The sequence below is a fragment of the Pan paniscus genome, chromosome 15 (assembly GCF_029289425.2).
Source record: "Pan paniscus chromosome 15, NHGRI_mPanPan1-v2.0_pri, whole genome shotgun sequence".
In the NCBI taxonomy this organism is placed as follows: Eukaryota; Metazoa; Chordata; class Mammalia; order Primates; family Hominidae; genus Pan; species Pan paniscus.
Genome location: NC_073264.2, coordinates 21,416,030 through 21,488,118, shown reverse-complemented (window position 1 = coordinate 21,488,118; position 72,089 = coordinate 21,416,030). Strand labels below are relative to the sequence as shown.

The 72,089-nt window shown below is 34.8% G+C and overlaps 3 protein-coding genes and 1 pseudogene across 3 annotated transcripts; all 4 read right to left on the bottom strand.

Annotated features, from left to right (window-relative positions):
- Positions 1 to 2,479: 2,479 nt before the first annotated feature.
- Positions 2,480 to 3,526, bottom strand: LOC100982052 (olfactory receptor 4K15). Its single transcript, XM_003811711.4, has one exon. The coding sequence runs from the start codon at positions 3,524 to 3,526 to the stop codon at positions 2,480 to 2,482; it is 1,047 nt and encodes a 348-aa protein (XP_003811759.1).
- Positions 3,527 to 21,437: 17,911 nt separating this feature from the next.
- LOC100981721 (olfactory receptor 4K1-like) lies at positions 21,438 to 22,373 on the bottom strand (annotated as a pseudogene).
- Positions 22,374 to 41,748: 19,375 nt separating this feature from the next.
- Positions 41,749 to 47,593, bottom strand: LOC100981375 (olfactory receptor 4K1). Its single transcript, XM_003811710.4, has 2 exons — positions 47,373 to 47,593; positions 41,749 to 42,858 (listed from the first exon to the last, which is right to left on the bottom strand). Exon 2 carries the CDS (start codon positions 42,837 to 42,839, stop codon positions 41,904 to 41,906), a length of 936 nt encoding a protein of 311 aa, XP_003811758.1. The 5' UTR covers positions 42,840 to 42,858; positions 47,373 to 47,593; the 3' UTR covers positions 41,749 to 41,903.
- A 9,326-nt stretch (positions 47,594 to 56,919) lies between these two features.
- Positions 56,920 to 57,892, bottom strand: LOC100981039 (olfactory receptor 4K5). The gene is given in 2 exon segments (XM_003811709.4): positions 56,920 to 57,810; positions 57,812 to 57,892. Coding segments are annotated over 2 exon segments (972 nt in total).
- Between the last annotated feature and the right edge of the window lie 14,197 nt (positions 57,893 to 72,089).

Genomic DNA, 72,089 nt, shown 5'->3' with positions numbered 1-72,089 from the left:
AAATATTTTAGATGACCAATTGGAGGTATCTGTGTGTAATGATTCTGGATACTTTGGAATGGCCTTAAGCCTGGACTTCTTCCCTCAAGGGGTAATCTTTTACTAAGCAACTGTCTGTAACCCGTTTGGCCAGGGTATAAATTCCTATGCACCCATAAACTCTGAGGACTGCGTCACACACGGCTTGGGGCCCACAATGAGTCCCTTGATGCAGTTGGAACAAGATCTCCCCTATAAGGGACTTGGATAACATTTCTCTCTGGTCTAGCAATATCCATTTTCCTTCTGAATTCTCTTTAGCACCTATTTTTATTAGTTTTTAGACCAAAGAAAGCCAAACACCATTTTATATTTGACAATGCTTCCTGTATGATTTTATACCAGATAAGCTAAATTTCACCTTTACATTAGTGTGCCATTAATGTTAAACTCAATTTTAATAAAACCTTGTGGGTATATTTATCCAATTTTAATGTCTGACCATAAGGTAAGATTTTTATAGACTCTTTTTAAGCCTTTATAATTTTTGTTAAAGAACAGGTTAGTGCTTTAAGAAAAACCTGTTGTGCTTTTATTTTAATGTCCAGTTTACAGAAAAACTGTACCAGTCAGCCTGAGCTCTTGTTATTTGAGTAACTTCGCAAGGAACTTGGGTACCCTCTTTAGTGAAAAACATAATATTCTGAGACTTTTTTGTATACTAGGAATAGGAAAATGTGTGTGAGAGGATAACCAGAGAATCATATTTTCTGGACAGGGCACACTGTACTCCAACTATAATACACAGTAAATGTATTACTATAAGCAGCAATACACTTAAAAAGTGTGCCATCTGGGTCGAAGAAACCAAAAAAAAAAAAAAAAAAAAAAAAAAAAACACCACAAAACCTTCATAGGAAATCCATTCTGCTATTTTCTAGCTTTATAATATTGCACCATATTCTTAATGCTTCTTTACCTTATTTTTGTCATATGTAAAATGAAAGGAATAAATATATCCTAGAGATATTTTAAAGCTTAAAAAGATGTAAAACTATTACTACATTTCTTGTTGCACAATGTTAACTCAGTTGTAATTAGTACTTGTACCACAATATATCATTTGTTTTATGCATAAAATTAGAATATGCAAAAATATTGTAAAATTTTGGAAGTGTTGTATTATTGTAAAAAGTTTTACTACTTTTTTATACTTACTTTTTTACTTATACTTTTTTGTATTTAATTTTTTTCTTATATTTAAATGTTAATGCACATTTGTTTTATTTTCATTTTGTTATTTCTTAAATAACTCGGAACCCTTTGGCTCAGAAACTTTTTTTTCCCTTCACTAATAGGACTTATTAAATCCCTTTAGGAGACTGTAAAGACTGAGTCTGGAAAACAATCGGTTAACATTATACCAGACTATGACTAGAACCCAGTTAAAAAAGATATAGAAATAGCCTTGAATGCTGTAAAAGAGGAAAAGCCTAAAATAGCCTGTAGTGGTGAATCCCCAAAAATCTTGGTCTTGTAAGTGATCAAGGAGGGGTAAATTTATGATGAACTCTAAGGTCTTGAAATAGGGTTCTGTCATTTTCGGAGCCTACACTGGGCAATTTAAAAATGAAATATCAACTGAATTAAAAAGTCCACATAGAAAAATTATAATATCTACCAAATACTAATATAAAAACACCCTAAGAAGATAAGATCATAAAAATCTAGGGGGAAAATATTTTATACTAAGATTCAGACTCCTACTATCATGAAGATAAGTGGTAGAGAATTATAACTTGTCTCTGATCCCCCAGATTATTTTATCAGTACTAAACAGAAGTGGACATAGGCCAATATAAAACACACCAGTAAATAAATTTGTTCAGGTGGTTGTTTTTCATGAACAACATATATTAAACGGCCACTGTGATGAAGGCTTTGTGAAAGTGTGAAATGTAAATGCCTTCTGCTGGTTAGTCATGCCCTTTTACATTTTACTGAATCTTTCACACCATTCATAGACGTGTCTTCATGTGCTGTCAGATATATAGTGCAGTATAAAATGCATTCGTATCTAGATCTATCACATACTGTATATCACATATCATATACTTATAAATAGATCTATTATCTCTGTGGCTTGGAGATATGCACCTATCATTACTCCAAAGTTGGTGTGAGTAGTACTGTTTTCAAAGGGAGAGACAACAGTATATTAACCATTTATAAGGTAATGTCATTTTCTCAATGTCATCAAAGTCTGTATCTTAAGAAATTTTAAAATAAAGAATACAAAGTAGGATATTAAAAATATACAATGGAGAAAGAATATTTAAAATCACTAAAGTTTATTTCATGAGTTTTTATTATCATTACAGTTTGCTTCAAATCGATCAACTGAGCTTTCCCACAGGCCAAGTTTATTTGCTTTAAGATTACAGTGAATCCACTTGTAAGTGTATGGAGACAGGGCTAAAGTGGTAACAGTCTCATAAGTTTACTTTGTTTCTAGGAAAAGAACATTTCTTATGACTACAGAAACCTGACTAGGCTTCAGATACCGACTCTTCAGTTTTGACATAGCTGCCTTCACTTCTTTGTTTCTTAGCGTGTAGATTACAGGGTTTAAAATAGGCGTGAAGATGGTGTAGAATACAGCAAGGACTTTGTCAACTGAGTAACTGCTGAAGGGCCACACATAGATGAAAATGCATGGTCCAAAGAATAAAGTGACCACAGTGATGTGAGCAGTCAATGTGGAGCGAGCCTTCGCCATGCTTGCAGAGGAGCGATTCCTAACTGTTAGAAGTATTACAGTGTAGGAGACAACCAAGAGGAGAAAGGAACTCAGAGAAAGAAAGCCACTATCTGCAACTATTAGTAAGCTGACAACGTAAGTGTCTATGCAGGCTAACTTGGTCACTAGAGGAAGGTCACAGAAAAAACTGTCTACCTTATTAGGACCACAAAATGGCAGATTAACAGTGAATGCCAACTGGCTGGTAGTATGGATGAAGCCCACAAACCAGGAAATGAGGACGAGCACAACACATACACGACGGCTCATGATTGTCATGTAGTGGAGAGGTTTGCATATAGCAACATAACGGTCATAGGCCATGGAAACTAGGAGCACCATTTCACTGCCAGTGAAGAGATGAACAAAGAACATCTGGGCCAGGCAGGCATCAAAAGAAATAGTCTTGCGCTCAACCAGAAAGTCTGCAATCATTTTAGGGGTAGCAAAAGAGGCAACACATACGTCTATAAATGACAGGTTTGCAAGCAGAAAGTACATGGGGGTGTGAAGGCGGGAATCTGAGGTCACAGTGAGGATGATGAGAAAGTTGCCCAACAGAATTGCTAGATAAAGTAGTGAAAATGTAAGAAACAAGAAAGGTTGGAGCTCCCTTGAACTAGACAGTCCCAGCAACACAAATTCTGTCACCCGAGAATGATTTGTCTCATTCATCGATTTTGGAAGGGACTTAATTTCAGCTACCTGAATAGGAGAGAAACAGAGATCAGTTAATGAAGTGAGCATGGGTTTGATTTTCCAATTACACTTAAACTTTTAAGAATTCCAATTCCTATTGCTACGTATGTGTCTGGGTTTTCATGAGTTATTACAAGTTATACAGCTAGTACAGCTAAGTATGGAAGATTGCATTAAAGGGGAGAGTTGTCAAGGAGATGTTCAACCAACTGGGATATCTAAATACATTAATTTAAGAAATAAAATCGACAATTTAAAAATGAATTTGAGCATCTGAAGTTTTTGTGACACTGCAGAAATCAGTCTAAAAATCTACAGAGACAAAATCTGAGCCAATTTTTTTCTAAAGTAAATGATATAAAAATTTTTTGAACATCTGCCACAGAGGAAGATAATTTCACAAACTTGATGACTTAAAAAGTTAGACACAGAAGAGTATACACTGTATTGGTCTATTTAAATGAAGTTCAAAAATGGCAAACTAAGGTGTAGAAAAACCTCCTAGCAGTTATCCTTAAGGGACAGGAAGTGGTCATGGGAGAGGCTTCTGAAGTGCTGGTAATATTCTTTCTTGATGTGGTTGATAGTTACTTGGGAGTGTTTATGAAAAATTACTGAAATATGAACTTTTGCTTTTTTCACTTTTGTATACATAAGTTGCATAATTATGAAAATTAAAACAAGAGAGAAAGAGAGACAGCATTAGATTTGCATAAGAGAGCTCACAGGAGAAATCATTGCCTTAAGTGATTATACCTTATTTCTTCTCTACAGTTAAAAATTATATAAACTAAAGTACAGAACCCTGGCAAAATTGAAAGGCCCCAATATTATTGGAACTCGTTTATGATTCAGCTCTTCATGGAGTTCTACTTTATCATGAAATCTAGCACACTGGTTCCTTTCAATTAATCTCTGAAGGTATGAAGCTTCTTTAAACTTAGCCATTGGTGTTACTAACCATAGACATTTCATTGAGCTATGATTGATATTTCATTTGATGTGATGTGGCTTAAAAACATAAGTTATATTGCTTACTATAAATACTAATATAACTAATAAGTTATATTACTTATTACTAAGGAATTCAGACCAGGAAAAAAATGATTTTTCTTTTCTATTCAGTTACTCTATATTCTATGTTATCAGAACTTTCTTCCTTTTGTTATTTTTATTTGTAGAAGCTATTTAGAACTTATAAAAGTTTTATGGAAAATAGGAAAAAATAAAATGTGAATTTTAAAGGAGCATTACATTATCTGATTTTGAAGACTCTTTCTCTACATCTTAATCAGGTCTTGGGAGAGGATATCTTTTATTTTACTCATTTCTAACCACTTGCAATTTTTGATATTAATGTCTTCTTAGATCATAGCTGCAAATTGCTAAGTCTCTCTTTGGGTTAGACTGGAGGGTTTATTTATAAGAATAGAACACGTGATAAATAATTTTAACTCTCAGAAACCAAATTTAGAGTCACCTCTGTATTTCAAATCTCCAATTCTCCCCCCAAAAATACAAATTTTCTCCCTTATTTGCAGATAATGTGTTCCAAGAACCCCAGTGGATGCTTGAAACCACTGATAGTACTGAACCCTATATAAGCTATATTTTTCCTATACATGCATACCTAAGATAACGTTTAATTTATAAATTAGGCACAGAGAGAGATGAACAGTAATAAGTAACAATAAAATAAAAAAGTATAACAATATACTGAAATAGCATTTGTGTGAATGGGTTTCTTTTTTTTCTTTCTCTCGCTCTCAAAATAGGTTAATATTTTTGGACCACAGTTGACCTGAGGTAACTGAAACTGCTGAAAACAAAACCATGGATAAGGGAGGACTCTTGTATTATCACAGATTATATCAAAACTATGGCTCCAGGCTTTTTGGAAGAGTTTAACAAGTGGAGCTTGAAGGTAAAGCAGGCTACAGAAAAAAATTATACAAATCTGTCTTTCTTCTCACTTCCTAGAAGTCCTGACCCTTCAATCCTGTGACATAAATACTGCATTGAATCCCTAAGGCATGAATGGAAGTAAAATCTAACAAAATCAGTGAATAGGAGTTCATAGGTACTCCATCAGAAAGAGCAAAGCCATAAGCACGAGGAATGAGTGTCCTAGGGAGACCCTCCAGTGCTGCAGCAGAGAGGGGCATCAGGAGGCATTTCTGAGCACAGAAACTTCCTGGTGTCTTTAGGCTAAGACACACAATCCAACTGTGTGAAAGACAGTCATAAGAATCATCCTCCCGATAGCTTTTCTGACTCTTCTGCAGAGCTCTATTGTTCCATTTTCATCGGCTTCTTCAGGTGCTCAGAAAAGAAAAGACCCTGTTTTTCATGGAGAAAAACATTGGACAAATTGATTCAATCAAGAACTTTCTTAGTATATAAGATGAAACTGGTGGAACACATGAACTCTGAACCTGTTTCTTACCTAAATCCATTCTTGTTTAGTTCACTTACTTTATATATATTGAAATACCTGCTTTTCCCCAGGCACTGTGCTATGCACTGGTGATGAGGCAGTTAGGTTTATAACTTGTCTCCCTAAAAATTATTTGCTAATATTAATAACCCTTTGTTTATTTAGACAAGCTGATGAATTCACTTCCCTTTACCCCCAGTACATTCCCTATTAGATAAAATGGACTGTCTTTTTGTTCCCAATAAAATCGCTGTACTGTAGTGAAAACAAAGCTATTATTTTAAAATGTTCTATGTGGTATCATTGGGTAACTGTGTGACACTGAGCAGTTCCTTTAGCCATTCAGGGACTATTATCATCAAATATTAAATCTTGAGACTATTAACCTTAAAGAGACACTAAAAATATTTCTTAAAAGATTATGTAAATGAAAATTATTTAACCAACTGTAATGACTAAGTATATGTATGCATTCTTAGTAATGTATTATTTTAGATCAGAAGAAGTAAATATTTTCTCATAATTTTACATTATGTGGTCTGACTCACACAATAATGAGTTTCCAATAAGTAGATGTGTTTATGTAAAGACCTTTTTAAAAAAAAATTCTTGAAAATTTGAAGATGGATTAATGCATGTATACAGGGCTGTCTGTGCTTGGCAAACCTTAGTTCCCTCCTATTTTAAATTCTGTCAAATGAATCTTGCCTCAATATTTCTCTCTCAGATATTATGACTATAGATGAAGTGAAATAAATAGGTATTGTTTACAGGGGCCACCAAACTCTACCAGTTCAAATAGGTATCTTTCACAAACTTGCTGATATTGCTGTTCCTCTGACCCTCCCACTCCAAATGCGGATCAGAGGAATAGCAGTCTCTCTATTATAGACTATATTGGAGACAAATGCTGGTGCATGGTCTTCAGAAGGATGCTGAAAAAACACTTTCACTTACCTAAGATGAAATGGAAAGTGTGGAGCTATCCTGTAATCTATAGTCATTAATGCTTGGGAAGAATTTCGTTGTTACTTCCACATCTCCTAAGAAAACAGAACAATCCCTCAGGAGATAAGTCATAAAGAATTTACTTCTAAATAAGACAGAAGTGGATTCAGGGTGTCTGTAGCTGAGTTGTCTTCAAGGAGGTGAGACAGGTCTGGATGCTGTATCTTAATCTAAGTCTTAGGCAACTAGAGGAGCATTTGGAGCAGTCAGGAATCTGAAAGGAGAAAAAGAGTAGACTGAAAAGAAGAAATGCTGAAAACAAAACCTTCTGCTTCACAATTTTGCAAAGGATTCAGCCTCACTGGATCTATAAAACTGGAGAATGTTTTAGGAAGTACCATCAGTAATAGTGATTTTTATATGATTTGGGATCTGTAAAGACTCTGAAGTAGTAGGAATATTGCATCATTTTATCAAAAATTTCATCAGGGAAGTTTTGGGTTTTCTTCCTTTCATCTGACTTTCCCTTGATTCAAAGTGTAGGTGACTTTTTACTTGCTTCTCACAGATGTAATATATATATACATATAATCATTATATAACTAAATCAAACATCTTGTGCAGTAGTGATATAATGAATTTACCATAATAGTAGTAATATTTTAAAATATATTTTAAGGAATTATACATGGGATATGCTTTTGTTCACAAATACAATATATATCCAGCAAGAAATGTTGAATTTCATTAGTGGTTTATATTACTACTTTCTAGTCATAGATTAACAAGGACCATTCTAAACTATAAGCTTTAAAAACCTGAAGTTCAAATCAATGGAAGCTGTCCAAAGACATTATGGACTATCAAAAATGTATTAGCCATATTGAGTACAATGTACACTACTTGTGTTTGTGGGTGATAGGTACATTAAAAATGTTATACTTCACTACTATATAATTTATCAATGTAACCAAAAACTTCTTGCATCCTAAAAGTTATTGAGATAAAAGAATATGTAATTTTTAAAAATTAAATACACGTATTAGCCTAGGATATAGAAAATATATTTTCCAATTCTGTCTTTCACTAAATAACTTTATAATTGTAAGCAAATTACATACCCTCCCAGGTGCTCTGTGTTTCCTCAAAAAAGAGTAGAATTCCCTCTCCCAAACGCAGTCTCCGGTTTTTGAAAAACATGATCCAAAATGAGTAAGTCAATTCAAAGATAAGAATAATTATACAATATTATATTGAAATTAAAGTATATCCAATCAAAAGGGTAAAACTCCTGGTTTTAGTAAAGTAATGCAGCAATCGCTCTTCAGAGTTAGGTATTGAGACAACAGTAAATAGGTAAAATGGGCACAGAATATTCAAAGATTAATTTAAAACAATATGGAGGATAATTGACTGTCTCTGGTCTCTGCTCTCTGTTCTGACTCAATCTCTGTCCTTGGCCTTAAAATATCAGCACCTACCCAGGAAAACAAAATTCACTGGGAGCCATTGGATGAGGGACAAAGATAGAGAATCCATGTCTTTCCAGACTTCAGTCTTCACCCTTTACACTCTGAAGTATCAGTATACTCAGCACACTGATAAAAGAAAAGCCATCATGATTATTACAAGCTAATTAGGAATTTGACGTCACTGGACTGTAGTGACCAAGAGACCCAGAGGAGAATTGTGATAGCAGAAATCACCTTAATCAGGGATAATTATGTGAGACAATTTGTTTGCCCACAAGAATTATAGTGCATCACCTTGAGGATTTCACAAATGGAAGAAGCAGCAGGCCTAATGGAAATGCTTTGTTCTGTAAGAGACGTAACACTTTTTTTTAAAAGCAATGAGTAATTTTGTTAGCTAATTCTTTGTGCTTCCAAAGAGCTTTAGAAAAGCACTATTGGGAGTGTCAAAAATTGATGGGGAGTCATCACGTGACTGTGCATATTACATGGCAAACACCTTGGCATTTTGACAGCTTCACAAAAGCCATGTGCTTGGTTTCTAGGGCAAGGATTCTAGAGTAAAAAAGTGAAAGCTGCTTTATTAATACAATAGAAATGCTGTATCCTATAGAGTAGATTCCAGTAAAGAGACTCCAAATAATTTTGCAAACATTTATACTTCTGAGTTCAAATAAAGAATTTGAGCATTAATGGGGCTCTAGGTTCATAACACAAAACTCAAGACTCTAGTACCATACAGTCTAGATGTGTCATGATCAAAACTCCCCTGTGCACCCCTTTACAGATAACCACTTCCCCTCCTCAAACACCTGGAAACCATTCATCTGTTTTCCATGCCTACAGATGTGCCTTTTCCAGAACATGAGACAAATGAAATTGTACAAAGTGTAGCCTTTTCAACTGTCTTCTTTCATTTAGCAATATACATTCAAGATTCATTCTTCTTGTTGCATGGATTAATAGCTCATTCTTTTTTATATGGAATAGTATCCCATTGTATTTCTACCACAGTTTGTGTATCCATTTGTATATTGAAGGACCTCTTGGTTGCTTTTTCTCTGTTTTTGGTGATTATGAATAAAACTGCTATAAACACTTTTTGTAGGTTTTTATGTTTATGTTATTTTTCAAGTCAGGTGGAAGATATGATTTGATAAGAAGAAATATTTGATTTTATCTATTTTAAACTCTGAAATTAGGTGCAAACAGATTAGGATTGGTATGTATTCATGATTGATTAAGCCCCTTATCATATGACATGCTTCTCTTTACTTTTGATTATATTTTTTCTTCTGAAATCTACAGAGTCAGATATTGATATGACTGCTTTAGCTCCTTTATAATTACTATTTGCATTGTATTGTATATCTTTGTTCATCTTTTTATGTTTAAGTAGTCTGTGTCTTTATATTTAAAGTGGATTCAAGCTAGGCAGCAAATAGTTGGCTCTTGCTTGTATTGTTCATTCTAGCAATGTCTGCCTTTTAGTAGACTTCTTACTATTTACATATAATGTAAATGATATGTTGGGTTTATGTCTACTACCTTGCTACTTTTTTTAATTTGGGACTTCCTTTACTTTCCATTTTTGTAGTAGAATTATATCAACCATGATATGTCTTACTTTTGTTTGACTTACAAAGTCTTCATTTCACTTTCATTTTGAAGGATATTTTTCATACTTAAATGATTGTGTTGACTCTGTTGTTTTCATTCTGTTTTTTAACAGTTCTAATCCTGTTTTATAATAAGTATTCAGTTATTCAAATCCTGGTTTTTCAGTATATGGTTGTTCTTTTATCCATGGCTACCATAAGATATTTTCTGTATGACAAGTTTCCCATATGAATTGTGATATGTCTTCTCGTGATTTTCTTTTGATTTATCTCGCTTGAGGTTGGTAGAACTTCTTGACTTTTTTTTATTATAACTTTCAATCAAATTCAGAACATTTTGGTTCCCATTTTATCCTTTCCTCTGGAACTCCAGTTACATATGTGTTAGGCCAGTTGGCATTCTCTTGCGTATTGCTGTGACTCTGTTCAATTTTTCCTTTCACATTTTTGTCTCTGTACTTTGGTTTAGAGATTTCTATTGCTGTGTCTTCTAGTTTACTGATAATTTCCTTTGTGGTGTCTAACATTTTTCACCTCATGAAATCTTGATGTTGTTAATATATTCCATTCCTCTCTTCATTCTGTTTATATTTTTTATTTATATACTTGAGCATATTTATGACAGCTCTCTTAAAGTTATTTTATTCTAATTTCCACATCTTGGTAATTTCTGAGCTTATTTGAATCAGTTTCCAATTCTACTCATTATGATGTATATTTTTATGCTTTATTACATTTATTAATGGACACTAAAAATATTTCTGAGTGCTGGATTCTTTCTTTTCTTATTCAAAAGTAGTAGTCTTTGTTCAGTCGCAAAGTTACTTGTGGGCTAGGCTAATTATGTCATTTTATTTTTAAATATTTTAGGATGGGTTTAGAGTAGGCTTCTCTAAGCTACTTTAGCCTTAGTATTAAGGAATTATCTGATATTTAAGGAATTGCCCAGGATCGACTAAGTTCTTGGGTTTATTTTATTTTATTTTATTTTATTTATTGAGATGGAGTTTTCACTCTTGTTGCCCAGGCTGGAGTGCAATGGCGTGATCTCGGCTCACTGCAACCTTCGCCTCCCAGGTTCAACCCATTCTCCTGCTTCAGCCTCCCACGTAGCTGGGATTACAGGCAACTGCCACCAAGCCCGGCTAATTTTGTATTTTTAGTAGAGACGGGGTTTCTTTATGTTGGTCAGGCTGGTCTCAAACTCCCGATCTCAGGTGATCCACCCGCCTTGGCCTCCCAAAGTGCTAGGATTATAGGCATGAGCCACCGTGCCTGGCCAGTCTTGGGTATTTTTAAAAGACTGTCTTCTCTGGCTGATCAGACATCATGTGTCTCCTGAGTAAACTCACAACAGTTCAGCTTATAGCTCTACAAAATTTTTCCTAGATTTTAGAAGCTTTAGCCTTTGTGTACTCAGCTTACTATTCAATAACAACTCAAGTGGGCCCCATAGAAACTTCTGGAGAGTTTTTTTCTATGCAATTTTTCTGTTGTTGTTGTTGTCCTGGATGTAGATTTTGGCCATCGCCAACTCTCTGAACTCCATTTTCTGGATTCTAACTGCCAACTCTCTGAACTCCGTTTTCTGGATTCTAACTCATGAAGTCAACTGTGCTCTGCTTTGAATTACCTTTGCTGCCCTGAGATGTGGAAAGTACCCCCATGGAGGAAACTGTGTTGATCATAATATTAATCTTATGTTTTATTCTCTCAAGGATCTTAGTCTTGTGTTGCATGTAGACTAATGCTTAAACACAATGTAGTGATATATTTTATCCAGTTTTCCTATTGATTATGAAGGGAAATTAAATCCAGTAGTATCTCGTGGCTGGAAGTGGAAGTTCATACTGTTTTTTTTAAATAAAAAATTCATGAATACTGTTTACTTCTCTTTTAAAATGATTTATAATTCACTTACCATGAAATTTATCCTTTTAAAGTGTACAATTCAGTAAATTTTATCATGTTAACAAGGTTATGCAGCTATCACCACTGTCTAACTCTAAAACATTTTCCACAATCCCGAAAGAAACCCCATAAGCATTAGCATTTAATTCCCATTCTCCCTAAATGCAGCCCTTGGATACCATTAAACTATTTTCTGACTCTTTGGAATTGTCTATTCTGGACATTTCTAATAAGTGATATGACATAATAATAATGTGTCTGGCTTCCTTAACTTGGCATATTGTTTTTAAGTTTCATCCATGTTATGGCATGTATCAATACTGCATTCCCTCTTATAGCTATGTAATATTCCATTGTAAGGATATAGAAATTTTGTTTATTCATTCATCAGTTGATGGGAATTTGGGTTGTTTCCAGTTTTGATTGTCGATAGTACTGCTGCTATGAACACTTGTGTACAAGTTTTTGGATAAACATCTTATATCTCTGAAATGAAATAAAAACCTATGAACTCTGACTAGAATTGGAATTTCTGGGGCATATGTTTCACTCTTTCGGGAACTACCAAACAGATTTCCAGAGTGGCTACACCAATTTACATTCTTACAAGCAATAGATAAGGAATTTAATTTCTTGACAATTTTGACAGCATTTGTTATCTTCCATTTTTTAAATTACTTTCAGCTATCCTAATGGTTGTGAATTGGTATATCATTGTAGTTTAAATTTCCATTTTATTAACGACTAATGGTGTTGAGCAATATTATGTGGTTACGGTTATGTGCATGTCTTGTTTGGAGAAAAGTCTATTCAAATCCATTGCCCATTTTTAAGTGCGTTATTTGTCTTTAGTTGTTATTTTTGAGAGTTCTTTACATATTCTGGATACAAGACCCGTGTCAGACATAAGTTCACAATTTTTTTTCATTTGGTGAGTTTTCTTTGAACCTTCTAGATTGTGTCACTTAAACCTCAACAGTTTTTAATTTTGATAAAATTAAATATCTATTTTTCTTTGGTTACTTGTGTTTTAGGTGTCAAATCAGAGAAATTATTGCCTAATCCGAAGTCAAAAAGATTTACGTATGTTTTGGTATGCTGTATTTTCATTTTCATCTTAAAGCATTTTATAATTTCCCTTGTAATTCTTTCTTTGGTCCTATGGATATTAGGAATATGTTGTTGAACTTCCACTATTTGCTTATTTTTCAAGTTTTATCGTGTTACTGATCTCTAATTTCATTCCATTGTAATCAGAAAACATAGTTTGCATGATTTTAATCCTTTTAAATTTAGTGAGACTTGGTTTAGAGCCTAATATATGGTCTATCCTAGAGAATGTTCTATGTGCAGTTGAGGAAACTATGTATTCTATTGTTGTTTGGTGGAGTGTTTTATAAATACATTAAGTCTAGGCGACTTACAGAGTTTTTCAAGTCTTTTATTTCCTTGCTATCTTCTATCTTAGTGCTCTACTTAAAAGTATTAAAATTTTTTTGATGAGTTCATGTCCTTTGTAGGGACATGGATGAAATTGGAAATCATCATTCTCAGTAAACTATCGCAAGAACAAAAAACCAAACATCGCATATTCTCACTCATAGGTGGGAATTGAACAATGAGAACACATGGACACAGGAAGGGGAACATCACACTCTGGGGACTGTTGTGGGGTGGGGGGAGGGAGGAGGGATAGCATTGGGAGATATACCTAATGCTAGATGACCAGTTAGTGGGTGCAGCGCACCAGCATGGCACATGTATACATATGTAACTAACCTGCAGATTGTGCACATGTACCCTAAAACTTAAAGTATAATAAGAAATGTATTAAAATTTTTGTCTATTATTGTCAAACTCTCTATTTCCCCCTTGAATTACGTAAGTTATTTCTTTATATATTTTAGGACACTGTTGCCATTTAATGAAATAAATAAACACATACACATATGTGTACAAAATTGTTTAATCTTCTTGATAGGTTTATGCTTGTATCATTACATAATGTCCTTCTCTCTCTATTAAACTATTGCAAGGACAAAAAACCAAACACCGTATGTTCTCACTCATAGGTGGGAATTGAACAATGAGAACACTTGGACACAGGGTGGGGAACATCACACACTGGGGCCTGTTGTGGGGTGGGGGAAGAGGGGAGGGATAACATTAGGAGATATACCTAATGTTAAATGACGAGTTAATGGGTGCAGCACACCAACATGGCACATGTATACATATGTAACTAACCTGTACGTTGTGCACGTGTACCCTAAAACTTGAAGTATATTAAAAATATATATATATATATAAAGATGTTTTGTTATAAAGTCCATTTTATCTGATGTTGATATATCCACTCCAACTCTCTTTTGCTTATGGCTGTTGGGATACTATATATTTTTTTCATGAATCGTCTGTCAACCTATTTGTATGTTTGAATCAAAAGTGAGTTTTTTATAGGCATCATATAGGTAAGTCATGTTTTCAATCCATTCTGCTTATATCTGCCTTTTAATTGAAGTATTTAATCTATTTACATTTAGTCATTAATAATAAGGTAGGGCATCTGCTACTCTGCTATTTGTTTCTATATGTCTTGTATCTTTTATGTTTCTCTATTTCTTATTATAGTCTTCTTACATGTTAAACATATGTTTGCTGGTATATCGTTTTAATTATCTTGTATTAGTGGTTTCCCTGGGGCTTACAATTATCACCTTAACTTACAACAATCAAGTTTGGATTAATATCTATTTAATTTCAATAATATTTTTAAAACTTTGCTTCCATATTGCTCTGTTTTTCCACTTTCTCCAGGCTGTTATTATCATACAAATTACATCTTTATACATGTTGTGCTGAACAACAAGTGGATTTGTAGGTGTTTCTTTCTGAAGTTATCTTCTAAATCAGGTAAGAGAAAAAAGTATTACAAACAAAATATATATATTTTTTTATGACATTAATTGTTTTATTTTTATTTTTAAATTATTATTATACTTTAAGTTTTAGGGTACATGTGCACATTGTGCACGTTAGTTACATATGTATACATGTGCCATGCTGGTGTGCTGCACCCACTAACTTGTCATATAGCATTAGGTATATCTCCCAATGCTATCCCTCCCCCCTCCCCCCACCCCACAACAGTCCCCAGAGTGTGATGTTCCCCTTCCTGTGTCCATGTGTTCTCATTGTTCAATTCCCATCTATGAGTGAGAACATGTGGTGTTTGGTTTTTTGTCCTTGCGATAGTTTGCTGAGAATGATGGTTTCCAATTTCATCCATGTCCCTACAAAGGACATGAACTCATCATTTTTTATGGCTGCATAGTATTCCGTGGTGTATATGTGCCACATTTTCTTAATCCAGTCTATCATTGTTGGACATTTGGGTTGGTTCCAAGTCTTTGCTATTGTGAATAGTGCCGCAATAAACATACGTGTGCATGTGTCTTTATAGCAGCATGATTTATAGTCCTTTGGGTATATACCCAGTAATGGGATGGCTGGGTCAAATGGTATTTCTAGTTCTAGATCCCTGAGGAATGGCCACACTGACTTCCACAATGGTTGAACTAGTTTACAGTCCCACCAACAGTGTAAAAGTGTTCCTATTTCTCCACATCCTCTCCAGCACCTGTTGTTTCCTGACTTTTTAATGATTGCCATTCTAACTGGTGTGAGATGGTATCTCATTGTGGTTTTGATTTGCATTTCTCTGATGGCCAGTGATCATGAGCATTTTTTCATGTGTCTTTTGGCTGCATAAATGTCTTCTTTTGAGAAGTGTCTGTTCATGTCCTTTGCCCACTTTTTGATGGGGTTGTTTGTTTTTTTCTTGTAAATTTGTTTGAGTTCATTGTAGATTCTGGATATTAGCCCTTAGTCAGATGAGTAGGTTGCAAAAATTTTCTCCTGTTTTGTAGGTTGCCTGTTCTCTCTGATGGTAGTTTCTTTTGGTGTGCAGAAGCTCTTGAGTTTAATTAGATCCCATCTGTCAATTTTGACTTTTGTTGCCATTGCTTTTGGTGTTTTAGACATGAAGTCCTTGCCCATGCCTATGTCCTGAATGGTAATGCCTAGGTTTTCTTCTAAGGTTTTTATGGTTTTAGGTCTAATGTTTAAGTCTTTAATCCATCTTGAATTAATTTTTGTATAAGGTGTAAGGAAGGGATCCAGTTTCAGCTTTCTACATATGGCTAGCCAGTTTTCCCAGCACCATTTATTAAATAGGGAATCCTTTCCCCATTGCTTGTTTTTCTCAGGTTTGTCAAAGATCAGATAGTTGTAGATATGCAGTGTTATTTCTGAGGGCTCTATTCTGTTCCATTGATCTCTATCTCTGTTTTGGTACCAGTACCATGCTGTTTTGGTTCCTGTAGCCTTGTAGTATAGTTTGAAGTCAGGTAGCGTGATGCCTCCAGCTTTGTTCTTTTGGCTTAGGATTGACTTGGTGATGCGGGCTCTTTTTTGGTTCCATATGAACTTTAAAGTAGTTTTTTCCAACTCTGTGAAGAAAGTCATTGGTAGCTTGATGGGGATGGCATTGAATCTAATACACCAATAACAGACAAACAGAGAGCCAAATCATGAGTGAACTCCCATTCACAATTGCTTCAAAGAGAATAAAATACTTAGGAATCCAGCTTACAAGGGATGTGAAGGACCTCTTCAAGGAGAACTACAAACCACTGCTCAATGAAATAAAAGAGGATACAAACCAATGGAAGAACATTCCATGCTCATGGGTAGGAAGAATCAATATCATGAAAATGGCCATATTTACGTATTTTACATTTACATATGCCTTTACCTTTATTAGTCCTCTTTATTTCTTCATATGTATTCAAATTCCTGTCCAGGACTTTTACTTCAACCTAACGGGCTCTTTTTAGTATTTACTGTTAAGAACCAAACTACTTTTCTTTAATAAATGTTCCCTGGGTTGCTGTAAGCCTTTCTTTAATCTCCAGGACATGGAAACAGTGGCTCTGTAAATTTTTGTCAATTTTTCATTTCTTTATGGAAGAGAGATTTTAGTTTAGCTCCTTACTTTATCATTTTTCGTGGCATAACACTCTATTTTGTAGGGTGTTTTTTCTTTTACCACTTTTACTGGATATATATTCAGTAGAAAATAAATCATTCTACCAAAAACACACATGGACTTGTACGTTCATCAATGCACTATTCACAATAGCAAAGACATGGAATCAACCCAGGTGTCCATCAGTGGTATAATAGATTGGATTTTTAAAAATGGTAAATATACACCATGGAATACTATGCAGCTATAAAAAAGAATAAAATCATGTTTGCAGCAACATGGATAGAGCTAAAGGCCATAATCCTAAGAAAATTAACTCAGGAACAGAAAACCAAGTACTGCATGTTCTTACTTATAACTAGGAGTTAAACATTGAGCTCATACAAATATAAATATGGTAACAATAGACACTGTGGACTACTAGAGGGTGAAAAGGAAGCTTGGTTTAAAAACCACCTATCAGGTACTATGCTCACTACCTGTGAGATCCATACTCAGTATGTGAGGTTTAGAGTATGGATCCCATCGCATGTGTGAGCATCACACAAGATTCCCCTTAACAAATCTACACATGTATCCCCTGTATCTAAAATAAAAGTTGAAAAGAAAAAAAATTTCCAGGGATTTTGATGATCAGATAAATCTGATAACCACTCAATTAGTTGGCCTCTAAAGCCCTTTTGAATTAGATGTGCTGTGAACCTCACCTCCTCACCTCATGTGCTGTGAACCTCACCTCCTTCTACTTTATGTTTACATTTTTGGCTTTTATGTTAAAATTATTTTTGCCTTCTGAGTTGATATTTCAAATTAGTGGAGTAGATAACAGTGTCATTCCTAGATAGCATTGTGTGCTTATGGCTGATATTAAACTTTTCAGCCATATATACTTTTTATATTCTCATTTATGAAAGTTTTCTTTACAACAATAATTATTATTTTTAAACATTTTTGCACCTATTGAAGTAACTGTATATATGGATGTATATATTATATATACAGTTTTTCTTTTATTCTGTTAATACAGTGAATTGTATTAAATTATAATCAAATGTTCATTCATTCAGTTCATCATCAACATTGCATTGCTTGTAATCTCAAATGGATACTATTTTATTATTCTGTTTTCCTGAATTTGTATTGCTCTGTTTTTAAAGGAATTTTGTATTTTTGTTTTTGAGTGAGATTGGCCTATAATTTTTCCTTCTTATATGACCCTTTTCAAATTTTGAAGTCAGAATTATTCTAGCTCATTATGTGAGTGGAGCAGCATTTTCTCAGAAAGAGGAAACAATGTCAGTCTGTTTCAGATGACATTTTATTAACTTCTTAATTTTAATTTTCAATTTTTGTGGGTAGATAGTAGGTGTTCAGATGACACTCTTGCCCTGAGAAAATCAACAGTTTCTTTTCTCCTTATGACTTGCTTTACCCATTTCTTCATGAGGTTATATTTTCTACAGTTCATCATGTCCAATATACATATATATATGCATTTAATTTTATATTACAGAATTAGGGAAGAAATTATTCAAGATAGACTCCTAGAAATACAATTATCAGCTCGTGAATATGGACATAATTTGATAAATACAGCAAATCGCTTTCTAAAAGTTGTTCAGTAATTTTTGACCAAATAGAGCTTCCATGTTTTCAAAGTTTCCATCTTATTCAGTAATATCCTTTTGTTTTACTCTTTATTAATCTAATAGGGTCCATTTTTATATCTGTTAGATAAATTTTTTTGCTACTTTTGTTTTCTATTTGTATATCTTTAAAAATCCAGTCTATCGTTGTTGGACATTTGGGTTGGTTCCAAGTCTTTGCTATTGTGAATAGTGCCGCAATAACATTTGACTCACAAAACTTTATAAGTAATAAAATAAGTCTGAGAGAGAAGGTTAAATTCTAAAAACATATAAGGAGTAAGACAACATATGCGAATGTTCTCTTGGTATGAGTCTTGGCTATGTGTCTTGATTTTAACCTGTTAAGAGATATTAACACACCTAAAGAAAGACTATATTCAGCCCCAATTACATGGATAAATAACAGTGGGAGTAATTAAGATAATGGATAACAGTGACTATCTCAACATTGTTAAGGTAGATATTTTTCTAACAAGCTTTCAGAGTCTGGTAATCTCACACATGCCAATCAAATAACCAAAACTTTTCAATTTAACACAGATTTATCAAACCACTCCCAAGTAATCTGACTTCTGTTCTAATCATGATGCTTTGGTTAATTAATTTCACAAACATTTTTTAATGTAATTTGACAAATTTCTTCTTCAAATTTCTTGCAATTAACAATTTGGGGTTTCTAGTATGACCGTAAGTATGGGGTCAAAACTTAAACTGGCACAATTCATTAAGTTAATATCAATTATCTGATTTTCTGGTGGTTTGCCAGTAAATGTCTTCTCCTGGCCATGTAATTCTGCAACCCTTATAAAGATTAAGTCCTTTTTCATTATACATTTCTGTGATTTTCTGCTTCTTTAATATGCAATTACTTCTACAAGGCCAAAGGTCTTTCTTCGTCTCTTTTATGTGTACACATATTCTGATATAAGTTAAATTTTAAAAATTGCTCACATGCATTGAGTTGCTTTGGACAAAACTGAGCATTAACTCACTGGGATTATTAGGTTGGTGCAAACAAATTGCGGTTTTTGCAACTACTTTTAGTTGTGAAAACTGCAATTACTTTTGCACTAACCTAAAAATTCAGTGTGTGTTTTATTATATATTCTACTTGCCTTTATTATCTGTTAATAAACATTTTATTGCTGTCCTGATAAGCTTAAAAGCTTTTATGGAACAAGGGCCTATGACTTTTGCCTCTTTACTTACATAGCTAGTACTGCCCATTATAATTCTATTGATAGAGACCTTTAATCAATGTCAGTTTAGTAAAGTAGCACCCAGTGAAGTAATTCCACATGTGGAAAACTAAATGCAAAAACAAGATCAGATTGTTACAGAGTGCAATGACCCACATAAGCTAAGACTTCGAGATGGACAATCTAGTTTTTCACTGGCTTCCAACCCCATCACTCCAAATGCCACATTTGTAAAAAGCCAAGTGTAGAAATCATCTGAATATCAATTGCTCTGGGTAGCGTATCCTTTTTATGACACTTGCTGCATGTGCTTGCATGTTTAACTTTTGACACATTAACAACTATGGTAAAATATAGGACAATATTTGCCTTAGGGACTCACAATCTATTTTAAGTAATAAAAATAAAACACATAATCATATCTTTAGTTCAAAAATTACAAGTTTGAATTGAAAGCTATCATAAACAGAATAAACTCTTCAAGCTCGAATTATATGGTGCAGTGATGACAGTGCCAGATTCTGTGGCTGATAAAAGACTGAATCAATCATGCGATGACCCTCTTTCTCTTATTCTTTCCAATGTTTGATGAGCAATTTCTGAAGTTTCAGTTAAAGTTTGAGAAGAAGAGAAGCATGTGATATATTTTCTAATTAGCAATATATATATTTTCTGCAACTACTTTGAAAATTACACTCCCAAATGAAATTAACTAAAGAAAATCACTGGCTATTCAGATACCTTGCAGTCATTGTCAATTGATGACAGGTTATCATTAGTGATATAATGAGGTTTGTAATTGCTCTTTCTTCCAGAGAGTGTAAGAGTAGTCTTGTAATTTTAACTATGAACTTGGTTATATTTATCGTCCTGTAATTGATACTGCAGCATTTTATATATTTAAATTCTAGCACAAATAATAAGTATGACAAAAGACAGGTTTGATAAGCATTAATGCCTTATTTGTGAATATAAAATTTTACCTTTATAACAATAAGGTATTAGCCAGAATAATTATGAACTGTAACTGATGAGGTAAAGCAGCACTTTTTAGAATCTTCATATCGCCTTTTATTTCAAAGCAAATTCTGTTTTAACTCAAATAATGCTAAATTATTCTCTATGTTACCCAGAGTGAATCACATGAACTAGCTAATCTTCTTTAATATAGAGCTGATTTTTAAATGTTGCAAGAGATTTTTTTTTTGACAGGGTCTCACTGTGTTGCCCAGGCTGGAGTACAGTGGCACAATCTCGGCTCACTGCAGCCTCGACCTCCTGGGCTTGAGTGATCCTCTTACCTCTACCTCTCAAAGAGATAATTTTTTATGGTGCCTGTATAAGGGGAAAAACTGCTTATGGGTTTTAATACATGTAGTTGCAGCTTTAGGGAGGATGATGTGAGACACAGAATATAGGAACTGGCATCATAAGATTCTGCACTGTGTTTGCCAACTCCAGATCACCATATTCAGGCCCTCTAATTTAGTCTAGTAAAAAAACTATTTGTGATACAAACACCATAATAATAATCACATATGTTAATTTCAAAGCCCAAAAGTAGGAATTTGTATTACTCCTTTGTAGTTGTCTAAAAACCCTGCTTGGAACCCACATGTCATCTCCTTAGCTTCCTCATGGCTTCCTTTATATCTTTATTCCTCAGAGTATAAATCATGGGGTTAAGGAGAGGAGTGAAGACAGTAAAAAAAACACAGAGATAAATTTATCAGTTGGGAAGCTTTCAAAGGGCCAACTATAGATGAATATTAATGGGCCAAAGAACAGAAGCACAACAGTAATGTGGGCAGACAGAGTGGAAAGGGCCTTGGACATCCCGTCAGAGGCTTGGCGATGCACAGTAGCAAGGATGATAGTGGCAGAAATGAGCAAAAGGAGGAAACACATAAGTGAGAGCAGACCACTGTTAGTGAGCACCAGGATCTCAAAAACATAGGTGTCTAAGCAGGCAAGCTTGATCACTAGGGGGAGGTCACAGAAAAAATTGTCTACCCTGTTGGGTCCACAGAAAGGCAGATTGACTTTGAATGCCAGGTGGGTGGCTGAGTGCAAGATGCCAGTGGCCCAGGAAACCCCCACCAGAACAGTTCACACCCTCCGGTTCATGATGGTCATGTAGTGCAGAGGTTTGCATACAGCAATGTATCTATCATAGGCCATGGCAACAAGAAGCACCATCTCACTACCCCCAAAAACATGCAAGAAAAAGATTTGTGACATGCATCCCTGGAAAGTGATGGTCTTGTGTTCGTTGAGGAAGTCTGCAGTCATCTTGGGAGTGGCAAATGTAGCCTGACACACATCGATGAAAGAGAGATTGCTAAGAAGAAAGTACATTGGGGAATGCAAATGAGAGTCTATAATTACTGTGATGATGATAAGGATGCTTCCCAACACTGCAGCTCCATAAAACACAGAGAAGATAAAGAAAAGGAAGACTTGGAGTTCCCAAGAGCTAGACAGCCCCAACAAATTGAATTCAGTAACCACTGATTTATTACTCCATCCATTAACTGAATCTGAGCTGCTGAAGTTATCTAGAGGGAAGAAAAGATAATTAAGATGGATTAAGAGTAAGCTTTTTACCATTTTGCAAATCAAATAGATGCTTTGATTCTAATATAAAAATAAAATGGTGAGGCTATAAGACAAAGAGTATTCACATGATTGTTAGGAATTAATATTTTCCCTGGGCTCACTTAGATAATTATATGAATTATTATTTACTTTTGCCTTTATGCTTTGCAAGATAGATAGATGGATAGAGAGAGAGAGAGAGAGAGAGACAGAGAGAGAGAGAGAGAGTTTTTATCTAACAGATAAACCTATATAGAAAGAGAGAAATTGAGAGACAGCAATATTTGCCATTGAATTCTAAAATGTTTTTGTAGAAATGTGCAATATTTTAATAGAACTTTGAAAATCGTACATACTGTACTTACGCATTCAGATTATTAATAGTTGAAAATGAGGAGTCTAGCACCATTTACAGAATCTTGAAGGGACAGGCAATTTAGGCCAGGTGTAAAGATATGGAAATCAGTCCAGTTACTTTGATAAATGACAACAAATAAAGGAATGGCATGAGGCCGTGTATTTGAGGTGTCTGCAGCAATAAGAATAGATTGAAATTAATTTGTAACAATTGAACTAGTGTGAGTGAGATATTGCATTTGCTTTTCTGTATCAAAAAATGTAAAGTATACAACAGTGAGTTAAATAATTTAGCAATGACAGATGTATCTTCCTAGAATCTCAGAAGCATACATCCTCTTTAATCAAAAGTGATTCTTTTAGTATCACAGTTGTACTCTTTACCCTTACCATATGATTCCTCTTTTACAGAAGCTAAATTTAGTATTATTTAATATGATTGGCTACCTGCTCTTCAAAGATGGGACTAAATTATCGGGGAACCTGTCCCGATAGTCACGTAAGTTCTTTTCTATATTCCCTAAGCATTGACTGGTTTGAGAAATAAAGGGATGAGTACAAAAGACAGAAATTTTAAAGCTGGGTGTCCGGGGGAGACATCACATGTCGGTAAGTTCTGTGATGCCCCACAAACCACAAAACCAGTAAGTTTTTATTAGGGACTTTCAAAAGCGGAGGGAGTGTGCCAATAGGTGTGGGTCACAGAGATCACGTACTTCACAAGGTAATAGAATATCACAAGGCAAATGGAGGCAGGGCGAGATCACAGGACGACAGGACTGGGGTGAAATTAAAATTGCTAATGAAGTTTTGTGCACCATTGTCATTGATAACATCTTATCAGGAGACAGGGTTTGAGAGCAACTGGTCTGACCACAATTTATTAGGCAGGAATTTCCGCTTCCTAATAAGCCTGGGAGTGCTATGGGAGACTGGGGTTTATTTCATCCCTACAGTTTCAACCATAGAAAACAGCCACACCCATGGGGGCCATTTCAGAGACCCACCCTCAGGGGCATACTCTCTTTCCCAGGGATGTTCCTTGCTGAGAAAAAGAATTCAGCGATATTTCTCCCATTTGCTTTTGAAAGAAGAGAAATATGGCTCTGTTCCCCCTGGCTCACCGGCGGTAAGAGTTTAAGGTTATCTCTCTTATTCCCTAAACATTGCTGTTATCCTGTTCTTTTTTCAAGGTGCCCAGATTTCATATTGTTCAAACACACATGCTCTACGATTTGTGCAGTTAATGCAATTATCACAGGGTCCTGAGGCGACATACATCCTCCTCAGCTTACGAGATGACAGGATTAAGAGATTAAAGTAAAGACAGGCATAGGAAATCACAAGGGTATTGATTGTGGAAGTGATAAGTGTCCATGAAATCTTCACAATTTATGTTTAGAGATTGCAGTAAAGACAGGCATAAGAAATTATAAAAGTATTAATTTGGGGAACTAATAAATGTCCATGAAATCTTCACAATCCACGTTCTTCTGCCATGGCTTCAGCCAGTCCCTCCGTTTGGGGTCGCTGACTTCCCGCAACACTAAATGCAATTTCAGATAGCATAATAGATTTTCTAATTAAATTTATATTTGAACTACTTACCTTTGCTAATGATTTCACAGCCTCTTCTTTCTGTAATTGAGCTAATATCACAATAACAGAAGAGTTTTCCAAGGCCTATTGAATAGCATCTCTGATGTAATTAATTCATTCAACAAATAATTATAGATTGTCTTTTCTGTACCACACAGTTTTATAGACCCTGGAGACAAAGCAATGGGAGAAAAAAATAATAAAAACTGTCCCATCCTCATGTAACTTGCATCCTAAAGCTGTGGGGGTGAGTGGTGTTGGCACAAGCAATTAAAAATAAATAAGTAAAATATGTATTATATCAGTTAGTGACATCTAACTGACATGATATATATATTTATGAATTAAGAGGGGAGAAGTTGAGAGACAGCAAAAAGAGAAAAAAAGATAGTTTGGTAATGAAGATAACTACCTTTGTCAAAGGAAAATATTTATGGAATAGTGCCATGGAGCAAATAAAGCAGAACAAAGGAATATGGACTATAACCAGGTGATCAGTAACAGCCTCACTAGGCAGGTTACATTTCAGAAAGACTAAAGAAAAATGAGGAGCAAGCCTTGAGGAATTCCACTTCAGACCAATAACATAGCAAGTATATGCAATACCTTATTTGTGAAAAATAAACATTCCCTTGGGAAACATCATTGTAATTTTGCAAGTTTATTAGAAATTAATTAAATGAAAATTTAGTTTTTAACCTTATTACGGACTTGACATGCAAAATTGGCTTTTTTGAATAATATTCTCTTCATAGGCTTAAGCATGTTTGTAATGTTAGGGAACCATAAATTTAGTCTCAACATATAGATACATACTAATATTTTCGTTTTTTTCTAGAACAAAATATGGATGTAAAATTGTTTTTCAAATTATGTGTTGACATTTGTATCCATATGTATATATGTCCATGTACAGAATTTGAAAACAATTTTATAATTTTGATATAAGTGCATGATGCTAATTTTATCTAATTGTATTCAAAATAAAATTGAAACTATCTGTTTTCTCAAAAAAGAGCCCTTGAAAATGAAATTCATAGCCAGATCCCCGAAGCTACATGGAGCTCCCTGTGTGTCTACAGTCATAGTCAATAGTTAGTTGAGACAGATACTCATGGAATGACTTTCAAATATTGAGATCATTAAAAATATAAAAATTAGTAATTGATTTTTTGGTATTACCTCACAGAATCAGATGCCTTTTAAAGTATCTGATATATGTATACAAAGCCTGACAAAAATGTGCAAACTGATGTGTGTTGAGTCAAAATTGTCTAAAACCATTTCAGTTTGTCTGCAACTTGGTTCTACAAGTACAGGCAGAATTTCTCTAAAATCATTCTAAAAATATTTTTCCATAGTAAGAGATGATCATATCCCATATTAACAGTTGTGGGATTAGTCAGTCTTCTTGGAAAGGCAGAGTGTGAATTTCCTCAAGATGCCTTAATATGAGAACACAGAATTTGAGATCAGATCTGGGTTTAATTTCTGGCTTCACTACTTACTCTGTGATAGTGTTTGTTCATTCATTCCAACTTCTTGAGTACCTTTGGTGATTATGGGCCAAAAACTCTGCAGGCCCAGAGAGATAATGATGACCAAAACAGATAGGATTAATGTCCTTGTGCAATTTGCTGGAATTCTCTAAACTTTTGAGTCCTTATTTGTGATAGTGCACATTTCAAAGAGCTGTGTAAACTATAAAGTATATTCTAATTGAAAATTACATAATATAGTTTTACTTTCTTACAAGTAAAGCCAATCTGAATGGAAAAATATTTGCTTCTGAGAAGATTAACAAACTAAGAGACTTTAAAAGACCAAATAAGATTAAAATGAAATATTAGAATGAAGTCATTATTTTCTAGAATAAACCTATAATTTATTAAAACATTGGAATACAAATCTGACAAAAAGGAAAGTAGACACTGAAGAAAAACCACATAGCGTTCTTTACAATTCTCCATTCACCGGTTAGCTACTTCCAACCTTTAGCATTCTTCACCTCTAACTTATTTAAAAAAAGTAAATGCAGTAAACTAGAGCTAGAATTAGGTTACAAATGGATATCATTGTGAAATAGGGGAAGACATTCTTTGATATTTCATTATTAACTCTACTTCAGATTTCAAATACAGAGTTAAATAATGCCTTGTCTTGGACATCAGGTTATACTGGAAATAAACTTCTTCTAATGGGATTAACACCCCATCCTTAGTACCTGATTTGGAAATTAATTGCAGGTCTCTGCCTAAGGTAATGATAAACCGAATGTGAAATAAAACTTCCATTTAAAGGAGAAATGTGAAATTTGTATGAAGTACTTTCTGGACTCAGAAATTAATTTGAGCAAGGAGCTTTAACTAAAAGCATTCTGGTCAAACAGGAAGGAAGAAGCAAAGGTTATAAGGCAAGAGGTCAAATTGTAGAATCTTCTGTGGCTCAAACTCTAGATTGCACAGCCCAGATTAACAAATAGATACATGTAAAGGTCTTAGTGGTACAGATGTCAGACATGAAAAGAATCAATCAAAGTTGTAGAAGAGAAAGAAGATAATTTGGTAATGAAGATAATCATATTTATGGGAAGAAACTGGCTTCTTACTATGTAGATAATTAAGTTGAATAAAGGCTTTTGGGTATGACGAGATTGATTTAGTTATCTTGCAGTGATATGTGACCAATAATTACCTTATTATCCTTACAATGCTATAAAGTAAATATTATTATAATCCTAACTTTGTGTTAGAAGCAGCTACAATTTAGTGCTAAAGTTAGCGTCACAAGGCACACTGGTAGTCTGAAGATTTGAATGTGCAAAGAACATATGTTTAACTGCTACATATTGCTCAATTAAGGATCTGATTACTGAAAACCTCTATCTAAGGATGTTTACCTGGTCATTAAAATAATTTTTTATTAGTATTATTATTATTGTAAGAGACAGGGTCTTGCGCTATCACTCAGGCTGTAGTGCAACTATGTGATCATGGCTCACGGCAGCCTTGACCTCCTGGCCTCAAGTGATCCTCCCACCTCTAAAAACAAAGTAGTGCCCAGTTATATTCTCTGCTCTTTCTGAACTATACATCAACATGCTCACTTTTATCTTGCTACTTCAATCCCATGCTTGTGTTAGCAGTGACAATAATCAGCAATAATTCACTGTTTTGTTTTATATTAGGCTCTCACGCCCAAACCCCAAGTCCTCATGCTCAAAAACACAGGTTGCCTTGACTGTGGTAATAACTTTAGCCCAGAATCCCTTTATCTCTCTGAATGGCAACATGTATAGTTGCTTTTAAGCTTGATGCGATTAAATTCCACATACCAATTTTGAGATAAATCTCAGGAAAGTAACAACAGGGTGAAGAGAAGATGCTTCCAAAACTTTTTAAAAAATAATTTTAAAAAGAGAATCACAGGAGCCTATAAAGGAACTATTTAAATATCATGACACTCCCAAAAGTCTCAGATAGCCAATCCCATGAATTGCGAAAGCCAATTAAAAAATGAACTTTGTTAAGTGAATTCATCTTGCTATGGGAGTTATTAACAATATTTTGGTTGCTTGTCCCCCATATCAAGATGGTAAGAACTTTTAAATTGTTTGCCTATAATTGCAAATGAGAACATATGTCATGAGAGAGAAATGTAGTGACCTCAAAGTTTGTAACAACTATATTTGCCCTCATTTAATGTTCTGCCTCTATCCATGTGCTTTCTTTGTCCTTATCTAAAGTGACTGTGCCAGTAAGCACTAGCACACATGCACAGGGCATGAAGAAAATTAGATCCAAAGAAATATAAATCCAGCAATGGGTCTAAGAAAATTAGAATTTTGTTTTCTCTAATCTTATACTTCTTCCTTTTCTTGAAAATTTTTATGTCAAAGGTTTTCAAATTCCATACAACACAATATTTTGCCAAAATTATCCAATATTTTAATTATCACTACACAATACTTGACCATACAACAGAATCAGAAAAGAATCTTAGACGTAAGTGGGTAAAACTGCCCAGATATAAAAATAGCTTGCTTTTGGATATTGTGGAAACATATCCCATTAGAGCTGGAGAAGGACTTAGGAAATATACAGAGAAGAGCAGGGGACAAAGACAAAAGTAAATGTTGTGACACAGAGTGAGTGCCCAGGAAATTTGATGAGCCTAATTGAGGAGAGGAGCCCAGTCATCAGCCCAGACTGATAGACCACGTTTCTTCTTCACATCTTCTCTTTAATTTTCACAGGCATTTCAATTCTTCTGTTTCCAAATCTAGTCCTCCTTTAGTCTCCCTTAACCCAGGTAATGGCATTTCTATTGCCCCAGTGGTTTCAGCCAGAAACTTCACTTCTTCTATTTTCTCACTCCCACTTCCAGTCCTGCTGTACCTTTCTCTAAAATATGCCCAATCCATCAAAGCTTTCTATTACAATTTCCCTTGTCTAAACCATCCCTTTCTTTCTCCTTAAATGTTTCAAAGGACTTCTAATAATCTCCAACTCTCTGCACTGATTTTTTTTTCCAGTCAATTTCTCCTGAATGCTCAGGAGCAGTCTTTAAAAATAAGACAAATCTTTAAAAATAAGATAAATAAGTCAAACAACTTTAAAATGATAAACATGCAGACATTCCTCTGTATATGTGGGTTCTGTGTCTATGGATTCAATCAATCACGGATCAAAAGTATTTAGAAAAAAACAATTCCACAGATCTTCAAAATCAAAACTGAAATTTGCAACACATCAAGTACTACATTGAATTCACTTAAACGAAGTGATATGTAGACATCGTATTAGATATTATAAGTAATTTAGAGATGATTTAAAAGTATACAGGAGAATGTGCATAGGTTATATGCAAATGCTACACCACTTTATACAAGGGACTGAAGCATCCATGGGTTTTGGTATCTGCGGGGGTCTTGGAACCAATTCCCCATAGACACCAAGGGACCATCATAGTCCCCATTGCTCTAGAAATATAATCCAGTGTCCATAATGAGCCCTTGCTATCCTGTATTTTACATATTAACCTCAGCTTCATTTCTTCTCACTCATTGGTCATTCACTAAATTCCTGCTTTCATTTTCTGGAACACACAATCCCTTTCCACTTCAGGGAGTTTCCATTTCTCTTTTGTCTGCCTGAATATTGTTTCTTTTGGCTCTTCTATTGTATATCCTTCCCACAAGAACTAAATAGAAGGTTATTCATTACACAGAGCACAGAGAGGCTTTTTCTGAGCACCATTCCCCCCTCTTCACTCCTTTGTTTTTTCTCATCTCGCAACATTATTTACTACCTTCATAACCCTCATTAAACTTTTAATTTGCTCATTTGATTTTCTTACATGTTTTTGTTTCTCTCTCCTTTCTGCATCTCAACTCCAAGACTGTGGGACTCATATGGGTAAAAACTGAGTGTCTTAGGATCACTATCATCTCCCCAACACCTGGCCCAGAACCTAGCAAATAGTAGATACCCACAGAATATCATTGATTCACTGAATAAATGAGCGTAGAAGTGGCCATGTGGTGGTTACTTTTTACCTTTCAAAAATACCATAAAACTCTTTTTTTAAAAAATAAGAATGTTATAATGGGGTCATACATATGTTTTTACTGACACTGGCTTCTTTTACTCAACATAATGCCTTTGAGATTCATCCCAGTTACTCTGTGAATCAATAGTTGATTCTTTTAAATTGATGAGTGGTATTCTGCACTGACTCTGGACTTGGCCATGTGTCTTGTTCTGCCGAAAGGAATAATAGCACAAGAGAATTTTGCATTGGGACTGCCCTCTATTGTTACTATGGGAATACTGAGGCCACCATGGAATCGAGCCTAAGCCAGTCTTTTGGAAGACAAGAAGCAATGATGTCCTGGTAAATGTTTAGGAGTTGGTTCATGGGGTAAAGGGGAAAGAGAAGGCTCTGATTTGTAGTATTTTCCAATGTCTGTGGTACAAATACTCCCACTATGGCAGATTTCAAGCCACCAAGTGTATAATAACTACCTCACAAAACCCCTGATAATATAAAACAAGCTCTCATTCAGGTATAAGTCAGCTCCAGCTGATGACAGATGAGAGACCATGTGGAGAGAATTTGGGGCCTGGCTGACAGTAAACCAGCTCATGTTGCTAACCTGGCAACTACCAGACATATGAGTGTGGTCAGTATAGATTGTCCAGCTCACCCTGACTTACCAGACATCCTAGTAGAGGTCAAACATATTGGCCCAGACCAGAAAAGGTACTCAGCTGGTTTGTGAACAAATATAAAATGGTTCCTAGTTTAATTCAATAAATTTTGAGGTGGCTTAATGTGGAGCAAAATCTAATGAATACAATTGGCTATCATTTCATTCCTTATCACCTATGGGTATCTTAAATATTATACATAAACAAATGATAAGCAGTTTCTGAAAAAAATGAGTCTGCACGGCACATGAAAAGTAGTAAAATTTTTGTTTTGCTGAGATAAGTGGCTAGGTTGTTGTCATATTGCTACTGTACCGCTAGGTTCATGTGGAACTTGAATTATTTTTTTTAAACAGTGAAAATATGGGTTGTAATACCAGGAGTAAAAATGAACTGTTGATGCTGGCATCCCATCCTAGTTGATGTTGCATTTTTTTCTTTTCATTATGTGTTGTTGTGACAGTTGTTATAGAACATTTCACAGAAGTTTCCTGTAATAAACTGTATGTTAACACTAGTGGTCAGTGTTGAGAACCAGACCCAAAATCGAAACCAAATATTTGAAACACAAAGATTTAGAGATGTTCTGCTCCTTTTCCTTTAAGAAAAGACAGAATTTAAATCATCCTGGTGGCACAATAGGAGCTGAGCTAATTTTTTAAATTGAATTTTAATGCCGGATAATTTGCATATAAATGAACTGAAATAGACCACTCAGAATTAGGTCCCTTCTTGTACAGTTGGACAGTAAAGAGATTTAACCATTATGGACCTATGTAATGATAAGGGGAAGAAAGCACAGAAAACAGCCTTGATCATCGTTCTCACACCCTAGAACAAGATATATGGATTTTCATCTTTACATGGGCTCTTAGCATATGTATATATGTACTGTATAAACTCATTTCCTATTTTGTAAAACCAAACCCATTACCATTAGTATGAATTCCTTCAACTTTCTCTCTTAAGTATCTAACTTTCTTAACACATCATCTCCCAACTATAAATTCATCTTTTCCCATTTGTACCCTAAATTCTTGAAATCAACTATTACATCATGTCAGTTGTCCCCAGGTCATCATTTCCTATTGATTTCTCTTGAAGTTTTCTTTAGTTGTTTGTTTCATTCTCCACCCTTTTCTATTCCAGGCCCCTGTTGGCTCACTATCATAGCTACATTATCTGGGCTTTTCTGCCTCTAGCCTTTATTGAGATTAGAGAATAAAAGGATCTGGCAGGAGATTAGAGGGAAAAAGGAGAGAAAGGTCTGGATTTCTGTTTCTCCTCCCTGCCACTTCACTAGAATTCTTCTAGTAATCTATCCTTGAGTATTTATACCTTGTAGGTCCCTTTATGGCTCTAGCTCTCAACAATTTCTAACCCTCTTCTTGTCTCTTCAGGCCAAGAGTAATAAAGTTTCCTGCTGGTTCTGGTGTTAGGATGCCTCATTTAATCCTGCCAAGATTTTTATAGATAGTTGATTCTCATATGTTTTGTGTTTTCTTCGGTGACCTTGGCTAATACACTTCTTGACCCATTGTAATGGATCCGCTTCTTGCTCAACACTTACAAAAATGTGACCTACCAAGCTATTTCACTAAATAAATGGCTTCTGGTTTTAGGGGGAATTTTGTCATTCTCCTGTGAGAAGGTGCTAAAGGTAGTTATTTTTTTTAAATAGCATGTTTTTTTCTGTATATTTTTCTATATATTCAATTACCTACTGAGCATCTCCACTTGTTTTTATATACACACTTCAAATTCATTATGGACAATATTCAACTTATCTTTCCCTTATATGACAAATAATAAAGACATTTTTTAAATGAATGAACTCCTGGAGTTGTGTATTGTCTTGCTAGCTCCTCAAGCAAGAAAATTTTGCACCAATTTTGTTTCTCCCTTACCGTCAAATGTAGTCAAGTAATAGGCATTATCTGTATAAACTTTAAATATTTCTGAGTCTGTTCAATTCTGTTTTATTATGATCCTCATTACACACTGGATTGATGCAGTAGGTGTCATCAACTTATCTCATTATCTTTATGATTTTTTATTTGTAATACATTTTCTGTAACCTATCAAATTGCTTAGTCTAAATATATAACATTAAACCTCCTAAAATACCTCAATGTTTCCATTGTCCTTTTAGCAAAGTTGAGATTTCTTAGTAAGACTTACAACATCATTCTAAAATTGATTTTTCTGCCCAGGCTTATATCTCACTCTCTTTGTGATTGGTTTGAGTAATTCTAGCTAATGTAACAAAATATCATAAAATTTTAGGTACTTAGCCACATGAAATGATATATCTGCTCATGTAACTATGCTCAGTAGTGTTATGGTTGGTGACTGGTCACCTGTCAGAGATTGAGCAACCCAGGTTTCTTCCATCTTTATTTTTGAAGTTTTATTTTGCTTTTAATTGTCACATAATTGCACATATTTATGGGGCACAATGTGATGTTTCAATACATGCATATATTCAGTGATGATAGAATCAGGGTATTCAGCATATTCATTATCTAAAACATTGATCATTAGTTTGTGGTAAGGACTTTTAAAATCCTCTCCTCTAATTATTTTGAGATACGCAATATTAACTATAGTCACCCTGCAGCCAATAGAACAAATAAGTACTTGGGTGATGAAATTATTTTGTGCAATAAACTCCCATGACACAAGTTTATCTATGTAACAAACTTGCACAGGTACCTCTGAGCTTAAAATAAAAGTTATTAAAAAAAAGAAATGCTACCGATATTTTTGGTTGGTGCTGTATCCTGCAACTTTACTGAATTTATTTATCACTTCTTAGAGCTTTTTGGTTGAACCTTTATATAAAATCTATGTATAAAATCATGTCAACTGCAAATAGAAACAATTTGACTTCCTTCTTTCCAATTTAGATCCCTTTTATTTATTTCTCTTGCCTACTTTCTCTGGCTAGGAATTTAGTACTATGTTGAATAAAAGTGGTGAAAATTGGCATCTGTGTCTTGTTTCAGATCTTAGAGGAAAAGCTTTCAACTTTTCTCCAGTTAGCTGTAATTTGTCATTTTTGGCCTTTATTGTGTTGAGGTACATTTTGTTGAGAGTTTTAATCAAACAGCATTGAATATTGTCAAATACTTTTTCTGTTTATCAAAGTGATAGATTAGCTTTTGTCCTTGATCCTGTTAATGTGATATATCACATTTATTGTATAATGTAAGTTGTATTATCTAGAATGAATCCCATTTGATCATGGTGAATGATCTTTTTAATGTGCTGTTGAATTTGGTTTGCTAGTATTTTCTTAAGGATTTTTGCATCTATTTTTATCAGAGATATTGTCCCGTAGTTCATATTTTGTTGTGTCCTTGACTGGTTTTTGTATCAGAGTTATGCCAGCATTGTAGAATGAGTTTGGACAAATTCTCTCATCTTCAATTATTTTGAAATAGTTTGAAAAGTATTGATAACATCTTTTAAATGTTTGGTAGATTTCAGCAGTGAAGCCATCATATCTGGAGGTTTTCTTTGATGGGAGACTTTTTATTATAGATTCTATGTTGTTACTCACTATTGGTCTCTTCAGATTTTCTACTTTTTCATAATTCAATTTTGGTAGGTTGTATATGTATATGTTGGCATGTAGTTGTTCATAATAGTCTCTTATAATCCTTTGTATTGCTGTTACATCAATTTTAATGTATACTTTTTTATCTCTAATTTTATTTGAACCTCCCCTCCATTTTTCTAAGTTAATCTAACTAAAGGTTTGTTTCTGTTCAAGGATTTCTGTATTGTTTTAGTCACTATTCCACTTATATCCACTCTCATTTATTTCTTTTTTCTACTAATTTTGTGTTTGTTCTTGTTGTTCTAATTCCTTGAGGTATGATGTTATACTGTTTATTTGAGATTTTTTGTCTTTTATGGTGTAGGTGTTTATTGCTATAAACTTCCCTCTTGGAACTGCTTTTGCTGTATTCCATAAGTTTTCATATACTGTGTTTCCAATTTCATTTGTCTCATGAAGTGTTTGAATTTTCTTTTTAACTTATTCATTAATCCATTTGTTATACAGGAGCATGTTGTTAAATTTACATGTATTTAAATGGTTTCTAAAGTTTTACTGTTAGTGATTTCTAGTTTTATTCCATCATGGTCAAAAGAGATACTTGATTTTGATATTTACAGATTTGCTGAGGTTTGTTTTGTGGCCTAACATCTGATCTACCCTGAAGACACTTCCATGTGCTGATGAGGAGAATGCATACTCTTCAGCTGTTGAGTGGGATGTTCTGTGACTATCTGGTAGGTCCACATGATCTAGAGTGCACTTTGTATTTGTTGTTTTTTTTGCTGAATTTTTGTCTAGATGATCTGTCCTTTGCCGAAAGTGAGATATTGAAGTCCTCTATTATTATTGCATTGGAGTCTATCTCTCCCTTTACATCTAATAGTATTTGCTTTATATGTCTGGGTATTCTGGTTTAAGATTCATATATATTTGTAGTTGTATATCCCCTTACTGAATTGACCCCTTCATCATTATATCATGACCATCTTTGTCTCATTTTACAGTTTTTGACTTAAAGTCCATTTTATCTGATCTAAGTATAGCTACTCTTGCTCTCTTTTGACTTCCATTTGCATGGCATATAATTTTTTCTTCTTTATTTTTAGTCAGTATGTGTCCTTACAGGTGAAGTGAGTCTCCTGTAAGCAGATATAGTTGTATGTTTTTAAAATGCATTCAGCCATCTTTTAATTACAGAATTTAATACATTTATATTGAAAGTTATATTGATAGGTATGGATTTACTATTGCCATTTTGTTCATTGTTTTCTGGTTATTTTGTAGGTCTTTGTTTCTTTCTCCCTCTCTTGTGTTTACTTTTGTGGTTTCATGGTTTTATTCCATTCTCTTTTTCATTTGCATATATGCTGTAACTTTTTTCTTTGTTGTTACTCTGGGGCTTACATAAAAAATCTTATAGTTCTAAAGGTTTATTTTAAGCTAATAACAATTTAACTTTGATTGCCTGCAAATATTCTAGACTTTTACCCTCCAACCCAATTTATAATTTTGTTGTCTTAATTCACATCTTTTGTATGGCTTATTTCTTAAAAACTTATTGTAGCTATGGTTATTGTTGACCATTTTGACTTTTAACCCTCATACTGTATACACCACTACAATAATGTAGCACTCTGAATTTAATTATGAGTTTACTTCTACCCGTGAGTTTAAATACTTTCATGGTAGTAATTAACATCCTTTCACCTCATGGTGGCAATTAACATCCTTTGAAACCGTCTTTTAAGCATTTCTTGTACGGCTGTTCTAGTGGTGATGAATTCCCTCAGCTTTTGCTTGTCTGGGAAAGACTTTACTTCTCCTTCATATTTAAAGAATAACTTTTGAGAAGTGTCTGTTCATATACTTCGCCCACTCTTTGATGGGGTTTTTTGCTTTTTTCTTGTAAATTTGAGTTCGTTGTAGATTCTGGTACCCTAAAACTTAAAGTATAATAATAATAAAATTAAAAAAAAAGAATAACTTTGATGAGTATACTGTTCTTGACTAGAAGTTTTATTTTTTTCTCTTGGCACTTTGAGTATATTGTTCCATTCTCTCCTGGCCTGCAAGGTTAAGAAATATGCTGAGAAATATGCTGATAGTCTAAAGCAGCAAGATACAGCCATGATGTCCCATACGGGGGGATTTCCTCATAAGAAAATGTCTTAGGCTGCAGGAGTTTGTGAGGCTGCTCTGTTAGCTTGGGTACAATCACTGGGCATGAGTGCCTGTTCCTTGGGGAACAGGGTGCCACATGGGCTCAGGTACTAAGGTTACAGCTGTTCTGTTGGTCCTAGGCTCTGAGTAGACAGAGCCAAGATACTGCAGTCACTGGGATGGAAAGATGGAGTGCCTCCTTGGCAGTTTGTTTCCATGGGGTTAGAAGTTGTAGCTGCTCAGCTGCAGAATGGTGTGCTGTCATTAGTAGGTGTGGTGTAGTGGCAGTGAAGCCTAGGGTATGGGAAGATACAGTGGCTACTGACCCCCAAATGAGAAGGCACCCTAGCAGTGGCTTCAGTCTCAAGATGCCATTACACAGCAGCAGCTTGGATATTAGGGCAGGAGGAGACACAATGTGGGCTCCTTGTTTGGAGTGACATAGTCATGTGAACTCCAGGCAACTCCTCAGGCTGGGCCTAGGACCTGTGAGGACTACAGTGATCTCCATGAGCAAAGATTGTGGGTGTCCACATTTTAATTTGTATTTCTGAGGGCCTCCTGCATACCTTTTTTCTGTAAGGAGAGTCCGCCCTGGCTCTGACCTCATTCCACTAGGAGAGACAAGATGGTAAAGGCAGAGTGTTCCATTCCCTTTTTTATATGGCCATCCTGAGTCTCCATGATCCACAGGGTCTCTGCCATTTCCCTGTTTTACTCCAGGGCTCTCCTTCATATATTTTAGTTGAAAAGTGGTTATTTGTTTGTTGTTTTGGTCCTTTTGTGTGGTGGCCGGGGAGGAGGTTGAGTGTTAGGCACTTCTAGTTAGCTATATTGTTGGCGTCGCTTCCTCTTGCATCTTCTTGATTTAAGATTTCTTTAGGATCCCAGAGTCTTCTGCATCCTCTTGGCAGACAAAGGACTAAAGAGTTAAGGCAGACTTAATTATTACGAACTTAGTCAAATTATTTCTTTCTGTGGTAAGAATATGATATTTTATTGGTAAGAATAGGACTTATGTACTTACTTAGAAGAAAGGTGACTAAGAATTATAGTTCCGGAAGGGGAGCTGTTTTCCAGTAACAGCTCTAAACTCTAGAAAAGGAAGTAAGAAAATTGATGGATACTTAGTTCCCTTTAATTTACCCTGTCTCCTATAAGCTGAGCTTTTAATTTCTCCAGTGTAGTGGTTATCTCATCATCCTTTGCAGATAGTTGCCTTTGTAAGTAGATTTCTGTACTAGGGAGAACTTCACGTTTCTTCTTTGTCTGCTAACATACTTCAGGCCTCAGATTTTTCTTACCTGTTCTTAAGTCTTTATCAAAGCAATTTAGACTCTATAGCTATTTGTTTAACCTGCCTTTTCCACTAGGACTGGGATATTTTTCATTTTTCTCATCATTAAATTCCCAGTAGTTAGCAGAAATTCTGGATAGAATAAAAACTTTATTAATATTTGTTGAAGAAATTCATACCTCATTTAAGCCTGTTCTTTATGCATTTAATGTTTAGCAAACTCTTCACTGAGGTGTAACAGAAACATAAAAAAATCACAAATCATAAGTGTATGTATAGTTTGATGAATTGATGAATTACCATATGTATTTGTTTCCTATAGTAACAAATTACTACACAATTGGTGGCTTATAAGAAGAGAAGTTTATTTTCTCTTAGTTATGGAGGACAGAAATTCAAAATCAGTATCACTGGATCAAAATCAAGATGTTAACAGAGCCACACTCCTTTTAGAAACTCTGGAGAAAAATCTCTTTCTTGCCATTTCCAGCTTCTGGTGTCTGTGAGGACCTGCATTTTCACTCTCATCTTTAATGGTGATTGATAGTGTATTTTAATGAAGTCTAGTTTGTCATTTTTTCTTTTTTTTTCTTGTATTACTTTATTGTTTCTTTGCATGAGTCTTGTTTCCCAATTTGGTAGAGGGTTCTTAAAATGTAGGTTTATACTTTGTATATCCTCCAAGTGCCCAGACCATCCAAGCCACAGAGCTGTTGTATATGCGTGCGCTCTCCCTCTGCTCTCTCTCTCTCCACACACACACACACACACACGCACTATTACCAATCATAGATTTACCAGATGTCTGTTTTTAAGAGCTTTAATCTCAAGTCTTTGTATGTCCAATATAGACTCTGTTAAGTTTAAAGTTATTTGTGTCATATTTAAGAAATCCTTGCATATATAAAAGTCATGAAAACGTTCTCCTATATCATATTCTAAAAGCTTTATTTTTATTTATATAGAAATATATATTATTTTGAATTATTTTTGTGAATTTTGTGAATTTAGAGCCAAACTTTTTTGTTGTTGTTTGTTAAAGGTAAGAGTACAATTGCCAAGCTTCATATTTTTGTTTCTTCTCTTCATTATCCTATTTCTGATAGATCAGGTGACTATGTACTTGCTTTTTGTTCCCAGAATCTCTAGTGTGTTTCACTAACATGTTTCTTTTTTCTTTACCAATACAAGATTTCAATATGTAGTCTTTTGTTTAACTTTTATTTTTATTTCACGGGCATATGTGCAGGTTTGTTTTATAGGTAAATTACATGTCACAGATGTTTGTTATACAGATAATTCTGTTACCCAGGTAATAACCATAGTACTCAACAGGTGGTTTTTGGATTTTCCCTCTTCTCCCACCTTTCTCTCTGTAGTAGGCCCCAGTGTCTATTATTTTCTTTTTTGTGTCCATTCATACTCAGTGTTTAACTCCCACTTGTGACTACATGTGGTATTTGGTTTTTTGTTTCTGTGTTACTTTGCTTAGGACAATGGCCTTCAGCTTCATCTCTGTTGCTGAAAAGGACATGATCTCATTCTTTTTATGGCTGCATTGTATTCCATTGTGTATATGTACCATGTTTTCTTCATCCAGTCTGCCATTTATGGGCATCTAGGTTAATTTCATGTCTTTGGAAATGCAAAGAGGCAAGAATACTCAAGGAAGTTTCAAAGGACGACATACTCTACCATATATGAAGACTTCTTGTGTCTTCTTTCAAATTTGAAGAAAGTCTTGATATACGTAATGTATGTCTTCCTTCAAAATATCTTTGGATATTCTTGCCTCTTTGTATTTCCATATAAATTTTAGAATCAGCATGTCAATTTGCTCAAATATATTATTAGAAATTTGATTGAGATTGCATTAAATCTATGGATCAATTTGGGAAAAATTAACCATTATCAAACAACATTGCTAAATGCACTAGTTAACTTTAATAGCTTAAAATATTTTCTACATATATACAGAAAAAATATTTTTCTAAAAATATATTTTTTCTAAGCACATATTTTATTGCTATTTTGTCTCAAATTGTCTGGAATCTTCAGCACATTGAATAGAAATCATGATAGTAATATTTTCTGTCTCATTCTCAATCTTAAAGGAAATATATTTTAATTGTGATAGATAGTCTCCAGAATTGTGACATAATAAATATTTTTTTTAGCCACCCATTTTGTAGAAATTTGTTATGGCTGCCCTAGGAAACTAATACAACATCCAAACATTGAAATCCAAATCTATTCTTTCCATGTCTTTTTTACTTCAGGAGTAAGAAATCAATTTTCTTTCTCATTTCTATAGTACGTGACATTCATCAAAACCTAGATTGTATTTTAATTATTCATGTTTAATTAATTTCTGCCATATCTGATGCTAAGATTTTGATGGAAAGGATTAATATTTGTATAATTCTAATAGTGTATTTTGTACACAGCATACATTTATTTGTTATTGAATATATTTAATTTGGTTTCTAAGTTGGTGCTAATAAATGATCACTGCAAAATTCTAAATTTAGACTTGTACATTTTAATAAGGGAAAACAAAGAGTGGGCCCATGCATCATCAGTTTTGTTTACTTGACAGGCAGAAGAGCAAAAGGCTGCCTTCACAGAATTCATACTCATCCAGGTGCCTGCAGAGTTACCTTTTCAAAAGTAATAACACTAAAGCTATTTGTATGTTTCATGCTTCATAAAGTGCCTTTATTACCATTATATCCTCTTGTGTCACATAGTTCCTGCAAAATAGCTATTGTTAACAACTTTATTTTACATATGAGAATTACAGCAGTGAAATGACCTCACTGGTGAAGTATACAGTCAACAGCTTTTCACTTCCACTGTAGTGAGGAGAAAATAATACTACCAAAAACATCATCAATGCTTTCATGTTTATTGTGTGTCCAAAATGTTTTGGCACCATATTAAAAATATAACAGGTAGTCAAGTTTGACAGGTCATTATGTTTGACAGTGTACAAATGAAGTTAACCAAAAATAATCTGAAGCTCAAAAAAATAAAACACCAGCTAAACAATATGATGATTTAACAGGACTGTGTGCCTATATCTAAAATTTTACTTCCAGTAGGATTTAGCATGCAGAGTTAATATCTGTACACATAGCCACTAACATAACTCTTATAATTAAAATAGGAATCTAGAGTGATTACAATCACAGGCTTTATATTTTCCATTAAGTAGTTCTTTATCTCATTGTTATTATAGAATACAATTAGTCTTCCTATTACAAGGACTTTTCATAATGCAAATCTCAGGGAGAAGTACATAAGAAAACTTTTAGCTGGGAAACGAAACAATACTTAACAGATGCTTTTAATCACTAGTATTAGAGGTACATAAATTTTACTTTTCTCTCTTCTGTTTTCAAACAAATATGAAAGAACAAATTTCACTTTGGGTTTTCAGTAGCAAATGATTTGTGTCATTCTGTACATTTGTATGTGTTAGATACTTTACTTTTTCTTTGAACTTAAATATTCAACATCTGCCATATTTGCAAACAGTTTCAAAGATATTTGAAATTTTCTGTGAATAATGTGGAATTTATTATAGCCAATTTATTCTACTTTAAAAATAAGTAGGCTTCTGACAAATGTATATATATATATATATTATATATATATATATATACACACACATATATATATGTTGTTGATGGCACCCAATACCTAGAAAATTTTGTAGAAAGCAAAAATTTATGTCAAATAATCTAAAGGAAAACAGAAAAAAATAGGAATAAAATAGTAAATAGGGAAAACTATAAATACACAAATATATAATAACCAAATTATAAATTACTAAAATACTTAATACATAAGATAAAGAAAAGCTAAAAATGTATAACAATAAGGTGAAATCCATGTTGTAAAATGTAATACTTTTTCTACTATGTCAATGTATGTTGTAATGTTATGAATAAATTGGGTAAAGATATCAGAAATTCAGTATGACTGTACATTTTGATTGTCAGGTCTAAATTATGATGTATTCAATTGAAGAGAATCAGAAGCTTAGTAACATGAATAACATTTTATGCACATTGGAATCTCTAAATCTTTATAAAATATTTTAAAATACTACTAAATATTTTCAAGACAATTTGTACTTTTGAATTATAAACGATGAAAAAATAGTTAACATTATATTTAAATAGAACCAGAGACTGACTTGATGCAATTCCCTTGCACTTAAAACAAAAAGCCAATTCTGTAACTCAGTAACCCATATCTCTGGCAAAGATGGTTGGCATGACACTGTGATACACTGGAGGGTCTTCATTCTAATTCAGGATTATGCTCCTTCATAACGATCCCTAGTTTTTCCAGGAGTTCACATGACGGTTTCTCAGCTTCCACATGGCTGCTTTAACATCTTCATTCCTCAGAGAGTAGATGATGGGGTTCAACAAGGGAGTACAAACAGTGTAGAACACAGAAAGAAATTTGTCCACAGAAAGTCTGCTAAAAGGCCATATATAGAAATAAACGCAAGGCCCGAAGAAAAGAATGACCACTGTGATGTGGGCAGTTAATGTAGAAAGAGCCTTAGATGACCCACTGGAGGACCTGCGTCGGACACTGATCAAAATGATGGTGTAGGAAATAATTAAAGCCAGGAAACAGCTCAATGATATCAGGCCACTGTTCGTTAGGGTCATAATTTCCATTTCATAGGTATCCATGCAAGCCAGCTCTATCACCAAGGGAAGGTCACAGAAGAAGCTATCCACCTCATTGGGACCACAGAATGGCAGGTCCACTGTAAAAGCCAAGTGGCTCACAGAATGAAGAATGCCCACCGCCCAGGAAATAGACACAAAGATTATACAGAGCCTCCGGTTCATAATTGTACTGTAGTGCAGAGGCTTACATATGGCTATAAATCTGTCATATGCCATAGCTACAAGCAACATCATCTCACTCCCAACAAAACTGTGAAGGACGAATATCTGGGCCATGCAACCCTCAAAGGAGATAGTCTTGCGCTCAACAAAAAAGTCTACAAGCATCTTGGGGGTGGCAAAGTTAGACTGACAGATGTCAATGAAAGAAAGATTACTGAGCAAGAAGTACATAGGAGAGTTCAAATGGGAGTCAAAAGAAATAATAACAATAATTAAGACATTGCCTAGCACTGATGTCACATAGACTATAGAGAAGATGGCAAAAAAGAAAAGTTGAAGTTCCCAGGAATTAGAGAGTCCCAAAAGTACAAACTCAGACACCATCGATTCATTTGTGTGAGCCATGTATCCAATATTCAGTTACCTAAAACAAAGAAATCAGAAAAATGTCACAATGATTGGCATTACAATACCTCTAGTTTATAAACAAAAGAAATATAGTCAATTCTAAACAAAACAAATAGTCAATTTAATGAGGTTACATATATTTACGTATGTAAATACTCAGTTGACTAATATTTAACACCCATGACTGCTATGAAAGTTGAAAGAGTGTGAAAAAGAGGATTAGATATGAATCCCTGTCATAATTAGAAAAAACTACACATACTAAAGAAATGAAAATATAAAATCAGAAACAGGAAAGTATAAGTGAAATACATGAATAGTATAAATGTTAATAAGATTAAAGAGATTATGCCAAAGTGGTAAGATAAGTTTTAGCTCGAATAATTTCTATTTGTGCTAAAACTTCTCTAAAGTTTGAAATTTGCTAGCCAAAAGTGAAGGAAAACTCTTTTATTTCAAGTGAAATGAATAACATGAATAAAGAATCAAAGGTAAAAATATAAAGATGTACTTCATTCAGGAAACTGTTAGTTGAGTGGCCTGGCTGGAGAAGAGGGCGTGCTAAGAAACAATAAAAATTAAATTAACGAAAGGTAGATCAGGAACAAATCGTGAATGCAATTAGCCTTAAACACAAGACTAAATGGAACTGAGAGTCATAATGTTCTTGGAAGTATTTTAAGAAACAAAAGAAGCGGCCAGGCACGGTGGGTCACGCCTGTAATCCCAGCACTTTGAGAGGCCAAGGCAGGTGGATCACCTGAGGTCAGGAGTTCAAGATCAGCCTGGCCAACATGGTGAAACCCCGTCTCTACTAAAAATACAAAAAAATTAGCCTGGTGTGGTGGTGGGCACCTCTATTCCCCCCTACTTGGGAGGCTGAGGCAGGAGAATCGCTTGAACCTGGGAGGCGGAGGTTGCAGTGAGCCGAGATCACACCACTGCACTCCTGCCTGGGCAACAAGAGTGAAACTCTGTCTCAAAAAAAAAAAAAATGTTAAAAGAAGAAAAAAGAAAAGAAAATGATAGAAGCAATTTGCTATAATAGAGAAGGAAGAGCCAATGGTTACACTCTGAAAATTTCTCTGAAGGTCAAAAACACTTCCTTTCAACCTTTTAACAAATAGTTAATCAAAGTTCACCTTCTGTCACATAAAAAGCAATTAACTATAAATGAAACAATAACCAACAACGTGTTTTCAGTCTCTTTCTTCTGACTGTGTTTTATCTTTCTATACACACCTGACAAACTTGAATTTGTCAAAATCTCTAACACCTTTCAGGAATGGCCCTTTAAGAAATATCTCATATAGTTCATTTCAAAGGCATAAGAAATTCTCAGAAAAGTTAACTAGTAAGTAAATTTGCTCTTAAATGTTTTTTGACATTTTTCTTAACACATGTGGCCACTTGGTCACAGAGAAAACCCTACACACCCTTCCTGAAGTGGTTCAGGAAACATTTTTGACCTTAGCTCTGTGTATCCAACAGTACACAACAGATATTTATTTGTCCTTATACTAACTGAAGCTCTGCACCCCTCCATATTCTTCAGTGGTTTGTTAGAACCAGGTTATTTAGACATGACCAAAATAATAAATATTTTATATTTTAAAAGTTAAAATTGTATAGGTAATCGTAAACCAAATTAAAAAGTGTTTAAACTGTTTTCAAGCTTTCATTATGTAGTTTTAACCTGGATGTTGAAGCACTATAACCTACACTTTCAGGGCCTTCCGTGTTTGCATTGGTTATGAAGAATTGAATTGGTTTTAAGAAGAATGCAGGCCTGGCATGGTGGCTCATGCCTGTAATCCCAGCACTTTGGGAGGCCGAGGCGGGCAGATCACGAGGTCAGGAGTTCCAGACCTGCCTGGCAATCATGGTGAAACCCCGTCTCTACTAAAAATACAAAATTAGCTGGGTGTGGTGGCACACACTTGTAGTCCCAGCTACTCGGGAGGCTGAGGCAGGAGAATCGCTTAAACCTGAGGGGTCGAGGTTGCAGTGAGCCAAGATCATTCCACTGCACTCCAGCCTGGGTGATGGAGTGAGACTCCATCTCAAAAAAAAAGAATGCAGAAACCTAAGTTACTCAAGAATGTAAACAGATCAACGAGGCATGAACTGACCTAACTACAAGTTTCCATGATGGGATTTCATTTCCATGTGGAAGATTTGGGGCAATGCTGGCATCTCTAATCATGTGTATACATGAGCAGGGGAAACGAGGAAGCAAAGAAACATTGAAAAAGAAAGATATTCCCATTCCTAAGAGTAAAAAAATTCCTAAAGAGCTATAGTTATGAATTTAAAAAGATAAAATTTGACACCATGAGGAACTGCTTATAGCATTCGATTCATTGTGGAAAGCCTATTAAATACAGTTATTTAATGGAATAAAAAATTATTTATTTTCATAGGTTATTAAGCAAAAAAATATCCTTTACACAGAGCATGCAACTAAATTTAGATTATACTTCTATTGGTATAGAATATATACCAGTTCATTATACTGTAATAATAATGAACCATTATAATTACAGTAAAAAAACTCCATAATTGAAATGTCATTTGTGATAAGATTTGCCACTTAAATGAATCACACAGTATTTTGTACATACATCTATTATAGCAAATATTAGAATATGTGCTTTATATAAAATAATAATATTTATAAGTGCTATAAATAATATATATTTATAAGTGCTATAAATATTATTATTTTTATATAAAGCACATTTTCTAATATTTGCTATAATAGATGTATGTACAAAATACTGTGTGATTCATTTAAGTGGCAAATCTTATCACAAATGACATTTCTCTATGTTCTAAGCAGTCCCCTAAGCATATGGCATGCATTTGTACTCATTTAATGCTCAAAATAACCTTACAAAGTAGCTACAATTCAAATATGCATTTTATAATTGAGGGAACTCAGGCACAGAGAAGCTTAGGCTAAGTAAATTGCCCAAGTTTATACTACTAGTAAGTTGTATACTTGTAGTAATGACTCCTACAGTAAACTAGGAGATGCTTTTGGACAAACAAAGCTAAATCTTATGAGTGATAGAACAGTGGTGGGGCTCTAAAGTGGGACAGTCTTGGATTTAGTCTCAGCTCCTAAAATTTCTAATGGAATGAACAGTTCCTTGACTTTTCTCAACTCCTTTTCTAACATGTGAAATGGCGATGTCACTTGTTACATTTCAGAGTGGAACGTAATAGGCATTTTCACAGGAGTGGAGATTGAAAGAGATGGAAAAGGGTGCTCAAGAAGACAAAGGGGTAGAAAGAGGGAGAAGAGAAGGAGCAAGAGGAGGAAGAGGATGAAGAGGAAGAAAAAAAGAAGGAAAAGGAGAAGGAGAAGGAAGAAGAAAGAATAAAACATGATTAACAAAAAATTGTTAAATAATGTTAGTGGAATTATTCCTTTTTCAAAAATCATCTTATCTTTGAAAAATATATTTTTGAAAATATCCAAATTTCCCACAAATTATATCTTTTCAATATCTAATAAATGATAAGGTTTTTAGTCTTAATTTTTCAAAATATAGGAAACAACTAGAAATTCCTCTCCAAACTAACTTCCTATGATTTTTTTAATGCAAGTAGAACAGATCAGGTTCAACATTATATCTCATTTTCTTCTTAATAATTAAGGTAGTTACCCAATAGTATAGACAAATAACATTTGCTACTTTCTAGCTCTGTGACTGAACTTAAAAGATAGAACTGGATTATCTCTAAAGCTAATTTCATCTCTAAAATTCTAAGTGCAGAGGCAGTTATGGAAACACATGGAGTTTATATAAGTCAGCATTCCTTGGACAGTCCACAGAGCACCTAGAATCTTCCTCATTATTGAATCATTCATTCTGTCATTGCCACTATACCTCAGAGACAGGAGTGTTTTCAGATCCCAAAATACACCATAAGAAAATTTCCCTATTCTTGGTGTAAAACCAAGTCGGATATGAAAGGGTTGCTGTTACATTAATATCTACTATACAATGTGTCAATGGAACTCTGAAATCATAAGCATGAATAATTTTTCTTGTTTTTATTTTAATGTATAATACTTGATTACCTATAAGCCTAGAAGCAAACAATAAAGGATATACTACTGACCATTACTCTACTGTGTATAGCTACACCTTTCTTCATTTGAGGCAGATTTTGGTAGTCAATAAATATTTGTTAAACTAATGGCTACAGAGTCACTAAACAGAAAGCATAAATGGGTCAGAGAAGGGACAGATAATGGTTGTAACATATGTTCTTCTGTTTATCAGATTCTGGTCCTCTTCTTACCAGGGTTGCCCAAAAGCAGTGCAGTGGAAGAATGATATAGACAGAGAAGTGGAGAACAGGAATGTTCTTCTTCCAGAGGGAGTTTTCAATTTGTCTGAGACGCAATAACTTCCACTTTGCTATCTTCTAGTTGCTGTTTTTGCATCTATAAGAGATGTCATCAATTATTTCTCCAGTGCAACAATATGTTCACAATGAATGTGTAATACTTACACTTTGAAAAAGTTGTCCAAATCTTTCACTTCTTTCTTATTTTCCCAGTTTGGTGTCCTCTAGTTTGTTTCCATTTCCCACTTTCTGCTATGAGTCTTCATACTGAAAATATTTGTAATATAATCTTAACTTGATGCATTTTAACTTGGTTCCCTACACTATGCCGTATGGAAGGAAGCCTCTCAGGTCCTGTCCTGATGTAGTGAGGGCTCTGATCGCCTTGCACTCAACCGAGCAATTACGATATCTTAAGGCAATACAATATAAAGCCGTTCAACTTCATTCTAGAAAACTGATTTCATTGGTGAAGCAAGAAATCGCCCTTTAGAGATCTGAGGTCACTTTCCAGTGGGAGTAATTATGTTTTACAAAATAATTTTCCAGAAATGGAAAAGAAAAAAAGGTTTGTTTGTTTGTTTGCCAACTAGTGTATACATATGAAAGCAAAAGATTACTTGATTTTAACTGAGTATCAGTCAGCAAAGGAAGTATTCAAGTATTCAACTCCTAACTCTGTTAATAAAACAATCACACAATCTTAAAAATGATCACCTCGCCTCACGGTGTTTCCTCCAATCACAAGGAGCCCACTGCTTCATAAGACAGTTCAATCTGTGCTCCACTGTTTCTACCATTTGTAATTTAAAGAGTAAATCTATTAGCACTTCAATATTATGTTTCTTCAAATATTTAAAGAGGCTCTCATTTATTCCCTATATAAATTTATTTCTTTCCCAAAATACATCATCAGTCTTTTTCAGCTATATTTTATATAAGTTTTCTAGATCTCCACAGGTTCTGATGTAAGTTTCAAGTGGTCATCTTTAAGTAAAGAAATTGAAGGTAAGATTCCCTATTACTTAGTGTTTCTCTCTATCTTCCTATCTATCCTGTGTGTATGTGTACATGTTAGTAAAACATTCACATATATAAGCATTTGAGCACAATGACACATATTGCAGCACTGACTGAAGGAGAGAGATACTGGAAAAAACCTAAGTACATATATATATAAATTTGAGAGTGGGGAAATATAATATTTTAATGTGACAAAATACATTCAATAATTAAAATTGTTAAATAATATTTTGTACATGAATATGTATGGTTAAAAACATAATGTTGAGGGAAAAAAGTTAAAGATTGTAAAACTATGTTCGAACTTTTATAAACCAAATCAATGGACACACTTATGAATTAAAGTTTTAAAATATCCAGACTACAAAGAAAAATTCAAAAGCATAAAGCCTAATTTAGCTTTGTATGATAAAAAGCCTAATTTTATCTTAAGGGAGATATACAATGACAAACAGACAGTTAAGGGACTACCACAATAGTAAAATAATGTTAGATTTCAGCAGCAATGATTCAGGGAAGACCCAGTGTCAACAAGCATTTGTTTTTACCAGACAAGCATAATCTTGACTGTTTTTCATGCTGTCTGGCTTCTAATGGTTCTGCTCATTTTATGAGGAACTATCAAACATGCAGATAAATGTACTATCAAACATGCAGATAATGCCAAATCCTCCTAATAATTCCATTTTGCTCAGGATGATTAGAAATCGTTTCTTTTGATTGCATAAAATAACCATTATTAAAATAGCCTACAAAGATTACTAGGAGATAAATTGTGTGACAGTAGACAAGAAATATTTGCAAGAAAAAAATAACCAGAAGTAACTTTACCAAAAAAAATAAGAAAAGCTCCAAGGTGAAATATTTTGGTCCATGCTCTCTGTCTCTCTCACTCTCTCTCTCCCCCCATACACACACACACACACACAGTGTGATATGTATAAAATGCACATATTATATTATTTTAATTATATATCTATATATAAACAATAAATGAAACAGAATAGTATCCAGAAATATAACCAAATATATATATAAACTATAGTTTATAATAATATTTATAATAATTTAAAGAAATGTAGATTACTATATAAATGAAATTCATGGGAAAAAGTAAATTTCTATCTGCATACAGTTATAAAAGCAAAATAAATTTTAATTGGATCAAAGATTAAGTTTTAAAAATTAGAAAAAAGCACGTGAAGTTTTTTTATAATCTTGGAGTTGGTAAGGCCTCTAAAGCATGATGTTAAAGAAGCCATAAATATATGGCTATGTAATGGATAGAATCGATTGACTTAATCATTTTTAGATTTGATATATCAAAAAAACCCACAATCAACATTAAATAAAAAAGCAAACTATAAAATATGTGCAACACATATGACCAATGAGACTAATTCCTTGTAAATCAAAATATTATTAGTAATTAAAATAAAGAAATATCAATAAGTAGAAAAATGAGCAGATGCACAAGGAGTGCAAAAGAACAGAAATACTCTGCAACTCTATGACAATAATAAGACCTCTTTACCTTACAGATTGAAAAAATGTCAACATAATTTGGAGCAATTTGGGGAGGAAATATGTTAATTATTTGTCAATGAAAATCTAAATAGAAACATACATTTTATACTTAGTGAACATACTTAAAGTAGAAAACAGGTAACATTTTAATTTAAGAGACAAAAAATATGCCCAATTGAAAATAAAAACCCTATTTCTTATTTAGAAAAATGTAAAATAAACAAATAGGAATTTAAAAAAAAGCTTTCTGTTGTCAGTTAAATTGGCAAAGGTGGCAAAGAAAAGACATGAATTAGAGACACATTGGAGAAAGATAAACATAATTGAAGTCACAGAAGAAGGGAGCACAAGACTAAAACAATAGCTGAAGAGATCCTGGCTAAAAGCTTTCCATAACTGAAGTATAGTTCTAGCCATAGAAGCAAGATAGTCAATAAACCACTAGCAATAAATAAATAAACAAAATAAATAAATAAGCAAGATCATAGTAAATCCTAGAATTGTTGGGACAGGAACCACAAAATCCATAAGTGGATCAATGGGAATGATGGAGAGAGAGTCCAATCTATGCCTTGTCTATTCCTTGTTATCTGATTGTGAGTATTTTAGCTACTGGTGACATAAAATTGCAAATTAACTGTCATTTCAACAAATATATTACATTTTGGAGTTCACCATCTCAAAAAATGTGAGTATAATCTCAACAACAGCCTTTTATCTGAGGCTTTTAAAGGCCATTCCAATCTTGTTTGTGGCTGGAAGCTTCCCAGAAAAATGGATCCATGATATGTCTCTATTATCACACCTCTTCACTGTAAATTCAATAAATTCCAGTTTCTTCACTGTAAATACTTTTGTCTATAATTCCAGAGACAATCTTTGTGGAATCCTATATCCATACGTCAAACACTCTGTGTGCCCTGGGATTGTGTCTGGGGAGAAGGACTACAGGTAGAGAGGGAAAACTCACATCAGGAGTAGGAATGAATTCCAATAAAGACAAATCACTACCTCCGCTTCAGAGGAAGAGGTGTGTGATACAGTTGATTTGCCACCAAATGGATGTGGTCTTTCTGCGGAATGGCACCATAACAAGGTTGCAGCATGACTCCCTTCTGCCAACAGACCAAGCATTCAGGAGCCGTAGCAGTGGTATGAGACTAACCTTGATAAAAGAGAGTCCATGTTTTTGGTCCCTGATAGGCATTGCTGTAAAGTACAAAAATCTACACACTTAGAGCCCACTCACATAGGTTCATCCTCATTCTTCCCTCCCAGACTACTTTCCTCAATTTTCAATTTTGATCTTCAAGACCCCTAACAAGCTAACAAAGCCATTTTTCAAAGCCCACAAATTCATGTTTATTTTTACTTATGACCAATTCTCCATCTAAATCTGGTAAATAAGTGCAATGTTTATGGCTCTGGCCAATGAGAGAATTCTTCCTCCTTAGCGTCCGTGAAGGTCATCTGAGTGAGTTGTAATGCAGCAGCAGTCCCATTTTTTGGCTTGCACCAAGGCATAGAATGAAGTCATCCGTAGAAACTCTCTCATGAAGCCATACTATTGAGCTTAAGAAAATATATTAATGCCACAGAAATACTTGATAAGGGATTTAGACTACCTGTTCATACCAATTCCTAGTGCCTTTATACCTGCTTCATCGTGGTCCTACACATGCCATTTCCAATGTGTGATGGCTTGCTGCTGTGGCAGCTAGAAATTATGATTTAATAAATCTGATAACAGTTCATAATGAGCAGTGCTTGTCACGTAAGCAGTCACTTGGAAATCAACGTTCAGGTACTTAGTCCCTGATAAGACCCAACAGCATACTAAGATCTATTTTTTAAACAATAAGCAGTTGTCTTCTAAACAGATTTTTTTTTCTGGAACCCTAAAAGTTAGTATTGTTATTTATCTAATTGACTTCTGTAAATAATCTATACAATGTCCTTATTTATCATGGTTATCTCCATTTCATTGGATTTCTGGTTGACATAGCCTGAATGGCTGGGCAGTTTGCACTGAAGACCAGAATTAGTACAGGGACCCACTGAAAACTGGAAATCCTATGAATCAACCTAAAATTGATCTAAAGTAATATTTACAAAGCAGTTTTTATGCTGCCTATAACATTCAATGATCTTGCAAGAACTGTGCCTCTTTCTCAGTGGTAAAGAATATAATACAAAATAATGTGTATTTTATGTAACGGGAGGATACTCTAGCCTGCCCTGGTGTATTGGACTCAACACCTAAATGATTTAGCAGAATTCTGAAAATATCTAAGGGTTATTGCTAACCTTCTTGTATGTCACTTCCTACTCACAGATCTAATCAGTGCATGCCTTCAATGTGTGACTAAAATGATGTTCTATAGATTATCGTGACCATTAATTTCCCTCAGGACAATATTATGACAGAGAGTAAAAGAGTTTGAAAAAGCTGAACAAACTATAAATGTTCAGAAAGTTATGGAGTAAGAAATATGACTTTTTAAGGGTGAGAACTCCATCACAAGACAAAGATGAGAGGTTTTCTACAACTTTTTGTTGACATGTTAGTAGTTTTATGATATCCTTCATGTACTCGATATGAGGTTAAATCTATTTGAATTTCAAGATATTGCAAATACAACATACAATATGGCAAGGATCTTCTCCATGGAAAAGTATTTATGATGAAATGTAGATTGGTTTAAAAAGTAAAACACCTATGGTGAAATACTGGATCTTGGCTCTGCTGACAGACCCATTCCACCCACACCCCACCTTTATGTTCCTCTAAAGACCACCCTGAAGTGCCTTTGCAATCACCTACTCTGTTTTTTCCTGGAGGACTCTGTTACTCTGCATTCCTGGAAAGTGTACCTCTGATACTTTCCTCCTTGTCCTGTGACTAACTTGACTCATACTATTGCCAGTTGTCTATACTTAGTCAATGGAACTAAAGCTTCTTCATCTTTTATCCCGTTGGCCTTTTGGGGTACTCTCCCCACTAGCCATGACACCGTCTCTCTGTAAAGTCTGAGGCATCACATCAGCTCCTTTGAACAGCTTCTGAGCTAGGCATTGTCTGAAGGACTGTTCCTTGTCAGAAGGACTGCTCATCAACTTAGTTCATAAGCATAGCAGAAGGAGCTTAAATTGTGAGATCTCAGGAAACAAATAAAAGTCTGCCCTGGGTTTGGTAGCATCCCTTCTTACTTTTTAAAATATTCAGATTATCAAAAGCAATTTAGGAATATATTCATCTACCATAAACAAATCCCCTAATAAGGTAGAGTTTGGCTTAGCCAGGGAGAAATATGTTAATTAACTCATTGTATGGGTTATCATGAAGAAGAAGCCATATAATACAGAGCCTGTGTGAACCAAAAAGGTTGTTTTTTTTTTCTTTTCTTTATTCTGAGAGAAATAGCTGAAAATTAAAAGACTGAAGAGATTGGTGACTTGATCAAAAGCTAAGTAATCTGTTCAATGTCAAAAATAGTAATATAATTAATTTTCAAATCCCAGTTTTTGACAGCCAACTCAAGACACTTTCCTTTACACTTTTTTCAATTGACTAGAGTTATTTCCACATTTACTAAAATGTTCACTTCTTCTGCCATTTTATTCAGTTAATGATATTTCTCTGTCAATTTGTCAGCAGTGCAGGGAAAGTCTATAGGATCTGTAAACCAGAGAGGAAAAAAAGAATTTTTAATACTATCCTATTACTTTGAAATGTGTGTATTCAAAAGTTGATTACCAAGTTATATTAATAGTTGCTTTATTTATTTATTTATTTTTTATATTTTAAACAAAATTTAAGGTGGGATTCTACAGTACATAATATCACAATCCTAACCGAAATACAATGCTATGTGCCTTTAATAGTTTCCCTTAAATAAGAATTAATCAAATTAGAAATTCATTGCTCTTAGCATTAGGAATGTCCCTTGTTTTTATTGGAACTAGAGTAATTTGAAAAATTTGTGGAAATAGTGCTGCAATAAACATACATGTGCATGTGTCTTTAGAATAGAATGATTTATATTCCTTTGGGTATATAACCAGTAATGGGTTTGCTGGGTCAAATGGTATTTCTGGCTCTAGATCTTTGAGGAATAGCCACACCGTCTTCCACGATGATTGAACTAATTTACACTCTCACCAACAGTGTAAAAGCATTCCTATTTCTCCACAGTTTCACCAGCATCTAATGCAAATCAAAACCACGATGAAATACCATCTCACACCAGTCAGGATGGCGATTATTAAAAAGTCGAGAAACAAATTTGAGTTTACCAAATGATAGTATTCACTTTATAAATGCTATCTTTTTTTTTTTTTTTTTTTTGATACGGAGTTTTGCTCTTGTTGCCCAGGCTGGAGTGCAATGGCACGATCTCGGCTCACCACAACCTCCATCTCCCAGGTTCAAGCGATTCTCCTGCCTCAGCCTCCCGTGTAGTTGGGACTATAGGCATGCGCCACCATGCCCGGCTAATTTTGTATTTTTAGTAGAGAGGGGTTTTCTCTATGTTGGTCAGGCTGGTCTTGAATTCCCGACCTCAGGTTATCCGCCCACTTCGGCCTCCCAAAGTGGTAGGATTACAGGCGTGAGCCACCACACCCAGCCCTATCATTTTTTGTATTTTCAAGCATGTCATAGATGAATTTCACTTTAGTGCATAAATAGATGAAGCTACTGACTTTTTTTTATTCAACTGGCTCCTGATTTCTCTCATTAACATATTTGATGAGATGCTTCTGATTTTTCAATACCTTCGAAATACTTAAAAGTATCTGTATCTGTCAGAGTCTAGTCAGGAGACAGAACTCACATGAGTAATTTGAACAGAGAATACTTAATATAAAGAATTAGCAACTGGTAATAGGAATTAGCTACTACAAGGAGAATAAAAAGTAACTCTAAAAAAATACCTTAAGAGAGAACTGACATCTTTTACAATACTGTTTTTCTATTTATTAATATAGTGTCTATCTTCACTTATTTAAGTTTGATTTACTAATACACTCTTCATTACTACCTTTTGCTAAGTTTTATAATTTTCTCTAAATGCACATCTTTAAATTTGTACATAAGCTTAGAGTATTTGTTGTTTTGCAAGTTACATTTTTTACATAAATAATTGTAATTTTTTGTTGACGTATTTTTTCTTTTTCAACATTTATTTGTAAAAGATGTCATTCTCTATAAGTTAATAAATATGTTGATATACAATGAATATAATAAATATCTTTGTATGTCAATTAACACATGAATCCAATGCAATTACAACAAAATCCTGAAATAATATTTTAAGAAATCTGACGAGCTGGTTGTAAAATGTTTATAGAACATAAAGGGGATAAACTAACAAAGACACTGAAAAATAAGAGATGAGAGAACTTAATCTATCAGACATCAAGATTTATTTTAAAACTGTAGTAAATTAAAACAGCGTAATATGGGTGCAGGGCTAAACATATACATTAATGAAACAGAATAGAGTCTAGTAACAAATCCATACATACACTGAAGCTGAAAATGTAAGAGAGGTAGTATTGCAAATTGAGGGAAATAATGAACTATTAAATAAATGACACCAAGTCTGATTTCTACATATTTACAAATATATAAAAATAGATGCCTAGCTCCCAAAATGTACAAAATGAGTTACAAAGTGATGAAATTCTTAAGTATAAAAAGCAATATATGTTTTAATTTACAGAAGAAAATCTAAATAATGTCTTTATGATCTTGACAGAAGGATTTCTTAAATCAGACACATACACACAAAAAAAGATACCAAAAATGATTCACAAATCCAACCACATTAAATTTTCTAAAAATTATTACAAAGGCCATTTGAACAGCTGATAAATTTTACAACACTCTTGAAATGAAAAAATAAAATAGAGTGATGGGGAACAGATCATTGGTTGCCAGGGTTAAGATCACAGGGGAGACAGCACAGGACAGTTTCTTTGAAGTGACGGAAGAGCTCTATGTCCTTATTGTGGTTGTCGTGGCTACATGAATCTATTTATGCAATGATATTTCATAATACTATACAGCAATACTAAAAAAAAGAGAGTACATGTAAAAACTGATTAAATCTGAATCTGAATCATCTTCAGTTTACTTTGGAAAAAAAAATACCATAGGCCTAAAGGAGAGAAACCAAGGAAGAAATAAATGTGGAAGGGTGATGCCCTGCCCAAGGTTGAGTTTCAGAACTCTTTGGAGAGAATATGAGTGAGGCCCCCTAGATGGAGAGAGGTTCTCTGGGTTGCACTGGACCAGATCTAGTCCACAGAAGGTGAAGTGAAAATGGGCATCAGAGAATTTAAGGCCAAGGCTGGCAATAAAACTTGCTGGAGGATGAGTACCACCAGGTGCCTGAACATAAGCCACTGGCAGCTGCACTGTAGGAACAAGAAGAGAAGTGGCACAAACGAAAATCTTGGTGTTGAAATAGTTCAGCTTTCTAGATTCTCCTCTCTTTTCTGCAACTCATAATCTAAAAGGAAATTGGAATTATCTAGCCAATCAGAGACAGCCCTTTAAATGAAAGGTTTAAAATGGAAGCTTCTGAGTATGTATCATTCCATATTTTAAAGCATTGCTAGCTATTTGAAAACCGTATGGGATAGGCATAATTGATTTGTGGGGGGAGTCTCATAACCTAATAATCTCCACTTGAACTTAAGCAGTTATATTAAATTGTAGATTGGCTATTCCCTGAAGTTGGCAAAATTCAGTTTCAGATTCTTAAATACTATTCATCCATGTAGAAGTTTTAGGCATGTTGTTAAGAAAACTCATAAAACCTGACAAATGTTTGAATGTATGCCCACCAGAGAATTAGGTTCTCATTGATTTTTTTCTTGATATTTACATTTACCAGTAACAAAAGCAGTAAATGCATACATATTATCCATCTAGTGCCCATATTTTATTTCTAGAACCAGTAATCTAAACAGAGATTTTTCCGTGTTTTTATATTTAACTTTCACTTGATACCTAGAAAAAGACTTGTTAATATTCATTAAATGTTCTCTATATTATCTTCTTCACTACTTTCCCCACAATTGAGATACACCACAAAAATACATTAAAATATTAAACAGTGTATTGACCTGAGGAATTTGAAGGAGTTTTGTCTTAATGAAAGGAAGTTCTCACTACTAGTGACATTTCAGAAATTCTCCTTGGCCTCAGGTAATGGTTCACAATTTTCCTTATGGCAGCCTTCATATCCCTATTCCTTAGTGTATAAATAATGGGGTTTAGGATTGGGGTGAAAACAGTGTAAAATATGGCAAGAAATTTATCCAAAGGAGAGATGGTAAAGGGCCACACATAGATGAAGATGCAAGGTCCAAAGAATAATATTACTACTGCAATATGGGAAGCCAGCGTAGAAAATGCCTCTGCCATTGCAGCTGAAGACTTGAGCCAAACTGTAATAAGAATAATGATGTAGGAGCTGACCAAGAGAGAGAAAGTGCTTAGGGAAAGAATTCCACTATTGACCACAATTAGTATTTCAATGATGTAAGAGTCCAGGCAGGCAAGTTTGGTGACTCGAGGAAGATCACAAAAAAAGCTGTCTACTACATTAGGTCCACAAAAAGGCAGGTTCACAGTAAATGATAACTGGCTTAATGTGTGCACCAAGCCCACAGCCCAGGAGATCATTACCAAGACAGTGCATGTCCTTCAGCTCATGATGACCACATAGTATAAGGGTTTGCATATGGCTACGTACCTGTCATAGGCCATCGAAACAAGTAGCACCATCTCCCCTCCAGTAAAAAGGTGAATAAAGAAAATTTGGGCTATGCAGCCACTGAAAGATATGGTCTTGTGTTCACTCAGAAAATCTGCAATCATTTTAGGGGTAGCAAAAGAAGCCTGACAAATGTCAACAAAGGAAAGGTTTCCCAAGAGAAAGTACATAGGGGAGTGAAGGCTGGTATCAGAAGTCACTGTGAGGATAATGAGAAAATTTCCCAGCACAATGACCATATACAACACAGAGAAGAAAAAAAAAATAGAAAAGCTGGAGTTTTTGAGAACTACAGAGTCCCAACAGTACAAATTCAGACACCACTGAAGAATTGGCCTTATCCATGGTTCCAAGCTGCAGGCTTGTTCTGAAACAACTCTAAAGGAGGATAAATAGAAAGGAATCAGAATTTGAATTAAGAATACTTTTAAGGTGAGGGATTCTGAGATCTCAGATATAATGTGCATTTGCTGAATGCAAAAATTTTGAAGAGGCCATAATAGTATGTCTGGATAGGTGGATAATAGGAAAGAACTTATGTAAATGTCTAAATAATGCTTAATAATTTAATCAGTATAATTAGAACCCCTTGAGTTTTTGGATAGTCCTTGTCTTTTATACAGTAGGAAATGAGCTTACCCAGGAGCTGACTCATGACAACAAGACTAGAGGAGTGACCTAGAGTCCAGCTCCACAAGCCTCATAGGTTGACAAAAAGTGTTTACATCTGCTTGTCTTGTGGTCATCTTACATCATCAATTATACAACATTCTTCTTAACTTTTAAAGAGATATTCATGGCTTGATTATTATTACATGATGTAAAGTCACACAGATTAACTTTTGGCTAATTATTTTATCTGAGCTTTAATTCCACACCTTAAAAAAGATGGGAGGTATAAAAATACCTACTTTACAGAAAACTTTAGAGTTTAAGCAGAATAACTCATGACATTCTACTATCAAAGTAATTGTATTGCAACATATGATCTTAATACATTAAACACCCTATATTAATAGAAATTTACCTTTGTGCTCCTGCAGGAGTCATTTACAATTAGGCAATTCCTGCTAAACAGATACTATTGAATGTATATTATACTGGCCTATAGTTCCAACTGAGTTTGTCAATTAGTTATCCAATAATTTCTTAAAACACATATTATGGCTTACCTGAATTATCTAAATCCTATTTTCTGTTGATTATCCAAGAGTGGAACCTAAATTTTTCATTTTCTTTGCCTATCGGAATTAGATTTCAGCCCACTTACATTCTCCCTGTTAGAGTTCTCCGTGATCTTCTTAAAACATCTTTATAATTAATGCTGGAAAATGAAGTTTAAAAAAAATTTCTCGATAGAGAAGTAAAAATGATTATAAACCTCTCATGCTCTTGAAAATTTCTAAAAATTTGCATCGTATGATTTTCACCCTGTAAAGACATACCCCTACTGTATAAATCTAGTTGAGTTGAACTGGAAAAACTTTAAAGAAGTGCTGTTTTAGGAAACCATATTAGTTCTGACAATTAACTGTTGACAACAGTCATAGTAAGAGACCTGAGAGAGTAATGATCTAATTCTAGTCCCATGTGAGAACATGAACATCTTTTTCTGCTAATTTATTTCATACAAGAAGCCAGAGTCTTTCCTTTGTCTCTAGGCTACAGACCTAGTCTGTCATTTAGATGAATGCAGTTGCAATCCACACCGGGAAGCCCCACAGTAAACAATCATATTGTGTACTCTATTGGAAGAAGGTTCAGAGAAGCATTCCACTGGGCCATATTTTGGATATACATTATTGTAAACTCTGGAACTATGGCAAACAAAAAGATGACTCATTATAATTGTTTAAAGCATTAGTAACAACAAATCAGTGTCTATAATATACAAGAAGGCAATAACTAAGAGGATATTGAAATATGATATAATCACTTTATGCCATGTGTGACTCATTTTGTTCCCCCATTTCTAAAATAAAAGTGTCCTTGCTCAAGTTCATGTATTTATTACATAGAATGATTAACTCTACCTAACGAAAATGTTTATTGTGTGAATGTAATGTATTAAGCTAAAAATTGAGGCAGATTTAAATATAGTGAATGATGAATCATAATTTTAAAATTTACAAATGAAGGGCAAAGAGAGCTTGCATTTGTTCAGACGCTGCTAGATAGCATCTACTGTGTATACATGTTTTATCAGGTGATCTTTACAATAGACCTTTGGAAAAGGGGTTATTAAACTGCAGAAGAGAAAAACAAAGATTAGACATGTTTACTAATCTGTGGTTAGACATCTAGTAAGGGTAAGAACATCTCAGTGGGGATTTGAAATCAGATAATAAAAATAATATTTAACATTTACTAAGCATCAAAGTGTTAGGCACTGTTCTGAGCTCTTAATATATAGTAATTGAATCTTCCCATAACACTGCATGGTAAATGCACTTACTAATTCTATCTTACAATAAGAAGTCAGAGATACGGAGATGATAAGCAGTTTCCCTGAAGTTCCACAGCTGGAGAGCCATTAAACTAGAATCTGAACCCTGGTATTTGACTCCAAGGCCAGCTCTTGCCACATTACAGCATCCTGTTTCAGATCTGAATATAAAACCCATGCCATTGACACTATGTTACAACTGGAAATTCCCTCAATATATGCTCATGATTCTAATCTTTTCACCTGCTATGAGGCATTCTTTCATCAGTTGAGCCAGAGTTTCCCAACTTTGGCATTATTGACATTTGGGGTTGAATTACTTTGTTGAAACAGACTGTCATGTGACTACTGTAGGGTGTTCAGGAGCATCTCTGGCATTACCCATTAGATGCCAGCTACACTTTCCCCCCAGTTATGCCAACAAAAATGTCTCCAAACGTTACAAAATGTCCACTTGAGGAGGTGAAAAATGACTCCCAGTTGAGAACCACTGTGCCACTGTGTTAAGTTGTCTTTGGCTTGCCTTTTTAGTCTCTCCCTGTTTCATTTAACTTTTCATTTAATCTTTTCATCTACTGACAGTTGCTCGGATTCACTCATCAAAGAAATAAGAAAAAGAACTCTCCTAAACTCTTCTGTTATCTTTGATTGTTTTTTCTCTTAATTTTTCTTTTTTTAAAAAAAAGAAATTTTGTGTAGTAGTGTCTACATGTTTCTCTCCAAATCTTTTTTACTACTCAGACTTTTAACATGCTTAACTATGCCTTTTGCTGCCACAGTCAGGAAAACTACTTTATCAAATGTCCCCAAAGACCTGGTAATGATAGCTAATTCTTAAACAGAATGCCTCTTGGTTTTCCTTTCATAATTTTTAATGTTAGCTTCCTTTATCCATGCTACTGCCCCTTAAAAGTAGATTCCAAGAGGTCTTAGCCTCTGGCATTCCAATTTTTTTTCCTTTTCCCTCTGCATTTCTTGAACTCTTCTTTATCTCTTTATGTCCTTATTAATCTATTTCTGCTCCTTGTTATCTCCCTTTCTTCAGCATTCCATTCATCTCCTTGGCATCAGTCATTTCCTCTGTATTATGACCTCTAATTTTGCAGTACTGTTCCCCCCGCCGCCCCCACATTCCAATATTCCAATCTGTTTCTGACAGTTTTTGAATGTGACTATACATAGCCATCTCAAAGCTCAGCTCTCACAATTTCCCAACTCAATTCAACTCTTTTCCTTCAAACTTGTCTGAATTAACTGTAAGGGAAAACCTACCTTTCTCCTGGACCTCACTCTTCCACTTGAAACATCTTATCATTCCTTAAGCATATATATATATATATACACACACATATATATATACATATATATATACACACATATATATACACATATATATATACACACACATATATATATAAAATTGAATGTCCTTAGCATGAGAGCCAAGAATATATAACCTGCTTTTACCTATGCCATACACTGCTCTCTAGCAAAAAATAACAGACTACTCAACATTTATTAAGCTGATAAACAATTCCTTATCCATTTTTTCGTGTCCTTCACAGATGTCTATTCCAACACAAATGTTACCACCTCTAAAAGCCTTCCTAGAGGCTTAAGTTGAAATTTCTATGTCCTAATGTTTCTGTAGCACTTTGCTTGCATATGCGTTATATCTTCTCCCAAGGTATAGTGAATTATGTTGGCTTGGCATACATTTTGAATACAAATTCCACTTTCTCATACCAGAAGCCGAGCTCAGTTACCCTTGACACAGTTTCCAGTTCTACACTACATTCAAATGGTTCAAGCTGTTGGCCAGAGATAAAAACTAGAGGCGTCTCTCCCACCTGGCCAACTGGGCTCCCTGCTTTCCTGTCGCTTTCTTTAAATGGACCCTTCAGTCATTTTCTGGTGAACTTAAAGTAACCCATACACTGTTCCCTCAGGTGTACTTCTAAATGCCAGGCTTTCTCACCATCCCTCTGCTTGACTCTTCATTCCTGTCCTACATGACACTGAGATGAAGGACTGCCCTCCCAACTTATTGCACTCTCCCTGCCTGATCGCTAAATAAAAATCATTGAACTTTTTTTCTATTGCAGTGATGTATTGAATTTGCATCACCCACCTGAAGAATCAGGGGCTGGCCCAGGCTGAGTTTTCCCTGGAATGCTTGGGAGAACACAAGATCAGGCTTCCAGCCTCCAGAGTGCTGGTCTGGTAGACATCAGCTAGACATAGGTCAGACAAAAGCTGCAGGGGCATCTGCCAGTATAAAGTTTCCTGTGTGAGGAACTCCCTGTCATGACAACTAGGCATTAAGCCTTTCACCAGCTAAAAGACATATCCCATAAAGACACACTGGAGACACCCAGAACAAGCTCATTTTCATTTCTCATTAGGACAGGATTGCTAGCCACTCTGGTATGGAACCCCAATTTAGCTGGGGACTCTCAAAACATAAGGTAAGACTCCCAGTGTGGAAGAGAAATATTATTATGATAGCTAACTCTATTATTTCTCTTCCACACTGAAACTTCTTGAATTATTGTGCTCCTTATGAATCATTCACAGGATTTGGTAGAGAGACATGCCAAAAGTACTTTGTCCATAAATGTGTTATAGTATTAATGGAAATATATTTCACCCTGTATTTGTCTTTCACTGAATAGTTTTACCTTTTTACTTTCCTGTGCATAGACTCCTTCCCAGTGAATGGCCTAGAACTCTGCAAACCATATACCACCTACATAAACTCCATCTTTACATGGAGCAAAAATATTTCATCTAATTGGTAATACAATGTCCTAATTAAGTAATAAAAACCAGTGCCAACAATCAACCAGCTAATGCAAAAAGAACGACATAACTGGTTTGAGTTGAAGCATAGAGAAAATAGTTTATCTGTTATATTGGAAGTAAACCATACTTTAGTTACCAACTTTTTAAAGTTATAGAAATAATGAGATGCTTTAAGAAGAATAAATTTGCATTTTACTTCTGTAGGGTTAAATAAATCCTGTTATATACTTTAAGTGCAAATAAAAATAAATTATGGATTATACTATAACTACAGACCTATAACATGAGTTTTGTATTTAACATTCTCATAACTTTTTTGTGTAGTTTTACTCTACAAAGTAATATATAGCCTTGATTTGCATGCCTATTTAATTTCTTTAGGTAATAGGTAAGAGTGTCATGATGGATTTTCCTAGGTGCAGTCAGAGTTTTTCATAATTTTCCCAAGTGTCTCCCCAAGTATACTTCATCTCTGTACATAATTTCTCACAAGTTATCCCTAGCACACTCAGACACAGACACCTGAACATCCTAATCTTTTTAAAATTAATTATTTATTTTTTCCATAAGTTATCAGGGTACAGGTGGTTAGTACCTTTTTCTTTTGTCAAATTGTAAGAGTACCATGAATTTATCTAAGTGACCAATTGCAGCTTTTAAGATTTAGTATTAAATAGCCAAGGTTCATCTTCCAATGGAAATTAATATGTTTCACCAGATATTCTCATTCAAGCAAGGTAGATATGCGGCATTATTTCTGAGGGCTCTGTTCTGTTTCATTGGTCTATATCTCTGTTTTGGTACCAGTATCATGCTGTTTTGGTTACTGCAGCCTTGTAGTATAGTTTGAAGTCAGGTAGCGTGATGCCTCCAGCTTTGTTCTTTTGGCTTAGCATTGACTTGGCAATGTGGGCTCTTTTTTGGTTCCATATGAACTTTAAAGTAGTTTTTTCCAATTCTGTGAAGAAAGGCATTGGTAGCTTGATGGGGATGACATTCAATCTATAAATTACCTTGGGCAGTATGGCCATTTTCACAATATTGATTCTTCCTACCCATGAACATGGAATGTTCTTCCATTTGTTTGTATCCTCTTTTATTTCATTGAGCAGTGGTTTGTAGTTCTCCTTGAAGAGGTCCTTCACATCCCTTGTAAGTTGGATTCCTAGGTATTTTATTCTCTTTGAAGCAATTGTGAATGGGAGTTCACTCATGATTTGGCTCTCTGTTTGTCTGTTATTGGTGTATAAGAATGAATGCTTGTGATTTTTGTACATTGATTTTGTATCCTGAGACTTTGCTGATGTTGCCTATCAACTTAAGGAGATTTTGGGCTGAGTTGATGGGGTTTTCTAGATATACAATCATGTCATCTGCAAACAGGGACAATTTGACTTCCTCTTTTCCTAATTGAATACCCTTTATTTCTTTCTCCTGCCTGATTACCCTGGCCAGAACTTCCAACACTATGTTGAATAGGAGTGGTGAGAGAGGGCATCCCTGTCTTGTGCCAGTTTTCAAAGGGAATGCTTCCAGTTTTTGCCCATTCAGTATGATATTGGCTGTGGGTTTGTCATAGATAACTCTTATTATTTTGAGATATGTCCCATCAATACCTAATTTATTGAGAGTTTTTAGCATGAAGTGTTGTTGAATTTTGTCAAAGGCCTTTTCTGCATCTATTGAGATAATCATTTGGTTTTTGTCTTTGGTTCTGTTTATATGCTGGATTATGTTTATTTATTTGTGTATGCTGAACCGGCCTTGCATCCCAGGGAGGAAGCCCACTTGATCATGGTGGATAAGCTTTTTGATGTGCTGCTAGATTCGATTTGCCAGTATTTTATTGAGGATTTTTGCATCGATGTTCATCAGGGATATTGGTCTAAAATTCTCTTTTTTGGTTGTGTCTCTGCCCGGCTTTGGTATCAGGATGATCCTGGCCTCATAAAATGAGTTAGGGAGGATTCCCTCTTTTTCTATTGATTGGAATACTTTCAGAAGGAATGGTACCAGCTTCTCCTTGTACCTCTGGTAGAATTTGGCTGTGAATCCATCGGGTCCTGGACTTTTTTTGGTTGGTAATCTATTAATTATTGCCTCAATTTCAGAGCCTGTTATTGGTCTATTCAAAGATTGAGCTTCTTCCTGGTTTAGTCTTGGGAGGGTGTATGTGTCGAGGAATTTATCCATTTCTTCTAGATTTTCTAGTTTATTTGCATAGAGGTGTTTATAATATTCTCCGATGGTAGTTTGTATTTCTGTGGGATCGGTGGTGATATCCCCTTTAGCATTTTTTATTGTGTCTATTTGATTCTTCTCTCTTTTCTTCTTTATTAGTCTTGCTAGCAGACTATCAACTTTATTGATCTTTTCAAAAAACCAGCTCCTGGATTCATTGATTTTTTGAAGGATTTTTTGTGTCTCCATTTCTTTCAGTTCTGCTCTGATCTCAGTTATTTGTTGCCTTCTTTTAGCTTTTGAATGTGTTTGCTCTTGCTTCTCTAGTTCTTTTAATTGTGATGTTAGGGTGTCAATTTTAGATCTTTCCTGCTTTCTCTTGTGGGCATTTAGTGCTATAAATTTCCCTCTACACACTGCTTTGAATGTGTCCCAGAGATTCTGGTATGTTGTGTCTTTGTTCTTGTTGGTTTCAAAGAATATCTTTATTTCTGTCTTCATTTCATTATGTACCCAGTAGTCATTCAGGAGCAGGTTGTTCAGTTTCCATGTAGTTGAGCAGTTTTGAGTGAGTTTCTTAATCCTGAGTTCTAGTTTGATTGCACTGTTGTCTGAGAGACAGTTTGTTATAATTTCTGTTCTTTTACATTTGCTGAGGAGTGCTTTACTTCCAAGTATGTGGTCAATTTTGGAATAGGTGTGGTGTGGTGCTGAAAAGAATGTATATTCTGTTGATAATTTGCCAGTCTGTGTCTTTTAATTGGAGCATTTAGCTCATTTACATTTAAGGTTACTATTATTATGTGTGAATTTGATCCTGTCATGATGATGTTAGCTGGTTATTTTGCTTGTTAGTTGATGCAGTTTCTTCCTAGCCTTGATGGTCTTTACAATGTGGCATGTTTTTGCAGTGGCTGGTACTGGTTTTTCCTTTCCATGTTTAGTGCTTCCTTCAGGAGCTCATTTAGGGAAGGCCTGGTGGTGACAAAATCTCTCAGCATTTGCTTGTCTGTAAAGTATTTTATTTCTCCTTCACTTATGAAGCTTAGTTTGTCTGGATATGAAATTCTGGGTTGAAAATTATTTTCTTTAAGAATGTTGAATATTGGCCCTCACTCTCTTCTGGCTTGTAGAGTTTCTGCTGAGAGATCAGCTGTTAGTCTGATGGGCTTCCCTTTGTGGGTAACCCGAGCTTTCTCTCTGGCTGCCCTTAACATTTTTTCCTTCATTTCAACTTTGGTGAATCTGACAATTATGTGTCTTGGAGTTGCTCTTCTCGAGTAGTATCTTTGCGGTGTTCTCTGTATTTCCTGAATTTGAATATTGGCCTGTCTTGCTAGGTTGGGGAAGTTCTCCTGCATAATATCCTGCAGAGTGTTTTGCAACTTGGTTCCATTCTCCCCGTCACTTCCAGGTACACCAATCAGACGTAGATTTGGTCTTTTCCCATAGTCCCATATTTCTTGGAGGCTTTGTTTCTTTCTTTTTATTCTTTTTTCTCTAAACTTCTCTTCTCACTTCATTTCATTCATTTGATCTTCAATCACTGATCCCTTTCTTCCAGTTGATTGAATCGGCTACTGAGGCTTGTGCATTCATCACATAGTTCTAGTGTCATGGTTTTCAGCTCCATCAGGTCCTTTAAGGACTTCTCTGCATTGGTTCTTCCAGTTAGCCATTCATCTAGGTTTTTTTCAAGGTTTTTAACTTCTTTGCCATTGGTTCGAACTTCCTCCTTTAGCTCGGAGTAGTTTGATCGTCTGAAGCCTTCTTCTCTCAAGTCATCAAAGTCATTCTCCATCCAGCTTTGTTCCGTTGCTGGTGAGGAGCTGTGTTCCTTTGGAGGAGGAGAGGTGCTCTGATTTTTAGAGTTTCCAGTTTTTCTGCTCTGTTTTTTCCTCATCTTTGTGGTTTTATCTACCTTTGGTCTTCTTTAAGTATTTCTCCCTTTAAAGTGAGAACAATATTTAGCTTTCTCAGAGAAAGGTGCTAGAAGCACATTGCAGGAGGAAGAATCCCTCTTACCAGTTCAGGCCTCCGCTGGGGTCAGCAACACAGGTGTGAGGAAAACGAATGGAGACAGCCCCAGCCACAGGCCTGAAACCTGATCTCTCTACAACCTCACTGCCATGGTCTTGTGATAACCTTTCAGGAGTCTTTTCACACAGAAACCGGGGTCCCCCCACAACTTGGAAGAGTTTCTACCCATACCAGCACCTAGATTTCCTTTGTGCATCCAGTCCACTGGTTTCTGATCACCTCCTCCCCAGCTTGCATAAGAGGTGGGCTATTAGTTGCCCAGTGGTTGGGAGACCAGCTCTGACCTAGCCAAATCAGTGAGCTTTTTTACTCATCAATGAGATGAACCATTCATTTCCCAGTGAAACTTAACAACCTCTGTTAAGATTGTGGTTCCTTGGGTACTTTCTCTTTGCTATAGGGCACCATGTAGAGTTTCCTTATATCTTATAGTTACTTTTCCATTATAGTTCATTCTTTATACCAAACTATTTAATCTGTTGTATGGTTTCTGTCTCCTGACTGGACACAGACTGCTACATATTTCTACAAGCAGTGAATGAAGTGAAGATTTTATTGAAATCTTTAATGATGGTCATGAAGTTTCTCTCTGGTTCCTTGTAATTTTGCACCTTATATATTTTGAGGCTGACGTTAGGATTGCACAAGTTCAGGAAGATAGTATAATCCTGGAAAACATTTCCTTTAGCAATATAGTCTCACTTAAATTATGTCTGATATGTTCAATATAATTAGTCATTAGGGAAATGTAAATTTAAAATACAATTAGTTGCAACTCCACACTTGTGAGGAAGCTAAAATTAAAATGACAAATAATAACAAGTTTAGCAAAGATGTAGAGGAAGTGAAATTTTCATGGGAATATAGGAACATAAAATAATGTAAGCACTTAAAAAAGGGTCTCTCAGTTTCTTTTAAAAAGTTAAACATACACCTACAATATGATGCAGACATTCCAATTTATTATTTGCCTAAAAATGGAAAAATAAAATATATAGCCATATAAAGACTTACATACAAATAAGTAACTATATTGGTAATAGGCAAAACAGAGGCACAATAAAAATGTCTATCAACAGTGAATGAATCAATAAACTGTAGTATTCCCATACAATGAACTACTTCTAAGCAATATAAAGGGAACATAATATTGATACATATATAAAAATGGATAAATTCAAATAAATATACTGAGTTAAAGAAGCCAGACCAAGGTAAAACAATAGAACAAGTAGTGGATTGGGGAGAGGTGGGAGAAAATTTTGGGGACCATGGATACATTCATTAGTTTGATTATAGAGATATTTTTATGGGCATACATCAAAACATCAAATTGTGCTCTGTAATACATTCAGCTTATTGCATATCAATTATACCTTAATAAAGCCATCTTAAAAAAACATGACTACCATGTGACTCAATCATCTCATTCCTAGCTATCTACTCACAAGAAATGAAAACTTAGGTTCACACAAAACCTTATACAGAGACGTCTGTAGCAACTTCACTATTAATTTCCAAACCACCCATACATTCTTCATCAATAAATGGAATAAACGATGACCCTCAAAACAACATGGATAAATTTCACATGCATTTTGCTAAAGTGCAGGCAGGAAACCAGATTCCAAAAAGCTACACACTGCAGGATCATATGAATATCTGAAAAAAAGCAAAACTACAGAGAAAAAAAGAAATCCATGGTTTCCAGAGGTGTAGGAGGTGGTAAGAAGTTGTCTATATGGGACTAGCACCAGGAAAGTTTGGGTGATGGAACTATTCTGTGTGGAACTGCAGTGGTGGACATATAACTCTATGCATTTCAAAACCCATATCAAAACCCATCGAAGTACACAGAACTAAAAGTGAATTTTACCCTAAAATATGTTTAAGGATAATCACAAATATAGAAACAGCTTTACTCTTCTTCGACCTGGCAAAAGTACAAACGGTAATTAAAACAGTATTAATGCTGTAATAGAGAATGAAGTGTTAGGGCAATTGACAAAATATATTTTTTAAGCTTCATGAGAAACTAAGGTAACACAAAATAAAACAATGGTTTTATTTATATTTATTTTCTCATTAAATTAGCAGATTAAAATTTTATGCTCAATGATACAAATTCATTATTAGGCATTTTTAGTATTTAAGAAAATATTTATGATATGACACATAAAATACATGAGTATATTTACAATATGATATCCAAGCACCTGCAGTTGACTGAGTGTGTGCTGGAGAGATCAGGCATCCTTGGCCTGTTTCCCACTCTCAGCTGCTGTTGCCTGAGCAGGGCCATGGCCTCCACAATCCTTGAAACCTCCATCCCCTGGGTAACTGCCCATGAACTGCCGCTGCCACCAGTCATCTCATTTTCCCCACACCCACTATAACAAAGAAGGAGAAATTCTTCAACCCAAATCAGGCTGAGTGGAAGTTCCTCGACCTCCTGGCCAGTGAAGAACATTTGGGGCACATCACCAAGTGCCAGAGGGGCCCTGCGGTGCCATTTTCTTAGAATCGCCTGTTCCCATTCTGAGTCATGACTTAATAAATGTTCTGGGAAGTGAGACTCTCCATCCCATAGTGATTGTCTATAGAAGAGAGGGCTATAGATGAATGTTAGTGACATGAGTGTTGGCGGCAGCAGCAGAGGCACACTGACCTGTCACCAAGCAGGAGACAGTACTTCATGGACCACTAGTGAGAGAGAGGAAAAGAGGTTTGCTCCTGCTCTTCTACCTAGTCTTCTGTGGGTTCCTAGCTGCACTCTTCTTGTTCACAATGTGGACTATGCTTCAGGTGTTGAAAGATAGGGTTCCAAAATAGCAGCTTCCTAGTTCAGGACTTAAAATTTCTCCAGAGTCAGTGATGGCATTAAAATATGTACTCAGTATGTCTGATTCAGCTTCCTAGAATAGGTACTTTGTAGATTTTAATAATTTTCTAAAGCTGTATTAGATGAACAGAAGAATCTCACAATCCATCCTGATGAAGTACTTTTTGAAAGAAGGGACTAGTTTATAATGCATGTAAATTTCCTGCTACCTTACTTTAAGCATGCAGTGGTATGGAGGATCCTGATATTTGTGGTTTCAAAGGAAACCCTTGTATTCTTGTAAAAATTAGCAGAGTAATTAGATTAAATCCTCAAGTGGAACCAAGGCTAATGGATTTAAAAGAACACAAGATAAGTCTGATAACCTGTCACCATGGATTTATAGACTGAAAATATTCAGCACATTATGGAAAAAAATATGCATGTGGAGTATCTATAGCAGTTCTAAGTAATCTTTGATCATAATGCTGATACCAGGAAAGAAGCAACACTACAATGGATTGATGAATCACCCAACTTATAAAACCAACGTGTTTAAAAGCACAGTGAATGCATACCATGAATAGGGTAGCTCCACAGGATAAATGTTTTTTGTTTTTATTTTGTGTCAAAGGGACTGGACAGTATATAATAGAGTGAAATCACCTTGAAGGAAGTTGGGGTGGTACCTAACACTGGATGTCTTAGTTCATAGTGGCTGTTATAACAAAATGCCACAAACTGAGTGGCTTATAAACAATAGGAATTCAGTTCTGGAGGCTAGGAAGTTCAAGATAAAGAAATTGGTAAATTAAGTGGCCTGTAAGTACCCACTACCTAGATCACAGACAGCAGTTGCTCTAACTTCACATGCCAAAAAGAAGGAGCTCTCTGAGGCCACTAATGACATTCATGAGAGCTCCATCCTAAATACCTAATCACTTCTCAAAGGTTTTACTTCCTGATACCATCAACTTGGTGGTAAGAATTTCAATATATGAATAGGACATAAAATGTTCAGGCTATAGCACTACAGGGGGTGGGGGACATAAAAATTCAGCCCATAGCTCTGGGGCAGCATCATAATGTGCTTTTAGATTATAGTGTTTATTGTTCTGAAGGAACTGCTTTTGCTTCTTGTTCTATTTTGTATGTGGTTTTATTGCCAAGTGTCTAAAGCTTTATATGCTATGTTATGTAACTGTTGAATGGACTTAAAACTGGTTAACTGTCATATTTTGATGTTAACACCATTTTGGTGACAAAATGATAAGAATAAATGGTACCTTGGTAACATCAAGTGATTCTATATAGCTTCAAAAAATGTGATCTCTTACATCCCTCAAGTTTTGTATGTGAGGAGGAAAAAACAAAATAAAAGTAGATTTGAAAAGTGTTATCTTAAATTTTTGTAGAATTAATTTTTACATGCTTAATTAATCTATGGATCTTTTTAATACAGAGCATGAACTTTTTGATGTAAAATGAATGTATGAAGAAAAGAATGTTAATGGAATTAGTTTTTACTGCTAAAGGTAAATCTCACAAATTACTTAGAATATCTTAACCATAATTGAAACACAGCATTTTTAGTTTAGCAAGTATGAATATGCACCTAAATTTTTATCAAACAATTTCCTATTTTATCAAAATATTTTAAATCGTGCAATAGTTTGTGAAACACTCTGTCATTGACTTCAGTTAGCAAATATAAGCAAATTAACTACAAAACTATAGCAAGTATGATTGAAGAATGCATAATTGTGTATAGGCTTCTTTACAAGTATTTAACAAAGAGCACACATTTATAATTTCAAGCAAACAAATTAACTGTTAAAAACATTGATGGTGAGAAGAAAAAGGCAAAGTCTGTGTCTCAAGTTCCCACTTGTCTACTCAATTCAACAAATCTAGTCCTATGAGAGAGAGCTGGGAAGACAGCCTGGAAGTTACATACTGGGTCTTCAGGTTATGAATTGCTGATTTTACCTCTTTGTTTCTCAGTGTGTAGATAAGGGGGTTTAATATAGGTGTGAAAACTGCAGAGAATACAGACAAAATGTTATCCACTGGTAAGTTGCTGAAAGGCCAGGCATAGATGAAGACACAAGGCCCAAAGAACAGGGTCACCACAGTCACATGGGCAGTCAGAGTGCTGCGAGCCTTGGCCATACCTGCTGAGGAAGGTCGCTGCACAGTAATCAGAATAGCCGTGTAGGAGATCAGCAAAAGCAAAATGAAGTCACCCC

Bases quoted from the DNA above. Each gene is read 5' to 3' on its own strand.
- LOC100982052 (XM_003811711.4), bottom strand. From the start codon at position 3,526: ATGCTCACTTCATTAACTGATCTCTGTTTCTCTCCTATTCAGGTAGCT.
- LOC100981375 (XM_003811710.4), bottom strand. From the start codon at position 42,839: ATGGCTCACACAAATGAATCGATGGTGTCTGAGTTTGTACTTTTGGGA.